Source organism: Prunus dulcis, chromosome 8 (assembly GCF_902201215.1).
Source record: "Prunus dulcis chromosome 8, ALMONDv2, whole genome shotgun sequence".
Classification (NCBI taxonomy): Eukaryota; Viridiplantae; Streptophyta; class Magnoliopsida; order Rosales; family Rosaceae; genus Prunus; species Prunus dulcis.
The window spans coordinates 11,094,786-11,157,260 of NC_047657.1; the positions used below are offsets into that span (position 1 = coordinate 11,094,786).

Genomic DNA, 62,475 nt, shown 5'->3' on the forward strand with positions numbered 1-62,475 from the left:
TATTCATATCGCGATGGGAGGAAAACGTTGTCAGTCTATTCATATTGCAGTGAGAGGAAAACATTGTTAGTCTATTCATAATCAAAGCACGACTGGATCCTATATGGGCTAAGCTCATGGGCTTGTGCAGGTATTAATGATTTTCATAAATAGACGCGCCTAGTATGACCCATTTATGAAATAGGTCAGAGTGGCCCGACATTACCTATTTGACACCTCTATGTGAGGTTAACAAATTAAAAATTGTTTATTTTCATTACTTTTAGTGTTAACTGGTGATTTACCCCCTGAATTTGTACCTAACTTTCGATTTACCCCATATCCTTTTTTTAAGAAAATTAAGGATATGAACTTCTTTTTTTTGCCAATTTCCCTCATGCCGTCTAAATCTACAACATTTCATCTAATTCGCCATTAAATATAAGAGCACAATGGTCATTTTATACATTAAAAATAAATAATTTTTTTAAAAAAAAAACCCAGAAAATTCACATAATACTCTCTCTCACTCTCTCTGTCTGTCTCTGCAAGTGTAGGCTAGGTTCTATGGGGGGAGGGGGGGCCGGGAGGAATGGTTTGAGGGTGGAGGGTTATGGTCACATTGGAAATGGTTGGAGAAGAAAACCCAGGTTTTTTTTTTTTTGGGGGGGGGGGGGGGGGGGAGGGGGGCGGTGGTGGTGTGGAGGAGTGGTGGGTTGGGCTTGGGGGTTAAAAAAAAAGAATGGAGGAGGTGAGGGCATGGATCTATGGGGTGGAGGGAATAGAGAGTGGTGGTCATGGGGGAATGGAAAGAGAAGAAAAACTCGGAGCAGAGGGGGGTGGGCTGGTTTGGGGTATGAAAATACAAAAGAAGGAGGTGGGGGGAAGGGTCTGTGGGGTTGGGTGATTGGTCTGGCAGTAAAGAATAGTGGTCATGGGGGAATGGGAGGAGGAAGGGAAAACATGGAAAGGGTTGGCATTAGGTTTACTCTTTTTCTTCAATTTTTTCCCCCAAAAAAAAAAAATGATTTAACTGAAAATTGGATGAAAGGTTGAGAATTTAGATAGTAGGGGGTAAATTGGCCAAAAAAAAAAAGGTTCATATAATTAATTTTCTTTAAAAAAGGATAAAAGGTAAATCGAAAGATAGGTACAAGTTTAAAGGGCAAATCACCAGTTAAATCTTCCTTTTATATGCTTTACATCTCCAAATTCTTTAAATAAAAGAAATATAAATAATCAGTACCATTTGTGGTAAACAACCCTTTATTGAGAAAAAACCAGTTTAAAAATCAATTTTATTTTACTTGTACTGCATATTATATTAATTTCACTTAAAACAAAAATACATTAAAAAGCCTAAAACTAAAACACGTTCTCAATAGAAAATCATGAACGTCATCTTCCTCACATTGTCGCCACAACACCTCAAACTCTAGCGTCGTAGACGAAAATCCGGAGCCACCCGTTCCCTTGCAATTTANNCGATAGAATTTTGAGGCTCCCACTACCAAGGTTGTATTTCTCGTTCTTCCTCTTAGTAATGAAATCATTTATTTCACGTTGGAATTCCACATCGCTTAGTTCCTCCATAAAGCTGGAGCGTCTCCGTGTAGGCTGTTCGCGACAATTCATCGTTTTGTTGTTTGCAACAGAAGGCATGCATTGTTGCATTAATATTATCAGACCATGCGATGAGCTTCTCCTAATCCTCCGATGTTGTCTCTATTTCAAGATACTCGCCTATTCTCCACAATACTCGATGTTGATGGCGGACTCATCTTAGATATTGGGAGATTTCCTATCCACGAAGAATAAATGGTGACAAGAAAGTGATCTTGGATGTGAGAGCCTCAAAAGTGGGTGGCTTCAGATTTCTTCTGCAACGTGGGAGTCGAAGGTGTTGTGGCGGCGATTGGAGAAAGAAGACATTTGTGATTTTTTGTGCGTGTTTTACTTTTAGTTTTTCTTTAACTTTTATTTGTTGTTAAGTTAAGTTAATATCTTATGCAATAACAATGAAGAAAAATTTATTTATTTTCTTCTCAACCTTAGATTTGATCTAAGGGATTGATATAAGGGTAGTTGACGACAAATCCCCTGGACCATCCCCTTACAAAATTAATAGTAGGACCTCCATATTGGACCATATATATTGATAGCAAATTTAAAACTACTCATCAATATTTATTCTTTAAATATTAGCATTTTTTTTAATCACAAATGGTCCTTGAAGTTTGCCAAATCACTTATGGTCATTCATGTTTTTTTTTTCTTCTGACATTATTGGTCCCTTATGTTAAACATCACACATCAATTTGGTCCCGCTGTTAGGTTCCTTCAAAATTTTCCATTAGATTACTTGTGGATGCCACGTGGATTAAACAATGTTTTAAATATTTTGGATTTTATCACAAATGGTGTCAGAGATTTGCGAAATTATCACCTTTGGTCCTTTATGTTTTTATTTATGAAAGACTTATTATCACAAAACATCCCTAAGGTTTACGAAACTATCAGATTGCATCCTTAATATATTTTTTTTGTCATTCGTGGTCCTCAAGGTTAGTATGCATGATCACAAATGGTCCCTGCCATTAGGTTCCTTCAAAAACTCTGTTAGTTTGCTGACGTGGCATATATGTATATGACAAAACATCCTTGAGATTCACACACCTATCACAAATGGTCCTTACTAAATTTTTTAATTTTTTGAATTAAAAATTTTATGAATTATAATTATTTTAAAATATATATTATATTTTAAATACATGTGACACCATATTATTGTAGGTGTGGGTTCCATATATATGCCACATCAACAAACTAATGAAGTTTTTAAAAAATAATTTAAAATTCATAAAATTTAAAAATGAAAAAAAAACATAAAGGTTTAGGGTTCATAAATGGTCCTCAAGATTAAAATCTTTCTATAAATTTGTTTCCATTTATAAATAATTTTAAAAAGAAAACCAAAATTTTATGAATTTTAAATTTTTTTAAAAAAAATAAGTAAGGACCATTTGTGATAAGTGTGTAAACCTCAGGGATGTTTTGTGATATATATGTATGCCGCAACAGCAAACTAACAGAGTTTTTGACAGGACCCAATCCCAATTCCACTTTGGAATTCGAACCAAGTCCTGTCCGTGTCCGACACCTGGCGAATGTCGAGCACAAATGACCTTTTTACCCTTCCTGTTACAATTACTTTTAAAATTTTCCTTAGACTTCTGCCGAAAATTCGGCAGAGTCTCCCCTGTATTTTGTCCAAATCCAAAATCTTCCATCTGTTAAACAAACAAATAATTCCACACCAACTGCCAGAATAAGCAACCAAACATTCACCAGTTCAAGTTTCCCACTAAAACTAGATAGCAGAGCATTTTCTACTAAGTTACAAAACCTTAAGTACTTCACAACCAAAACCTACGTTTCTTGGTGGCGCGGAAGCTAGGAATGGCCCGGTGGTGGATGCCTGCGCGCTTCTACAGCGTGGGGGCGAAAAACAATTTGAAAGTGTGAGTGGACAAAATAATGTTCTCAAAACAATTTAGAAATATAATAACCCCCATTGTAAAACTAATTCGATATGTAAATCTAAAATTCGACTATATTCAAAGACAAGGCATTTAAATAAAACATAGATATGTATACGTATCTTTACAGATATAAAACACGCACGTATATCAAGAAAACTGGTATATAAAACGACTGAAAGTAATGACTGCATAAAAATACTCAAATTCCTTTAAAACTACCACCGAGATGTACCCCTGCAAATCCGTCAATTCCCTTGGCAGGTCTCGGGCGACACGCAGTCTATCCGAGTCGCAAACTGGCGGGATACAGGGGACTATGGGCAGCCTGATCCAACCGGCAGGTCTCGATGACACCAAGTCAACTCGAGCCGCTCTGGCAGAATGCAGGGGACCGTAGTCAGCCTGCTCCGCAATCCTGGCAGGTCTCGGGGACACAGAGTCAGCCGAGCCGCAAATCCTGGCAGGTCTCGGGACACCAAGTCTGCCGAGCTGCAAATCCTGGCACTCAAGGTCCGAGCGTCCCCGAAACTCGTGAGGCAATGTCAAGTGCACTGACAGAACTGTAAACAGACTGAATGTCCGTAGACATCGGTTCGTCAGAGGGTAATCACCAAATAAATATGGGTACGTGGTGGTTGTAAAAAAAAGAAATAATTTTAGAAATATCTTATTAATAACTGCAATCTCAATTCTGCTGCTATCTCATTTGATTCGAACCTCAAACTCTGTTTCTATAACCTTTAGTTTGTGTAACTAAGCAGCATAAAATTAGAGAGCTATTACTGTACTAATCATGCTCGGAAAGCATTCGATAAAACTTAATCAAATACAAATAATGAAATTTGCTCATATATACTCATTTATAAGACTGAATTATATAAAATCAATATAAAATCATTTATGAAAGAAAGTCCACTCACTGCTGGTCCGAGCTAGCTGGACCTCTAAAAGGTCCTTCTTGTGGTTCTGTCGGGCCTCTGATGCCTAATTACCCATAAAGATTAAATTAATAAAACTGCTCAATAACATAATTAAATTAGCCAAAATCGCGTTATCGCTTAAAATCCAAACCCTAGCCACAGGGTTCGCGATTTCGGAGTATCCGGAACTCCGATTCGCAATCCGTTGAATCCTACACGATCCTGAAATCAGGTAGTACGACATCTCCAAAATTCAGTGCGATCCAACCACTCGACGACACTGAACCCAAGGATCGCGCAATATAGAAAATCCGTTCGGGGCTCAAACGGACTCCAAATCGAGATTCGCGAAATCCTACGCGCTCGTGACAACGTAAGGATCACAACAAGACATAGTGCCACTGCACCACCCTCGCCCACGCACCCCAGCACGCGCCGGCAGCGTTGGGTGTCTAAAGCGATTTTGGCTGGCCGGAAAAACTTCAAACCACGGCTCCAAACTCCTACCCTAGGTAAAACACCATATTTAGGGCCACTTTTGTTCTTGGACCTACCCCAAAAAGTGACTGAAAGTGGCTAAAAACAGAGGCCGAAAATTGGCTGAAACTTCAAGCTCAAAAATCCAATGGCTACACTACAAATCGATCTAATCCGACCCAACAGACAGATAGAACAGCTGGAGAGGTTCAAGATCCATACCTGAGTCGACAGAAATGGTGGCCGGAGGAGGGAGATCGGAGGCCTTGAAGTTTCGGTGAGTTTCGGTGAGTTCCCGTCGTTCTTTCGCAGTTTTCGGCCAGCACAGGTCGTCGACGGGCAGGGGATCGGTCGGGAAAGGTAGGGGACTCGACGACGGTTCCAAAGCCACCGGTCCCGTAGCCGGTGGTGCCCTGAGGCGGCGCCAGCAAGCTCTGGAAGGCGGCGGCCCGTTTTCGCGCGCGAGAGAGAGCTGGCTGGGTTTTTATAGATCCAACTTTGAAATATTTACGGTTATGCCACTGAGACTCTTTTGACCATAACTTTCTCGTTACAACTCCGATTTGAGTCTACTCCGTGTCTACGAACTCGTTTTGCCGTGCTCTACGCAACGGCATAAGCGGAATTGCCCAATTCCTTCTCGATCAAAAAGTCAAAATTTTCCCTATTAAATAATGCGAGAGCAAAATCGTCTTTTTGCTAGAATAAAGAAATCCTAATTTTTAGATATTTTGGTTTGGGTTATTACAGTTTTTGACAAAACCTAACGTTAGAGACTATTTGTGATTGCACATACTAACCTTGAGGACCATAAGTGACACAAAAAAACATTAAGTATACAATCTGATAGTTTCGTAAACCTTAGGGATGTTTTGTGATAATAAGCCTTTATGAAATTATTGGTCATTTATATATTTTAAAAATAGTTTAACATTGCAAAATATTTTAGAAAAAAATTAATTAAAAAAAGATAAAAATTTCAAAACATAATATGTTTTTTATTCAAATCCACTTGGCATGTTATTATTGGATATGTAGGCTCCATATACATGTTACGTCAAATTCATTATGTTCTATTGAAATTTCTATTAAATTGATGAAAATTTCAACAGAACCTAACAGATTTGACATGACATGTATGTGGAGCCTACATGTCCAATAATAACATGCCAAGTGGATTTGAATAAATAAAAAATTATGTTTTGAAAATTTTCTCTTTTTTTTTAATAAAACTTTTGTTTAAAATATTTTAAATGTTAAACTATTTTTTGAAGGGTTTAGGGTTTTTCAACAAAACCTAACGTATTTGACGCGTGATGTATGTGGAGCCTACATATTCATTAATAACATGCAAAGTAGATTTGAATGTAAAAAATGTATGTTTTGAAATTTTTCGCTCTTTTTTAAAAAATATTTTAAATGTTAAACTATTTTCTTTTGAAAAAACATTTCTTCATTTAGATCCACTTGACATTTCTCATTGGCTATATGTGCACCACATATGTGTCATATCAGCAATTTAACCACAAAAAAAAAAAAAAATGAAATCTCACAATTTGATCAAATTGATGTGTGAGGTGTAACATAAGGACCAATAATGTCAAAAAATATATATATATATATATATATATATATATATATATATAAAGGACCAAAGGTGATTATTTCGCAAACCTCAAGGACCATTTTTTGTAAAACCCAAAATATTTAAAACATTGTTTAAATCCGCATATCATCCATGTCAACAATCAAACGGAAAATTTTGACAGAACGTGACGGTGATACCAAATTGATGTGTTAGGTGTTACACAATGGACCAATAATGTCATAAAAAAACATTAAGGACCAAACGTAATAATTTGGCAAACTTTAAGGGCCATTTGTGATTAAATCTCTAAATATAATAAAGGATTACCAAACAAATAATTTAACAAGGAACATAAAATCAAAAACTCATTTTTCATCAAATTAGTAATTATAATTAACCCAAAAAAAAAAAAAAACACATATGGCCAATGGATTTAGTTTTTATTAAGAGCTCCTATTAATGTATTAAAATATTATATGGGATCACCTTAAAAGAAGCAGTGGATATAATTTTTTTTTTTACTATAGATTAAGTTGGAACAAATATATGGTTAATCGTTTTATTAGTCCCTGAACTTAGATCTGATTTGCATTTTAGTCCCTCAATTTTCAAAATCGTTCCCGTGGTCCTTTAACTTCACTTTCGTTAGGATAAATGGTTATTCCATCAATTTTGTTAATTTTTTATGTTAAATATAGGGGCAAAATGGTATTTTATATTTAAAAAAATGAATAAAAAAATATATCTTAAAATAACAATAAAAGAAAATTAAATAAAAAAGCAACCAAAAAAAAAAAATCATGTTTGGGGGGAGTAGAAATCAGGATAGAGGAGGAGTGAGAGAATTTAATTTTAATTTTTTAGTTTTTTAATTTTTTTATTCATATTAATAAATTTAATAATAATAAAAAACCATTTTGCCCATGCATTTAACTATTAAGTTAACAAAATTGACTGTAGGATAATTTGTTCTAACAAAACTGAAGTTGAAGGACCACGGGAACGATTTTGGAAATTGAGGAGTTCAAATGCAAATCGAGTCGAAGTTTAGGGATTAATAAAACGATTAACCCACAAATATATAACACATAATAATAAATAATATATATGATAAACTATAAAGCAAAAGGCTAAAAATGGTGAAATATTCAAAATACCAGAAAATGTCCTTGATTAATGCAAGCATTTAGAATTGAAATTATTAATTAAATGTGGATAATATGGTAAATTCACACTTTTTCATATTAAAAAAATTAAAATTAAAAGAAAAATTAGATAATGGATCCTGTTTTTATAGAACAGAACTACCAATTATCTTTTTTAATTCTAAAATAAAATTTTAATTTTTTTTAAAAAACCTCTCACAGGCGCGGAAGCACGTGCAGAGAGTCTAGTATATAATAAATGAAGAAAAAAAATATTAGGAGCCCTCCTAAAATTGGGGCCTTGTGCAAGGTGCCCTTGCACAACCCAAAGTTGCCTCTAAGCTTCACCTCCATGCCGAGAAAGAAACACAATGTAAAATTCTATGAGTTGTAAGGAAGTTTTGCGGAAAAAAAGAAAACCAACAAATATTTTTCATTTTGAAGGTTAAGGCCTTGATTCCAATCCTTGCGTTTTGCCATTTATAGACAACTATTGTCAATTTAAATTTACTCAGCATTGCAATACAAATATAAAGGGTAAATTATTCAAGTGGTCCTCAAATTTATACTCGATTTATATTTTGGTCCCTCAACTAAATTATTCGTTCAAATGTTCTATCAACTCTATATTATTCGCTCCAGTTGTCCTGTCGTCTAATTTTGTTAGATTTAACCTAATTTTAGAGTAAATAATGACCAATTTGCCCTCATATTTAACAGAAATATTGACAGAATGTAACGGTATGACTAATGGGACGAATAATATAGAGTCGATGGACAATTTGAACGAATAAATTATGTATTGGAAAGAAAAAAAATTCACAACACAACAAGACACGACAAATATAAATTTTCACGATAAGTTGGCCAGAGTATGACGGTCACTTCTCTATTGACCCAACTACAGGCCCAATCTTTGACCGAAAAAATTACTTCAGGCCCAATAAAATTTTTTCTATTGACCCAACCCAAAAGCCATTTGGTTCACTTTGTTTTTTCTTTTTCTTTTTTCTTAATTAATGAAAGGCATTTGCTTCACTTTCAAGTCGCGAGCAACACAATAGGCATTGCCAGATGAGAAGCCATTAAATAACCAAAATCCAAAGCTCTGTTTTTCTCAGATCCATCTCTCTTCCATTTCGATCTCTCATTCCGCTAATTGTACCTCACTGAATTGCAAGCCCAAAGAACGACGTGCTGTTTTAGGACGTAAAAATCCGAGTCTGGGCAAATGGAGGCTCCGCAAGGCGGATCCGACCGAGACAAATCGAGCTCCTCCTCTTCCCCCATCTCCGTCGTCTCCAATTTCTGGAAAGGTATCTTTCAATTTGGTGATAGCTTAGTTTATGCTTTCAGTTGAAGCCTTGAGTTGTTGTTTTGCTTGAAGAACATGAGAATGGTAGCATCCACAACTTTTTTCTTCATGTAGCTCTGCAATTTGCTTTTGTATCATCACGTCTAAATGTTATTGATTGGATTCTATGTTACTAGAAATATTAGTAAAAACTAGCTTTGATTTATGCTTCATTTGGATCATTCACAATTTGTTCATATTTACAGCAATGATGCAATTAACTAATATTATTGGGCTTTATCGCGTTTTGTGTACAATTATTAAGTATTGGAGTAAAAGTTAACTAAATCACATAATAGTAGTGAGAGTGGAAGGAGTTTATCCATAAGAAATTGCAGAAGGGCTTGAAATGTGCATATAATGGGAATAAAAAGTATTCATAGATGATGCCTCATGGACTGACCACTGTGACGACCTAGGTTTTGGGTTGCGTAACGAACGAAACAGGAACAATGAACATCATTCTAAAAAGTATTTATTATTGGCTGATTTTGTTTTTTATTGACAGAATTTGATTTGGAGAAGGAAAAAAGTGTACTGGATGAGCAAGGGCTCAGGATAGCTGAAAATCAAGAAAACAGCCAGAAGAATAGGCGGAAGCTTGCAGAGAGCACTAGAGGTATGCCGTTTTATATTCTCATGATCAGACTAAATGTACTTTGTTTACATTGATGGGATTTCTCTAATTAGTAGTTGGTCAAGTGAGGGAAGAGGACCGCCTCTCCCTGGGCCAGCCTGAATTACTTCTTGGAAGTGGAGATCTTGGGTACCTTGTAGACGCCTTTTTTCTGTGATTTAATTGTTCCATCTCACTTTGCATGATAAAACATATTTGTTAATTTACAAATTGTTTTGCTGACAGATTTCAAGAAAGCTTCCCCAGAGGAAAAGCTAAATCTTTTTAACTCTTTACTTAGAGGTTACCAAGAAGAAGTTGATAATCTGACCAAGAGAGCAAAGTTTGGGGAGAATGCTTTTCTTAACATCTATCAAAAACTTTATGAGGCTCCAGATCCTTATCTGGCTCTTGCTTCAAGTGCTGTAAGTACCACAATACTTCATTCAGCTTTCCATGGCAGCTAGTTTTTAATATTTTCTTGAAATATCAACCTTGATTTGGTGCATCCTTTGATCCTTATACATTAACGTGAATGAACTTCAATGATGTTAAGCATTATATGCATGAATTAAATAACTCAGGCTATTATCTTTGAACCAAAAAAATTGCTCTTTACACTTGTGTCTTTGGTAAATTTTGAAATCCAATTTTTCCCTCCAAACAATTGAAGGGAAAAAAAAAAATAAATCCCCCTACCTCAGGATATTTCAGCGCTTGGTCAGCTCTATGGCAATTGTAGGGCATCATGGTGGTGGGTTGTTTTTCTATTTAAACTTGATTGAAAGTTAAAAATTGATGATGGGTATGAGTGTAATTTCATCAACAAAAGATTTGGTGATTAAAAGAGCAAGATTTTGGCTTTAAATAGAATCCCATAACTCTCAAATGCAAGTGTATGATTACAGTTGTGAATCCAATTGAAAAATCATTGATTCATTAGTGTTGTTTGAGGAAAATTTTCTGTGGTTGCTTGTTCATATAAATGAACTGGAAAAGTTCTATGATCAAAATCCTGCATCATTTTTTGACTCCATGTTGTATCTCTTGTGCGTACTCTGCTCTTTAGCTGTGAGGTGTGTCTCTATGTTTCATTAGTAAACTTGTATTCATCTCCTGCAGGAGCAAGATCTGAAATTGTCTGAATTAGAATCTGAGAATAGGAAAATGAAAGTTGAGCTTGAAGAATTCAGGACAGAAGCAACTCATTTAAAGAATCAACAGGCAACGATAAGAAGACTTGAAGAGCGCAACCGTCAGTTAGAGCAACAGGTGGGCTATGTTTAATATTAATTTTCTAAATTAAAAAAACACCACTTTATCTTTTGAGGTGGTTTGAAATTTTCAATTTCTCAATATGGCAACTGATTTTTTATTGGTAATGCAAAGTATTTACTAATAGCATCATTCCATCTCAAGTTAGACAAATGAATTGGGTTGATAAATGGTTTCTTCCCAGGCTACTCTTTGGTGAGGTATCTCTTAGTTAAAGGTAGATGTAAATTGTAATCATGTAATCAGTTTTTTAAAATGCAAATGATCATTACCTTCCTTTATCATGCCATGTGCTCTTGTAGTTCGTTCTTTCCAAATCATTTTTTTATTTTATGGATTTCATTATGTTACTTTGTTATAATAATTAAAATGTAATTGTTGGAGCATTTGGCCATATTGGAAATTTAGAGCAGAACAAATATGCACTCTTTAACCAGTGGTGATATCCCTTTGTAATGAGTGAACTTTCTCGTATGCTGTCAGATGGAGGATAAAGTTAAAGAAATTGTGGAGATCAAGCAACGCAGTTTTGCAGAAGAGAACCAGAAAATGCTTGAGGTCCTAAAAGAAAGGTAACAATTCCTGTCATATAGCCAGATTTATTTGACTGATGTCAGGGAAATTTTACATGACATCTCTGAATGGTTTTGTTTTGTGTCTTTTGATGTCTTATTGAAACTTCACTTTATACAGAGAGCAATTGTTGCAAGATCAATTACGACAAGCTAAAGACAGTGTTTTCAATATGCAGAAATTACATGAGCTTGCTCAAAGTCAATTGTTCGAGCTTCGTGCTCAATCTGGTGAGTGCCAAATTTCCTGATTTCTTCTCTAGAACATCTTTAATACATTCGCGAGATCCTCTGATATCATATTTTATAGGTCATCTATCTCTCAAGCAAACATGATAAATTTTCTTGAAGTACCTCATGTTTTGTCGACTGATTTCAGATGAAGAGAGGGCAACCAAGCAATCCGAGGTCAATCTTCTGATGGATGAAGTTGAACGGGCCCAGACACGGCTTCTTAGTCTTGAGAGGGAGAAGGTGTGTGCGAAACCCAAAAATTTTATGTTACAAGATGAGTTGTTCATAATCCACTTTCAACATTCATTGTACATTCTTTATTTGTAGCTGTTGCATTGTAGTTTCATACTCTTTTGTGCAAATAGATCATACGTTGTGAATTTTCATTGTTTGTTAAGGTACAGGCTGCCACAATCATTGTTTATTCAATTTCTTGATTTTGCTTTTTGCAGTAAATGGTTCTTCATTGTTGAAGCCCCATTTTTCATTGAACATTTTGCAGGGACTTCTGCGCTCCAAATTAGACACAGCAAATGAAGACACTGAAAATAAGAACAGGTGAGGTACTTCAGAGTCTTACTTGTACTTCTATGTCCCCAGAGACAATGGTTTCAATTTATTTTCGTTGTTTTTGAGATGATAGTTATTTTATTCCATGAACAATGAAAATACAAAGGCCCTGCCTTAGAAATTTGGAATTTTTAATCTTAAAAATACATAATGTTTGTTATTTTATTGTGAAGATTCCATGAATTCTATTCTATGTGAAATATATTGCTGCTCTAAGAAACTAAGCATAGTATTCTTAGAATTAAGAACTTATTAAAAGAAAAAAAAAAAACAAATAGAAAAGAACTTCTTCCAATATTCTAGTGATGGAAGTAACTGATTGAATGAGTCTCTGCTATCTTCTCTTGTTCATTCTTCGTATGCATCAATCCTTTACCACAAGTGCGTTAGTTGCAAATTGCGATCTGCTAGTCCAGTGGATAGTATATACTTGAAAATTTTAGAAGAGCTTATCAGCCATCCCTATAGGAAAGGTTTAGATGAATATTTGTGATCTTCACTTGGGTGCTCCTCCCTTCATCATTGAGCTTGTCAGATGTTAAAGTTTAATGAGAGGGTGTCGTCTTGAATAGCTTTATTAGAACAGCCCTTGGTACCAGTTAGGGTGGACTTATATTCTAGTAACATGTTTCGTGACTTTTTGGCATCCTATTGGCATAGTGTCGGATTTTGGGTTTTTTACCCTGCTCTCTAAGTGGGATTATAGATATTTGATGTATCTATAGTATTCTGTTCCTCCATTGCGATTAAGCTTTTGTATAGATTGGTTCTATTCTCTTTGGGTTATCTTTTTATATCTCAAGTTTATTGCTGTGCTACAGTGATACTTCAGATTCAAATAGGATCCTTGAGAATTCTTTAATTGCCAAAGAGAAGATCATCGCCGAACTTAACATGGAACTGCACAATATTGAAACAACATTATCAAATGAAAGAGAGGAACACCTGAACGAGATCAAGAAGTTGAATGCATTGCTCATTGAAAAGGTATACTAATTTTATTGCTTCAGCTCACTGAAAGATCCTAGTCTTGCTTTGTAGTTCTATGATGCTCCAGAAACTGAAGCCATGCAATTGCCACCTTCTCATCTGATGACCTGTGTTATATAATTGAGCTCCCACCTCCTCTTCTGTACCACAGTTTTCTTTAATGTCTTCTCTTTTCCTCTAATCATTTTATTTTATGCCTTTTAATTAAGGAAGCTGCTCTGGAGGAGATGAAGAAAGAGCTTCAGGGTAGGCCAACAACAAAACTGGTTGATGATTTGCGTAAAAAGGTGAAAATTTTGCAGGTAATGCCTTCTTTCTCTACATTCTTTATCTCTGAAGTTGCCTGTTATAAATTTAGCTTCAGTTTCATGAGTGTTATTGAAAGTTGTTTTTTAGTTCTTTTAATGTTTAGTTTTTTTCTTGTACTTGTTTTCTTTTCTGTTCGGAGAAATTCGAAGGACATATTTGCGAGGAAACTAATTACTATTTCTTATTGTCAAATTGCATTCACTTTGCACGATGACTGGAATAAATTCACTACGATGTACCTTCAGTGTTACTGTTTCAAGTATGTTGTCTATCAGTCTACAATGGGAACCCATGTATGGGACTCCTGTGAAAATAGGCCGGAATGATTGGGGTCATGTTGGTAAATTGAAATGGTAATTGGCATTACTGAGTACGCTAATACTATAGTCCAACTATGATGTATAAGATATGTATTTTATTTGAATAAATCAAGTTCACTATCAATGATTATTTTAAATGCTCACATCAGTGGTTCTATTTTTTCTTTTTTCTTTTTCTTTTCTGCTTGATTCTTGTCCCTCTTAATTTTATTCTCTTCTATTTATCTCCCGGTTTGTATTGTTTATTTGTTCTCACTTATCTTCTTTTCTTCCATAGAATTCCTTGTTATTTTGAAGCATTGTTCTTATTTTCCTGGTACCTCACCCCAACAGTGTTCTGTTAATCTCTCTTTAACTTCACATTATTATATTTGTAGGCAGTGGGTTATAATTCCATTGAGGCTGAAGATTGGGAAGTAGCCACAAGCGGGGAAGAGATGAGCAAAATGGAGTCTCTTCTTCTTGATAAAAACCGGAAAATGGAGCATGAACTCACACAGTTGAAAGTATGAAGACATGCATGCACGTGCAGATGCATTTGATTGGATTACTGTCCAGCTCTTGTCAGAGATTGATACCTTTTCTATTACTAATCTGTCATTTTGTCTGATGTATTTTTTATTGTGCTACTTTTAGGTCAAACTTTCGGAGAAAGCATTGTTGCTGGAAAAAGCTGATGGCAAGACAGCAGAACTTACAGCAAACGTTAATGAACAACAAAAGTTAATCCAAAAGTTGGAGGATGACATACTGAAGGTGGGGATCAATGGCTCATTGGGGGCCTGAATGAGTGTTACTTTTGGCTTCCATGATATGAACTATATAAAGTATATGGATATATCCAACTTTTTTTTTTTTTTTTTTTTCCAGTTACAATTTTGACAAATGGAGTTACTTTAGAGTTTATAAATATATAATGAGTTAAGTATTGACATAAACGCATTCAAACTCTCATGCACATATGTGCAACCATCATATGATGCATAACTATGTACGCTAGTTGCCCCCACAATTCTGTAAATTTTTACTTTTCCCTTTCTAATGCAGGGCTATAGTTCCAAGGATAAGAAAGGAAGCCTATTTGATGACTGGGATCTTTCAGAGGCTAGGAGCACTGAGGTGTCTGAGGTACCCCTCATCTCTCTCCCTGCCTCCCCTCTACATATCTCCGTTTCTCTAATTTTTGATAAATATTATTCTCCACATAAAAGTCCATCAGTCATAAGGTCAATAATTTCGAAAATATACTTCTTTGCTGCAATAATGCGTTCTCTTTCCTTCATGGCTGCTTTGTTAGTATTAGTCCTTAATCAAAGATTTTTATTCTTGGGAGATATCATGATGTTAAGGTGTAAGAAAGTTTGAAATCACCTAGTTAATCGTATTGTTATTGGGTAGTTCTCATTGAAGCATATCATGCATTCTTAGCAAAATATATAAGTCTTGTGTTTTTGGTTTTTGCAAATTCTAGAGTATGTCCAACGCATGCTGATGCCTGTGGATCACTTCAGCAACCTGCCCAGTAGGTTTTGGCCGGTTTTAGACTGCATGCCAGTGCTTTGGTATATTCAGTTAATAACATTGGTGATGATTGCCAAATTTGTTCACAATTATTATATCATTGGCTCCTGGCCTATTTGGTTTCGAGCCTTTTGACAATTTAATCGGCAAAATATGTAACATATTTTTTATTAATATACTCGTGAACTTTCTGTGCTAATTGCTAATTTGTAGTTAAGCGATAGATCTTGACATGTACTATAAATTCCATATTACTCGCTTTGGTTAAGTAATCATTTGGTTTCACATTAATTTATCTTGTTCTAGATCTAATAGCCTTTCTGAATCAGAATGCAGATCAGAAGCACGTTTCCTCGGACCAAGATCAAAGCTCAATGCTTAAGGTTATCTGTAACCAGCGAGATCGATTCAGGACACGCTTGAGAGAGACAGAAGAAGTACGTTGTTTATTTTCAAACATCCACAATTGCTTTGGTTTTTTAATCTGCCATATCATATGGCTAGATTACGTGTCCAATCATTTGACTTTGCTGACTGATTTTGTTGTATTAGGAAATAAGGCAGTTGAAGGAAAGGATAGGGGCGTTAACAGCAGAACTGGAAAAGACAAAAGCTGATAATGTTAAACTCTATGGAAAGATTCGTTATGTTCAGGATTACAGTCTTGAAAAAGTAGTTTCTAGAGGATCAAAAAAGGTACTCTACATATGTTGCTATGTTCATCCTATTATGTGCTTTTAGTACCTTTTTCACATTTTTGGTCAGAGTTTTTTTTGTTCCTTAATATATTCTGTTCCTTTTTGTGGTAATTTCAGCCTGCAGAGGATCTTGAAAGTGGTTTCTCCTCAGATGTTGAATCCAAATACAAGAAGATATATGAGGATGACATAAATCCTTTTGCAGCCTTCTCGAAAAAGGTTGCTAATTTTTACTTTCTCGTGAAATTATATGTTTGTTATCAAAGATGCTTTCATCCTGGAATTTATTCTGTTTTACTTTCCTTTATTTGTTAGATATCATATATTAAACTTAATTTACTCATAACAGGAAAGGGATCAGAGGTACAAGGAGTTGGGTTTCAGGGATAGAATTACACTTAGCAGCGGACGTTTTCTTCTTGGCAACAAGTAAGATCACATTTTATTCTCAATTACTCGGAATGTGCCTCATAAAAAAAAAATTTATATTGTATAGGGGGTGTGTTCAAACCATTTTTGGGTGCTAATAAAATAACTGTTCAAAGTGTTTTTCGTCTCTAAATACAAACATATTTCTAGTTTAATTTACTGAGGAGAATTATCGTGCAGGTATGCTCGGACTTTTGCATTTTTCTACACTATTGGGTTGCATATACTGGTGTTCACCTGTCTCTACCGAATGTCAGCCCTGAGCTATCTTAGGTATTGAACTATCCGTTGATTTTGTAGCAGTTTTTATGGTTAGCTTTCTCGCCCCTTGAATTTTTTATTTATTATTATTATTTTTTTTGCAGCAATGGTCAGGAGGATGTAATTATTGGCGATAAACAACTGAACCTCCCACATGCGCTCTAGAATTACATGACAAAATATGTATATAAACCGACCAAAAATTCACCAAACTTTATGTTATTCTTTGTTTCCTCCAGATTTGATTATAAGGATACTGGTATTTTTGTTTATTATTATTTTTTTGGTACCGTGGCAGATTACTGGAAAATTTTCACCCCCAACAGTAATTTATTGAAAACATTTATCATGTGACCAAAAGTAGTAACTTCTCTGCAACCTACGGTAGTTGCAATTGGTAAAAACGTGCCGCGAGTTTAGGTCACAAACTATAGACTAACAATATTTAAAGCTAATAAAAAGAAGGGGGATTCACTATTATACCCAATATGGGGGCCCAAATTATAAAAATACCCTATATAAAATGGACTTTAAAAACACACCCAAAGCTCATTTACAACATAACAAAAAAGCTTTTAACTTCTTATAAATTACAAAACTGCCATCAATTTCTTAAAACAAGCCCAACTCCAAAATCTCATAAAAATACCCAAAGCACTCAATAGGGCATCAAAGTAATTTAATAATCAATATTAAATTCAATAAGGCTAGCTATCATTTTTTGGGTTTTTTTGGGTTTGTTTATAGGAATTCAATTGTGTAGGGTTTATTTATAATATTAGTGCTAGAAATGGGTATATCACTAAATATCTCTAAAAAGAATGAACCCTGAAACGCCTTTTTGAAATCCTACTTGGTGTAGGAAATCCTAGCCCATGTCGATTAGGGTTTCAGTTAATAAGCCTGTTTGAAATCCTACTTGGTTTAGTAAATCCAAGACCGTGTCGAAAACGGTTTCAGTAAGTTGCCTATATAAAGCCTGTAAACGGTTTCAGTAAGTTGCCTATATAAAGCCTGTTTGAAATCCTATTTGGTTTAGGAAATCCTACTTGGTTTAGGAAATCCTCTATGTCAGTCAGTTGCCTATATAAATATTATAAAGTCCTCTACAAGAAAATGTGTGAAGCATACAGTTTTGGGTTTGGCTGGCCATCCTTAAACGTGTGGTTTTTTTTCGTGCATATTCCAATAAAAACTTCACTGGCTAGTTCTGCCAGAACAGATTTCCAGAAACCTAAACACTAATCCCATCGTTGATTAACTTCAATCGGATTGGAGATGGCGAAACAGTTCAGGAAGAAGGTGTTGAGTCGAGAAGATGATGAAGATGAGACTGCACAAAACAGAAAAGAGAAAGAGAGAGGGGTTAAACGACAACCAACTTCCCCACATGAAGCAAATGATGATGATGATAGTTCAGAGTCTGAACAAGAGAGATTGTGTGATCAAAGAGAGCGAGAGCAACTGGACCGTAATATAAGGGAGCGGGATGCAGCCGCAACGCGAAAGCTATCAGAGCAAAAGGAGGCTTTCGCTACTCGGAGAAGCAATATTGTTGGCGACGTTGAAACTTTAAGAAAAGTTTCAAGACAAGAATATTTAAAGAAAAGGGAGGCAAATAAATTAAAGGAACTTGGAGAATCTATAGAAGATGGGGAGTACTTGTATAAAGGCGTTAAGCTTACTGAAGTGGAATACAATCGATTAAGTTACGAGAAGAAAATATATGAGCTTGCGACGAAGCATGAGGCTGCTACTCATCATGATCATGATCATGATCAGTACTACAGGATTCCGGAACCCTATGACGATCATGAGGGCGGTGTTAATCAGGAGAAGCGATTCTCGGTGGCTTTACAACGTTGCTGGGATGATGACCTGAATGGCAGGGATAAAAAATCGAACCAGTTTGCAGAACAGAAAGCCTGGGAGGATCAGCAAATTGGGAAGGCAACACTGAAGTTTGGTTCGAAAAACAAAAGGCGAAAATGTGATGAGGAGTATGGTTTTGTATTTGAAGACCAGATTGAATTTGTCAAGAAGTCAGTACTACTGGAGGGTGATCAGATGATTGCTAACGGTAATGTTGACGTCGGGAAAGTGAAACCATCCCATCAGTTGGATAAGCTGCGGGAGGAGAGGAAAACATTACCTATCTACTCATTTCGTGAGAGATTGCTCCAAGATGTTGAAAAAAATCAGGTTCTTATTATTGTTGGCGAAACTGGATCTGGAAAAACTACACAGATACCTCAATATCTACACGAGGCCGGGTACACAAAGGGAGGAAAGAAGATCGGGTGCACACAACCACGGCGAATTGCTGCTATGAGCGTTGCTGCCAGGGTTTCTCAAGAGATGGGTGTCAAGCTTGGGCATGCGGTTGGTTATTCCATCCGTTTCGAGGATTGCACCTCTGCGAAGACTGTTTTGAAATACATGACAGATGGAATGCTGCTGCGAGAATTCCTTGTTGAGCCAGATTTGGCAAGCTACAGTGTGGTGATGGTGGACGAGGCTCATGAGAGAACACTGTCAACGGATGTTTTGTTAGGATTGCTCAAGGACATTGCACGATACAGACCTGACCTTAAACTGATCATTTCAAGTGCTACTCTCGATGCTGAGAAGTTCAGTGACTTCTTTGATTCCGCCAAGATTCTAAGAATCCCTGGGAGACGGTATCCGGTTGATATACACTACATGGAAGCACCGCAGGCTGATTACCTAGATGCAGCAATTGTGGCTGCACTTCAAGTATACGTGACACAACCGCCTGGGGACATATTGGTTTTTCTCACTGGTCAGGAAGAAATCGAAACAGCGGAGGAGATATTTAAACACAGGACAAGGGGGTTAGGGACGAAAATTAGTGAGCTTATAATCTGTCCCATATATGAAAACCTGCCCACGGAGCTGCAGGCTAAAATCTTTGAGCCAACACCGGAAGGGGCTAGAAAAGTTGTCCTCGCTACAAATATTGCAGAGACCTCTCTGACTATTGATGGGATCAAATATGTCATTGACCCCGGCTTCAGCAAGATGAAATCTTATAATCCGAGGAGTGGGATGGAGTCACTGCAAGTCACCCCGATCTCAAAGGCATCCTCCATGCAAAGGGCAGGTCGGGCTGGTCGAACAGGGCACGGCAAGTGCTTCCGGTTATACACTAGTTACAACTATGACAGTGATTTAGATGATACCTCAGTTCCGGAAGTGCAGCGGACTAACCTCGCCAATGTTGTTCTCACGCTCAAGAGCCTCGGCATTCATGACTTGGTGAATTTCGAGTTCATGGACCCTCCACCTTGTGAAGCATTACTAAAAGCCCTGGAATTGTTGTTTGCACTCGGTGCATTAAACAAAGTGGGGGAGCTAACTAAAGTTGGTAGACGGATGGCGGAGTTCCCTGTTGATCCAATGCTATCTAAAATGATTGTGGCCTCGGACAAGTACAAGTGCTCAGATGAGGTAATCTCCATTGCTGCCATGCTTTCCACCGGTAGTTCAATCTTCTATCGTCCAAAAGACAAACAAGTACATGCTGACACTGCAAGGTTGAGGTTTCACAGTGGGAATGTGGGAGATCACATTGCATTGCTTAAGGTTTACAATGCATGGAAAGAGGCAAATTACTCGACGCAATGGTGTTACGAAAACTATATACAAGTTAGGAGCATGAAAAGAGCAAGAGACATCCGTGATCAACTCGAGCGCCTCTTGGAGAGGGTTGAGATCAAGCTCAGTAGCTCAAATGATTTAGAGGCCATAAAGAAGGCCGTTACATCAGGATTCTTCCCTCATTGTGCTAGGCTGCAGAAGAATGGGTCATATAGAACAATCAAACACCCTCACACTGCCCATATACACCCCAGCTCAGGGATTATGGCATTGGAACATCACTTGCTTCCTAGATGTGTTTTGTACCATGAACTGGTACTGACTACCAAGGAATATATGAGACAGGTCACAGAGATAAAGCCGGAATGGTTGGTTGAAATAGCTCCACATTATTACCAGTTGAACGGGGTCGTTGAGGAGGATTACTCAACTTCAAAGAAGATGCCTCGTGGAAAAGGGCGTACAAGCACTTCAAAGCAAATTCCTAATCTTGTTGATTACAGCATATGTGTATGATTAGGCATATGAGTTTTTCTGAAATTATTTTTATATATGTACATCTCCATTTAATTTTGCACGAGTGAGAATACATAGATCTATTGTGTCTTTGTGCAGCCAAACTCCATCTTTTTCTGTCAGGGAGAATGACATCCATTAGATAAGTCCGAAGAAGGATTGAATTTTAACATTTTATCTGTGACATTTTCTATGTGCATAGTAGGATAGAGTTGCAAGACTTAATACCAAAAAATGTAAAGTTAAATTTCGGAAACTTTATAAAATAAAATATAAAATATAATGAATAGTTTAACTGCTAATAGTAAGGATGAATTGAGAACTTCTTTTGTTAATCAAATAACAACTTTAATCGATAACTTTCAATGAACAACTAAGACATTAACAAGACATTTAAATCATCAAGCGACTATTCAGCTAAATAAGATACTTAATCACCTATTGCATGAGCAATAGGACAAGTTGGACTTGAACTCAATGTCTGCCAACATAGTTTCAATCCAATTTTTTTTGGGTCGAACTATTGCAAATGATTTTTATTCAATGTTGAGACTTGAAAGAGATTGAACTTCAATTCCATATTGGATTGGTTAATAAAGAAAAGTAAAACCTAAACTCATATAAGATAAGTAAAACGACAGGTCGGAATTCAAATTAAAAAAGAAGAAGACAGAGGAAAATTACAGGTCGGACAATTTTAGCTCTACAAGAACTTGGAGAACAAGCTATTTTCTGATGCTCTTGCAACCGAAAGGTTATGTGATTTTGCTCTTCCACTTCTAAACTTCACTTCAAGTAAAACCCCTTTCTGATCACTACCTAAACCCCTCTCTCTCTCCGATGGACATCGATTACAAAGAGTACCAATTGCGCTGCCAACTCCGAGGCCACGAAGACGACGTAAGATCTCTCACCCACAAAACCCTTTTTCATTTTTTGCGCAAAATTTGATTGAATCTACAATCCTGCGCATGAATGATGAATTCTGTATTGTTTTAGACCCACAGAGATTTGAAATTTACTAATTAGTGTTTAGCAATGAATTTGTTTACTGAAACAAATGATGAACAATGAATTTAGGTTCGTGGAATTTGTGTTTGCGGAAATGTGGGTATAGCCACCTCGTCACGTGATCGAACTGTGAGGCTGTGGTCCTTGGACCCTTCCGATGAAAGGCGGTACTCGGAGTCGAAGATTCTGCTGGGGCACACCAGTTTTGTGGGCCCATTGGTGTGGATTTCACCCAATGAGGAATACCCAGATGGCGGAATTGTGTCCGGCGGCATGGACACGATGGTATTGGTGTGGGACTTGAAGACTGGGGAGAAGGTGCAAACTCTCAGGGGCCATCAGTTGCAGGTCACCGGCCTCGCTTTGGATAATGGAGACATTGTCTCATCTTCTGTGGACTGGTGAGTTTTCACCTTTTATGTTATTCCAAGTTTGCTGTAGGATGGGCTGGATTAACTTTTACATGTTGTAAACTTCGTTGAGGTTTGTGGAAACATGTTGTGTTCAAGAATTGATCTTTGTGCTATCTTGATTTTGCGAATAAGAAAATTTGGTTTGGAGTCTCCATCTGAAATTAGTAAATATGTCTATCAAATCTATGTTGCCTGTTTTGCTAAAATAGATTAGTTTTACATTTGTATTTAGTTATAATTATACATTTATATAATTTTTGTCCTGGACCATCTCCTAGGCATACTGTGCTGGTTTTGACTCTTTATATATTTATATTAAGCTATGGTGACACTAGGTATTAATTTTCTTTTTGTGTCCTTTCTACAGTACTTTAAGACGGTGGAGGAAGGGCCAGTCATTAGAATCATGGGAGGCTCATAAGGCACCGATCCAAGCAGTTGTAAAGCTTCCTTCGGGCGAGCTTGTCACGGGTATGGTTATTCACTTTTTGCGATCTTTCTTTTCTTTCCTCCCCCCCCCCCAAAAAAAAAAAAGTATTGAGGTGTTGGTTTCACTAAATTTATGGACCTCCTTTTTAACAACCCCTTTTCTGGCTTGTAATCGTAATTATTTGATTCATTTTGTATGCATGTGTTTTTGTTCAAAGTTAGTAGAACTGTAGAAGCACACTAGTCAACCGTCAACTCTTAGGCCTAGCTGAGCCAGTGAGCAATTGATATCCGGCCATTGAAGAACGCTGTTGGACTCGTGATCTAAGACTGCAGCATGGGTAGGATGGGTGATATTGTGGTTGAGGGAGTTTGCTAAGCCAAACACAGTTGTTATGCTTGCTTCTCATGAGCGATTGCTTGAGTTGGATAGGTTTAAACCTTTGCATGGCATGTGATGCATGGAGGCTGTGTAGCTTTGGGGATTGTAAAGTGGCACATTGCACATTTTAGGCACTCTCTATGTAGCTGATATGTATGCTATGTGATACAATGTTGTTAGGATCAAAATGCTCCATGCTTATGCCCTAGTGGCACTGTAGTTCATTCGAGACTTCAAGTTGGTCATAATGTCAATGGGAACTATTTTAGTTTTGTGAATTCTAGAATGGACACTATAATGCAAAAAATATAAGACTCAGCTATGCCATGGTAAGCTTCCCAAAAACTGTTTTGTTTTGTATGCCCTGCTTACGTGTCTACTTCAGTATCTGTTACGTGAGACTGCTTTTCTGAAAACAAAAAATGGCGTGAGGTTTACTCTCGTGCCCTCACATGTAGCAAGGTGGCTTATCCATTCCTGTTTCATCTTATCGTTTTGAGCTGGCCAAATTAATCACATTCTATATCAGATTCAAATGCTTGATCCAGCTTTTTCTTTACAATGATGCTGAATCGGTTTTCTCTATCTAGGTTCAAGTGATACTACTTTAAAACTTTGGAGAGGAAGTACATGCACTCACACTTTTGTTGGGCATACAGGTGATTTTATTTTTGTATGTTACTTTTATTAGGCCATCTTGTAGGTCCTGAATAAATGCGAAAGTGTCTGGGCATTTTTGACGTTGTGGCTTACCTAATAAGAAGATAAAGAGACTGCTTTACTATTCTAAATCCCAAATTCTGATTGCTATATTAATAGTACACTAAACTAGAGCTAGAAAGATAACATTTGGATTACAAGTTGCTACAAAGACTATTTGACTTGAAGATAACTTGCACTCCTGATTTGCATAGGATATCTCCCTCTCTTTTTATAAAATGATTTAAAAAAAATATATTTAAAATATAAAATATAAAATTTATATTTTTAAAATTTTGAATGTTTTAATAAATCAAATGCATAGCTCTATTTAGAAAAAATGACTTGCACATAATGTTTTGCAGTTACTTATGATCTATACATACTAATGCATTGTGCAGATACTGTTAGAGGCCTGGCAGTGATGTCTGGATTGGGAATTCTTTCTGCTTCTCATGATGGGTGAGCTTGTTTTTGCATTTGTATCTTTTTATATTGAATTGCTGGTTCTGCTTTGAGGATATAGTTTAAATGAACATAATCCTGAAGGCATATCTTAGTGTTGGCAGGGCATGAGTAATGTTTAGTTTAGTATGTTGTCAAAATAAAATTAAAACATCCAAAAGAAAAGGAAACATATATAAAAAAAGAAGAAGTTGCAAATAGAATATTTGATAGCTTTGTTTATTGAGGATGACATACAGAAATCATATTGACAAATCTTGATTGTTAGACACTATAACTAGGAGCTTGTCTACTGAACTGAAGCATTCACAAAAAGGTTGCTTATTGTACAATGTATCCTAACTATTGCTTAGAGTCTCAACATGGTCATACGTTGTATGAAGATATGTTCATATATGGAAAGATACATATATGAATAAACACAGGGTATGTACCTTTTATTTTTTGGAAAATTTTGATAATAATTAAAATGTTTGGAAAAAGTTGAATAATTTGGCTTATATTTCTTTACATGTGTCACTTATTAAGAAAAGTTCAACCACATTGTTTGATTTCCTTGAGTCTTTGCTGCTCTCTCTTGTGGTTAAAATATTAGTTGAGATTTATGTTTTAAAGTTTACATGTGTTGTTGGCAAATGTCTTGTTTGTAAACTTACTAAATAATAAATGCTCTATCGTTTCTACTTGGGTAAGCTCTCCATAACTTTACTTTTTGTTGGCATCTTCAGTTCCATTAGGTTATGGGCTCTAAGCGGTGAAGTTTTAATGGAGATGGTTGGGCATACTTCAATTGTATATTCAGTTGATTCACATGTGTCTGGATTAATAGTCAGTAGCAGCGAAGATTGTTTTGCTAAGATATGGAAAGGTGACTGCTTAATGCTTCTTGTTTCTTGGAAAAAATACATGAGAGATGTGAATGTGATTTATTTTTTAAACCTGGTAATGATTTAAGCAATTCCTGCTTTGTGGGGAGTAAAAAGAAAGATTCACACACTTACTCCAGGGATTCTTGCACATCGAGATTCATTCTTTTATGTTTGCCACTGAAAATTTCTTTGTAGAAAGCACCAGAAATGTTAATTAGCACTTTATATTAAGTGGGAAATAATGTCCTTCTCAGATGGAGTTTGCGTGCAGAGCATAGAGCATCCTGGCTGTGTTTGGGATGCAAAATTCTTCGAAAATGGGGATATTGCGACAGCATGTTCTGATGGAGTTGTACGTATCTGGACTGTAAATCAGGATAAAATTGCTGATGCCCTAGAAGTGGAGTTATATTTCTCCCAGATTGCTCAACACAAAATTAGCAGGTATTTCCATCTTCTTGTTTTGTGTATCTGATGTAACAGCTATGAATCTGCTATGCCTAATAACATGTGCTTGACCCAATTTTCTTCTCAATGCTCCATGATTATTCTGACTATATTCTCGTATAATATTAAAAGTTCCTTCTTTAAGGGTTACCTAATAGTCATATGTTGTCTTCTAGTGATCTCTTTCCTCTCTCTCTAGTATTCAATTAATGTTTTTCCCCTTTCCTTTATGTGAGTGCCCATTTCTTTGTTTGGATTCCAAAGTTCTTCACTTATCGGACCAAAAATATATACTTGAATTTGATTGGTTTTTTCTGATTTCATACATTATTTCTTGGCTGTTGACTGTTTCATATTCTTCACCTTTATTACTTGTATTTATGTTTCTTTTAGGAAGAGGGTTGGAGGGTTGAAATTGGAAGAATTACCTGGGCTAGAGGCCTTACAGATTCCAGGTGCAATTTCAGTTTTACTCTTCTCTATTGACTTTTTGGCTTCTGCTCGTCATTTTGGTTTATCACACATTTTTATCGTTTTAAATTTTACAGATTTGTATTTTCAATTTCTGAACAATTATTTCAATTTTAGGAAGACAAGTCTTTTTGGCTTAGTATTATGTTAGTAAAGTATAACATTTTCTACTCTAGTATGTGGTTTCCATGGCAGCTGCCAAGTGAGAGCCTCTGCTAAGTTGCCAACAATATGTAAATGTTGTATTCTTTTGACTAGTAAAACCACACATCAAGTAATGTTATCTGGTTGTATTGTCATCAGGAACCAGTGATGGCCAGACAAAAGTTGTCAGAGAAGGGGACAATGGTGTGGCGTATGCATGGAATATAAGAGAACAGAAGTGGGATAAGGTAATTTACATTTTCAGACTAATACTTGTGTTTTCCGTCTAAGGATGTATGACGTATAGTAGTTGTATTAGTATAAGCCGTTGTATCAGTCGCGTTTAGTTTGGCCACTGGTTCTTGGGTGTGTTTGTAGTTTGGCCACTTTTCCAATATGCTATTGAGGACTCAATGGCCTTGAATTTTGATGCTTTGAAACCAACGCAAATATCTTGAGCAGTTGAAGTAGGTAACGGCTGCATAATTGTTTGCAGCATACACACAAACACACTCATAAAGGGCACGAGTAGTTTTGAACCTCGTTTTGCATAGATCTTATCGTAGTCTGTAACGAGAAATAGACCACTGTTTTTGAGATTTATGGGGTGAGAGAAAAGTTAAATTTTTCATGAAACAGTTTTTGTCGTGAGAAAAATCAAATGACTTATATGCTAAAAACTTTGGGCTTACAGTATCTTAAGTCATAAGGATGTGCTTCCTAAATAAAGAAATGAAACAAGAGCTAACTAGATGTTTCCATGCTGGTGATGTTAGTCTATACTGCTTTCAAAAGTTGGGAACCTTCATGTTTGACTTCTTTCAATTCAGATTGGCGAAGTTGTTGATGGGCCAGATGGTGGCATGAAGCGTCCTGTTCTTGATGGAAATGAATATGACCATGGTCAGAATCTTACTCTGTGTCAACTTGTAGTCCGATTTTTCTTTTTCTACATATATTTTGAAAATCTGTACATATATATTCTTGTTCTTCAGTATTTGATGTTGACATTGGAGATGGCGAACCTATTCGTAAGCTGCCTTACAATCGATCAGGTATTGTACCTGTCCTCTTGTAGCCCTGCCTTCTATATGATTCTTTCTTGTTATTCAGTTATTTTCCACTCATTTAGTGGTATTTTATTTAATTTTATTTAAATCACTCTGTTTGTGGACATCTTTCATCCTTTGTTTTCCTAACCATGCCATCTTCTAATCTGTTGAGAAGATGAGATATAGGAAAATCTAAAAACAAATTTTTTTTAACGGCTGTTGTAAATTTTTTTTATTTGAATATATAATTTTTGCTCACAAGGAATCTAATTTCTTAGTAATCAATGATGATTAGTTTGTGCTCTTGGAATCTTGTAAGTTTATGATTTTATTGATTGTAAATTAAGAACTTTATGAATAAAGAACACTTATCTTTCTCAACAGTTCTAGCCCTTAGTTGTAGTTGGTGTGAATCAACAGCATTATTTCAAGAATATGAGTCATGCATTGAGTTGTTTATCTTCAGATAATCCATATGATGCTGCTGACAAGTGGCTTCTGAAGGAGAATCTTCCTCTTTCCTACCGGGAACAGGTTGTAGCTTTCATTCTCCAAAATACTGGACAGAAAGACTTCACACTTGATCCATCATTTCGTGATCCCTATACTGGGTGTAAGTATTCTGTTTTGAGTTGTGACCATCTAATCTTGATATGGTGGTGATTCATGTGTTATATTGTGTCCTTGTTTCGCCCTTTATTTCAGCTAGTGCTTATGTACCCGGACAATCTTCAAACAAGTCTGGTATGTATCCTTTTAAATTTCTTTTTCTTTAATTGAATTCGGGATGCTTTTAAAAAAATAATAATAATAAATAAATAAATTATATATTGAACTATATAAACTATGTCAATACCTGATTTCTAATTATTTTATTTCATTTTTCTTCTGGTTACAGTTTCTGCAAAACCTACCTTCAAACATGTTCCTAAGGTAGTCTTTTGCAGCTCATGTTCTTAAGGTTTGGGATGCATCAATTTCCATGCACAGGTTAAGTTAATAAAAAAGTATCGTCTGGTCATATTTATGTTCTGTGTTTGATATGTGCTCTGTACACTTCTCATACTAATGAAGGCTTTTCGTTTCAGTACTTCTAAAATAGGGTTCTAGATAAAGACCCAGTTTGATATGAGACCCATGTGGTTCAGACTAACTTAATGATAAATGATTTACTATAACAAGTGTTCTGTGTATAACTTACATGCTTTAATTCGATTATATTGTATCATCTGGAAATCCAACTAAATAAATGGGTTTTAGAAGCTAAGCATATTGGAGAAGGCAAAGCAGTGTAAAATGACTTCGATCTAGCTTCTAGAAATGAGCAGTGTTGATCCATTTGTGCAGTATCTCCATTTGAAATTTTATGGATATCCTTGGGAGTTGCAGTTCTGGGGCCAGAGTGGGATATACATTGCAAATTTCTCGGACTACATAGTTAGTTTTAGGCTAGAAGTTTTTTTCCCCTTCAATGGAAAGAAAAGGAGAAAAGAGGAAAGAGATCAGATGTTGTGCACTATCATCAAATTTTCTTATACCATTAATGATTCTGTAGCTGATGCCAAGTAGTTGTGGTTGAAGATTACTGGAGTTTAGTCAGCATTGTGAAGGCTTTATTCTTAAAGGCTATTACTGGTAGTCATAGTTCTACCTTGAACTCATTATTTCAAGATCAATTCTTCTCGTGGATTGGTTCGCAAATTGGGCTTTTTTACTTGTTCTGGTGGTTTTGGTTTCGTTCTTCATGTCCCTCAAGAAATTTGAGCATTTGTTATATTAGTGTCATACTTATAGCATCTTTTTCTTTGAATGATTTTGTTTCCAGAAAGGAATGCTTGTTTTTGACGTGGCTCAGTTTGATGGAATCCTTAAGAAGATTACAGAATTCAATAATAATCTACTCTCTGACCAGGTTGGTTCTTTTGCAAGTTTTCAAGTTTCAGTTTGTTTTTGAAATTATATTTATTTCTTACAAATTGAAATTTTGCTCTAGATGCCATCGTTATAACTTGTTACCACTCAATCGGAATGGAATAGCTTTAGTCTTTTGTACAAATTTCCTTTGTAGCAGACTCTGCCTTCTTCATAACTTTTTGGAAGTTCTCTTTAATAAGCTTTCACTAACCTTTCAATTATTCTTTTTCATTTTTGAAACTTCCTATTTGCTGTCCTCATCTTCAACATATATTTTAAGCTACCTCGACCCTCTTTCTAAATATCATGAACAATTGACAACTTTGATAATTTGTAATTGGACGGTGATACATATAAAAAGTTATCTTGTAGTTTTTGCTCTCAAGCAAGCACTGAATCATAAGCTTTGTATGAAGCGTTGTTAAGTTGGCAGGCTTGCTGCATTCTTAAAATTTGTATTTTTCTTTGGGTCTTACCACCCATTTATATGTAACTGGTTTGTTTGAGTCCACTGTGTCCAAATCACTTGTTTGTGATAATCTAATTTCTAGACCAACAGTAAGCATCATTATATGTAACTGATTCTTTCCTCAAGTGGTAGAAGGGAATGAAATAGTTTTTGGATCTGGATGATACTATCGGTCATGGATTTCGTTGAAACTTTTGAGGTTCCTAATATTATTTTCACTGTTTTCTGATATTAATTTTCTGTAGTCATCTTTTGTTTTTTGTATTCCTTTCATTATGCACGATAGGGTGTTGAGTATTCAATTTAATTTTCAATTTCTTCTTTAATTAATTAATTTTGTTTTTGAATTTCTAATCTGTTTAGCCGAACTTGAGGAGCAGCTTGGTGCTAGTATTTTTTGTTTTTCTGTTTTAGAACTGTGTTTCTTTATATTATGCAAAATGTGATTTCCTGAATAATGGCCTTTGGTAATATCTTGAAGGAAAAGAAGAACTTGTCTTTAAATGAAGTGGAGGTTTCCAGGCTGGTTGCTATTGTTAAAATATTGAAGGACACGTCACATTATCATTCTAGTAAATTTGCCGAAGTTGACATTGCTATGTTGCTGAGGTTGCTAAAATCATGGCCAGTTGCAATGTTATTTCCAGGTTAGTGTGCGGACGTCTGATGAATTTTGTATAGCTCTGTTCATCATATCTTTTTTGGTCTAGGAATGCATAGCATATACTCCATCCTTTAAGATTACAATTGAACAATCTTTAAAAAAAATAATAAAAAAAATTACAATTTAACAATCATAGAAACCATTGTCCAAGAATGAACTGAAGTTAAAAACAGGACGGTTCTGGTTATCTAATGTAATGACTATCCAATCTCAATTTGATAGAAACTGGTTGAGCTGGCTTGTGTCTGGTTGTGTCTTGGGCGTAATACGGTAATGGCAAGTTACCATATTTTCTCTGCACTACTGGTATGAAGCTTAAGTGAATTCTTAGCTTTATGATTGAAAGCTACAGGTTAAAAAGAAACACTAAAAAACAATAGAGAAAAAGAGAAAGTTACATGAATGGTCTCAGTGTAAGTGTGTATGGTAGTGAAATTTTCATTTAAAAAAAGTTAATGTGGTAGTCCTGCAAGTGATGTCATACAAGTGATGTGACTACTCATAACATCTCCGTTTTCAGTGGAGATCTGGTAATAAGAGTCATTATACACTTAGCAGTTTCTTAAGAGAATATCAATAAGCCGTGGCTTTTTATGTAGATTGTGGAATGCTTATGATTGTTGGTGTGTAGTTTTACTGTTGTGAATTGCATTGTATCCATTCTGTTCACACCTCGTGTGACACTTTTCAGAAACTTTATTTGCCTACTCAGTGGATATTTTGTTTTCATCTTCAGTTATTGATACCTTGAGGATGATTGTGCTGCACCCTGATGGGGCAACTGTACTTCTCCAGCATGCTGAAGCTCAGAATGGTAATGATATTAGACATCATATTCCATCCTATGGTTTTGTCTTGATAATGAGATGGTTCTTATTTGAAATAGATAATTGTTTCACTTTCATTTATTTTCTATGAATTGTAAAAATACATATCAATAGACACTTGTACAAAAGAAAATGGGACTACATGATGAGGCCCGATGACCCAGGAACATTCTTAAGTTGATTTCTCCAGATGTATACATATGATACAAGTCAAACTTTTGCAACCTTCTTACTTTCTGTTGATGCTGTTGTTATTTCAAGTTTTCTATTTCTTACGTTTTGTATGATAACCAGATTTACTATTGGAAATGATCAAAAGAGTCTCAACAAATCCTTCACTTCCTGCTAATCTCTTAACTAGCGTTCGTGTTGTGACCAATCTTTTCAAGAATTCGTGCTACTACAATTGGTTACAAAAGCATCGGAGTGAGGTTAGCCTTCCTTTGCAATTGGTTCCCGACATAACATTGCTTTTGGGGTTTCTTAGTGATTTGAGAGGCTAATGGTCTCTTTCCCAGTCACATTTCTGGTTTGCACCTTACATGTCCTTTGCTTACAAACATTCAATTCATTGTTGATGGTAGGGTTAATTATCTGTGGATATCTATCAGCTTTTTAGTTGATTCAATTGAAAATTCAGTACTGAGCATGATATCGTTGTCTGTAAAGTGCTCACAGATCTTTTCAATTTCACCTTTAGTAATTTCCATGTTTTGGGATTGGTTTGTATATAAGGGTCTCTGCTACACTTTGGCACCTTATAATGATTATGTCTTTTTTGCCCGTCCAGTACTTTTGATAAATAGTTTGATATATTTCTTTTTGCAATTCAAGGCTTGGTGAGGCATTACTCTGCTGCATGCTGCAATATGAATTTCAGATTTTTATTTATTTTTTAATGATTGCATGCTAACCTAATTCAAAACCACCGTACATTTATTAATTTTGTACTGCTTCCAACATGTAAATTAAATGTGTGTTGTATTTTTTTATTTATTTTTTTGATGAATAATTTTTTGTTTAGAACATCTTGCAATTGTTTCAGGAATCATTAATTGAGGTTGATTTGAACAGTTTCCTGAATAAATCATTAAACTAGATTATCTAGTGGTAACTTTGTAGGAAACTTTATAGAAGTACTAAAAAAATGTGTGTTTGCTTCTTTGTACTTAAATAATGACTGTCAGGGGGGGGGGGGGGTGTACACAGTTTGTCATGGTTAGTGCATCTTGAATTCTCACGATTTAGTAACTTGATTTGTTGAATGGCTTTGCAGATTCTAGACGTGTATTCAAGTTGTTCTTCATCTCCGAATAAGAATTTGCAGTTATCATACGCAACCTTGATTCTCAAGTAAGTTTTCTGTTGACTGCGCATGTTCTGTTACATGATACAACTTGTTCTTCCATCCCCTTCTTTCTTTCTCCAATTTTGTGATAATTTGAAGTTATAGGAAAAATGAAGACTGCAATGGCAACTAATGTTGGAAAGGGATATGTTTGTTGACATAATGTGCTCAACTTGGTATATAATTGTACTACTGTGTTGTAACTGATTGAGTTTTGATATTAACCTTTTGGCCTTTTCCTTTGAGCTTGACAGTTATGCTGTTTTGTTGATCGAAAAGAAGGATCAGGAAGGTCAATCGCAGGTTCTTTCAGCAGCACTTCAGGTATAATACATCAACTTACCAGTTTACTGTTCTGATTGCCCCTTCATTGGCAGTTCGTGTTTTTAAAATTTAAAGTCCTCAAAAGGTGAACATAGTAAAGAGGGTCCTTGCTCTTTTTGAGGTGGACTAGAGTATCTTTTTAATACTAGATATTCAGATGTCAGAATCATGAAAGTAATGTTTTGACTTTTGCAGATTGCAGAAGAGGAAAATCTAGAAGTTGATGCAAAATTTCGAGTTTTAGTTGCCATCGGATCACTGGTATGTTTTGAATACTTATATGTTATGGAGTTTAGGGAACATATCTGTGCTAGAATAATTGACATGTCAGTGTCATATAGCAGTCTTGGTTACTACCTTGAATTAATGATGATCTTGCTTTTTTGTCTAAAACAGATGCTTGAGGGCCTTGTGAAAAAGATAGCTATTGACTTTGATGTTGAAAACATTGCTAAAATATCAAAGGCTTCGAAAGAAACCAAGATTGCCGAAGTTGGAGTGGACATTGAACTTTTAACAAGACAAAGCTGACTTTCTGAATATCTGGTAAATGGCAATCCCTGTCTATGAAACTCTCACCCAGCCCTGCGCTGCCTCTTTCTCTCTCTTCTTTGCGTGGAAGCTTTGCACTGATCTCCTGCCTCCCTCCCTCTTCTCTCTGTCTTGTGTGTGCGAGAGAGCTCTCTCTTATGCATTTATTGTGGGAACCCAAATGTATGCATTTTTGCCACATGTGGCTCTATATTGGCAAAATGGAATTTTGTTAAGGATTGATCTTGTAGCCTTGGTTCAGCAGCCTTGGTTCTGCTGAATTAATTTGAAGGCCTTGTTGTGCTGGATTGATCTTGTAGGATATTAATTCTTCTTCTTCTTCTCCCTTCTATGTCTCTCTAATAATTTTGATTACTCTGCACAGGAGAATGGGGAAACGTTCATTAACAGGTCAAAGTGATTCAAGTAGGAGTAAGCAACCGATATGGTTTGACTGCATCGCATCATCCATCCACATGATTCTGAATATATACATCACTATGACATATGACATATAAACATTCAATGATTTTGGCCAAAAAAGGGATCCAACGTTTTAGGAACACCCTGGTTGGTTGTGACTATGAGAAGGCATCAACATCTTTCATTTGAAACTGAGTTTAGTGGAAAATATGAATGAGAAAATGTGTCAATTGTACCATTAAATGTTGTTGATGATGGAAAGCAGTTGAAAGGAATTGAACGTTTTTAAAGGCCTATGTGCTGCCCAAGTTCTATTAAGTTTGTAGTTTCGATATTCTTCTTGCTACAAATCCCCTTCGAATAGTTCTATTTCATTCTCTGAGCATGTGATTTCAGTTTCTATTTTGTGATCCATGCTTATACAACAATGTGAAAAGATCTGATTTCAGTTCTTGATGAACGGAATTGAAGAATAAGAAAACCCTGAACTCACACACACGGATACTCAAATGTTTTCAAATCTTACCTTATTGCAACTATTAGTTATTTGTCTGTTGGCGTTTCTCCTCATTTCTGAAGTCCGAATTCTTCCTCTCTTATAAAAATTTTAAAAGGAAAAAAAAAAAAAAAAAAAAAAACTCAACATTTTTGTTAATTGTTTTATACAAACAATAATCTAAACTACACTCAACTAAATTAATCTAACATGGGTGCACCTTTTTAGATACACTAATGCCAGGGGAATCGCATTTATACACGGTGCGGTCTCCTAACATTTTGATTGTTTGATTATTATTTCCACTTGGCATAGAACTTTTGGTCGCTCCACAGCAACATCCTGTTCAACGGAATCTCAACATTCCTCTCTTTCAAATGCAAATGCCTCGGCACTATTCTCTTCTCCAAACTAAACCCAAAATACTGAGGAAACTTCTTCAACTCATCCACACTCCTCCCCATCTCCTTCACCAAGTACTCATACTTGGGCCGCAAGTTATCCTCCACGCTGTACCCGAAAATCGCAGGCAGCCTCACACACACATTCGCTGCCTCCTCGTACGAAAGCGTCAAACTCCTCAGGAACCTCATCTTCCTCTTGAGCTTCTCCACCCTCGTGTTCAACAAATGTGCGTTCAAATTCGTCGGAGCCCCGAGCTTATCAAGCCCCAACTGTTTGAGATAATGCAGCGTGGGGCGGAGGCAGAACTCGACGTCGGAGAAGAGGAGGTCCGGGCAGCGGAGGATGAGGCCGCAGGAAGACGAGGGGTCGGCGGGGAGCTCGGCGGCGAGGAAGTCGAAGACGGGGGCGATGTCGGTGGGGTCGAGGGTTGGGGAGAAGAGCTTGGGGGAGAGGAAGGCGAGCCTCGGGAAGTCGGGGTCGGAAAAGCCCTTGGACTTGAGGAAATTTACGGTGGAGAGGATTTGGTCTGTGGCGTCGGGGAGGGGGAGCTTTTTGGGGTTGGTTTCGGGGGAGATGATACGCAGCGTTTTGAGATAGCGGAGGTTTTCGCGGTAGGATGTACGGAACTTGATGAAGTGTGAGGGAGGATGGGGATTTGAGGTGGTGACAGAGGAGGAGGAGGAGGAGGAGGGAGTTGGGATGAGACAGAGCGTGCGAAGCATTGTAAGCAACTGTCTTAGAGAGAGAGAGAGAGAGAGAGTGGCAGTTGTGTTATGTGGATAAGGGGATGGATGGATATGTGATATATGATAAATCTTGAAACCAATTGTTATCGGCCCATAATTGAATTTCCAATATATTTTGTCAAGTTATTGAACTATTTAATTATGTCAAAAAATATTTTCAATATTAAGAATCAACCAAATCGTCATTTTAAAAACTGAAAAGTCAAATTAGAAAATAAATTTTAAAGCACCCGAAAACGTGAGAAAAGGTACATCACTTTGTATTGTATCAAAATGGAAATTAGAATTTTGACCTAAAAAAATATATATATGGAAATTAGATTACTGAGTTTGGCTTTCTAAGGAGTCAAAATTTGTTTGCCTTTGTGACATAAAATTAATAGAAATAAAATACTATTGATTGGACTAAAAAATTAATAAAATACTATTTAATGCACCTAGACCTAGTGCTCGTATCAAAACAATAGGAAAATGCTCCTAGAGCAAAATGGCAAAGAAGAGTGGTGCTATTTTTATCCTGTCTTATATTTCCATTTATTTTATTTTAAAAATTTTAAAAATAAATTTACTTTTTATAAAATAACTTTTAAGGATTTAGATTAAAAAAACCTCAACTCATGTAATTCACTTATTTTACCATTTGACAAAAAGAAATGAAAAAAAAATGAAGAAGAAAAAAGCATGCGACTCCTCATTTGCTCTTATGACTCCTTAGTGCTTAGAATTCAATTCTCCAAAAAAATTATTCTTTCTTCTGATCATTCAATCAAATTGATTATAAAGAAAACAACAAGAGAATGAATGTTGAAAATAACAAATCTAGCAAAAAAGGAAAGGAAATCGAAGTGTTTTTTTTATTATATTTTTTTTATAATCATAAAGAATTTGCTTGAATTAATAATTAAAGGATATTTTAGGAATAATGAGGGGTGGAAAGATAAGATTGTGTTTTTTCAAATTTACATAATGGGTGGGAATATAAGGTAGGTGGAAATAGTAGCACTTGTAAATAATAGTTCTAGAGCTTTTTTAGCAATGCTTTAGAAGATTTGATGAAATTTTTGAAAAATTGTAAAATATAATTTGTTCAATAAAACTAATTGGTTTTTTTATCTTTTCTAGATTCCTTTTGTTTGACGAAACAATTAGAAGACAATAATTTCTCATCAAACAATGGGAACACAAAATTTTCCTTGAAAAATCCTAAAGAACTCTCGCAAAAAAAAATCCTCAGGAACTTAGCTCCAGTCTCCACAACCCAGCCCCCCTTTGGGAGGGATGGCCTCCTTTCCCACCCCACCCTACCCCTCTCCTCCCCTCCCCTTCCCTACCCTACCCTCTCTGCCCCTTCCTTTTCTCCCTCCTCCCCACCCTGTCCTTCTCTTCTCTTGGGGTTGTTTATCGGTTTTTGGGCTGAATTTTTTGCTTGGCTGTGCTGGTGATTTCATTGGCGGCTCTTGTGATTTTGTTATCCTTGAAATCTTCAATGATGACGAAGTAGCAGTGCGCTAGTGGTTTCATTGGTGAATTTGGAGATAAAGGAGATGGCTAAGCAGCTTTTACACACTACTTGTGTGTTTACAGTTTCTTAACAATTGCATAAACTTTTTTATGAGTTGGGTGTTTGTATGTAGTCTAATCTCTACTTATACCTACTTGTGAGCGTTTAAAAGTTGTAGTTGTATTGATAAGGTTCATGTTTGGCTTGTCAGGATTGCGGCTTTTATGCTGAAATTTCTTTGGCCTCAAATGATTTTTAGTGGAGATATACTTTGTGCCCTTGATGTTGCGGGTGTGTTTCCATGTATCTAGAAACTTGCATGATTACTATGCTTCCATCTTTGTATTAACCTAATATATGAATACAATAATAGCTTTTCTTGAAGAAAAAAAAATAAAAAATCAAAAGTGCATTATTTAATAGTAAATTTGGCAAAAAGTCAATTTTTTTTTCTTCTAATAATTTAGCACTAAGATCACTGTAGTTTCAATTTCATCAAACTTTTCTAATGTTTGACAACTAAATATAATTTTGTGCACTAAAATTGTAGAGTTTTTATCAAAAATAGCCAAAATTTACCTCATACTTTCAAAAATGTCAATTTTTATAAAATCTTTCAAATATAGCTAAAAACTCACTTAAATAGACACAAATGCCTTTAAAAATTAAAACCCACATAAACTTAAAAAGTTCCAATATATTTTGAGTCCCAGTTCTTGATATAGACTTGGTATCTGACTAAAGATCTAGACTTTGAGGAAAATTGATGCGTGAACTTGTAGATGCCTAACAAAACCTGTTAAAAAAGACATCTACGGGTATATGTTTACCAAACCCTTGCCCATAGCCTAAAGGAAGAGATATCATAGTGCTTAATATACACAAAAGAATTTCAAATGACAACAGTAAGGAAGCCAAACAACCTGTTTAAAAAAACATCTATGTGTATATGTAAAAAAGCACCATCACACCATCAAAACACATCTAAATTGATGAATATTTCAATTTCTTGTTCCTTCCAAGCCAAGGAAATGAAGAAATAATTTAAAGAAAGAAGCAACCGCACGAAGAAGCACAAAATATGCATAAAGAAAAAGAAGATCACTTACCAATAGTTCGACTAAGGTGCGTGTCACACCCCGGACCGGCTCCGCCGTAGCAGGATATTGTCCGCTTTGGGCCTGGCTACATTCTCACCAGCCCGCACGGTTTTGTTTCTGGGAGCTCACGAAGCAACTTCCCAGGGTGGTCACCCATCCTGGGATTGCTCCAGCCTCCAACTCGCTTAACTTCGGAGTTCCTACGAACCCGAAGCCAGTGAGCTCCCAAAAGGCCTCCCACTATATGGATGCGAGGTGTGCCATATAAGGCACATCACCCCCTCTCCGTTTGGTCGATGTGGGATCTCACAATCCACCCCCCTTAAGGGATCCGACGTCCTCGTCGGCACACTCGCACCACACGGCAGAGTGGCTCTGATACCAAACTGTCACACCCCGGACCGGCTCCGCCGTAGCAGGATATTGTCCGCTTTGGGCTGGCTACATTCTCACCAGCCCGCACGGTTTTGTTTCTGGGAGCTCACGAAGCAACTTCCCAGGGTGGTCACCCATCCCGGGATTGCTCCAGCCTCCAACTCGCTTAACTTCGGAGTTCCTACGAACCCGAAGCCAGTGAGCTCCCAAAAGGCCTCCCACTATATGGATGCGAGGTGTGCCATATAAGGCACATCACCCCCTCTCCGTTTGGTCGATGTGGGATCTCACAATCCACCCCCCTTAAGGGATCCGACGTCCTCGTCGGCACACTCGCACCACACGGCAGAGTGGCTCTGATACCAAACTGTCACACCCCGGACCGGCTCCGCCGTAGCAGGATATTGTCCGCTTTGGGCCTGGCTACATTCTCACCAGCCCGCACGGTTTTGTTTCTGGGAGCTCACGAAGCAACTTCCCAGGGTGGTCACCCATCCTGGGATTGCTCCAGCCTCCAACTCGCTTAACTTCGGAGTTCCTACGAACCCGATGCTAGTGAGCTCCCAAAAGGCCTCCCACTATATGGATGCGAGGTGTGCCATATAAGGCACATCACCCCCTCTCCGTTTGGTCGATGTGGGATCTCACAGTGCGTGTGATTCCAAACTTTGTGAAGAGGGGTTTTGCTTTTTAGGTTTATGTGGGTTTTAATTTTTAAGAGCATTTGTGTCTATTTAGGTGAGTTTTTGGCTATAGTTGAAAGATTTTATAAAAACTGACATTTTTGAAAGTATGAGGTAAATTTTGGCTATTTTTGATAAAAACTCAAAATTATGCCTCTAAATTTAAGTTGATTAAATGATTCATTTATTTATTTTTTTCTTTAAAAAATTGTAAGATATTGGAGGAACTAAAAGATAACAATTTATCATCCTAGTTAAATAAAAAAGCCGAAGTGCGAAACCAAGCATTTAAAAATGGGAAGAACTGAGGCGGGAGAATCATTGCTGTCAAACAGTCGCGTCATATAAGAAAGAAAGAAGCAGAGTATAGCAAGTGCCTACCTGTGTAGCTCTTATTCTCTGCAACTATGGATCTGGGTCATCTTCTCCACCTCCTAATTCCCTCATGCAACTCTGTAAGTATGCTTCTCTAAACCCATCACCACCTTTTCTTTCATCCCCAATTTTGTTATCGTTAATCAATTAATTGATCCTTAATATTCAGGTTGTTATACTCGCATTGTTCTTTGCTTACTTGGCCATTGCCGAATCTATACTACCCGGCAAAGTTGTTCCCGGAGCCACCTTACCAGATGGCTCTCGTCTTCATTATCGCTGCAATGGTTTGCTTCTTTTTAATTGCATTCATAATTGCACACACTATTTGTTTGTTTAATTGCTTGAGTAGCTGTGGTTTAGAGAGTGTGGTGTATTTTTGGCTAAAATCATTTTTTTTTTAATTGTCCTTGTAAGGTCTGCTATCACTTCTGTTGGGTCATAACTTCATTGTGTTTTTTGGATTATTAATTTCCTTGTAGTGACTATATTTGGGTTGATGGTTCTTGAGAGTGCTAATAGCCAGCTTCCAATTTTCATTTATATCTTATATAATATCACATGCAATTGATCATGCTGTGGAAATAGGAGATGATATAATTGTATCTACATTTTGGTTAAAATTTGAGTAAGTGTCAACTGTCATACAGAAAAATCACTTTAGTAACCCAAAATTGGATTGATGGTTTTCCTTGGAAAGACAAAATTTGAATGCTTTCACTTTTCACATCCAGCGTTTAGCACCAATTTGAAAACTCTGTCAAACCTGAAATGCATACTGGAAAGATGAAGGCTGTTCCATATGCATCTGAGTGCGTCCTATCTCTGAACTTCCAATCCACCAGCTATATATCATTCTCCTTTTTTTTTGCCATGAGAGGGGTTATTTCACTTTCCTGAATGTGGGTCCAGCTCCATGCAACAGAACCAGATTGATACATCATAATATGTAGTTTAGCTGTTTCCCAGGGATACATATCTCTATCTCTCTCTCCGTCCTAAAGTTGTATAAATAATTAATGGAGATTATAGTGTTAAAATGTTGCCATCAGTTTATTGTGTTTGTGTGCTCCAAAAATTGAATAATATTAACATCAAAAGAATGTTTTCAGGCAATATCAGACAGAGGATTTGAGCTGTTATCAACAACTTTTCTGTTTAGTGTTCTGGTAAGTCAGTAAGCAATTGACATTTAGTAGTCCATGTTTCAGTTGTAGCATTTGAAATAGACATTGGTGTTGTGGTTGGTGAAGTACATGAACAAACCTTGTGCTGGCATCCTTGTTTAAGATGAAACTCTATTTTCTTTTCTGTTTTCAACTCAGACTGACAATTTTGTGACTTAAAAGTTTAGTTTCTCAGTGTATTGGTTTGGTCTCATGTGGAAGAGCCTCCATATGGGCACCTCCACAACCTCACAATAATTTAAACAATTCACTCCGAAATTACCAAAGAAAAGCCAAAACTTCAGTATGAAACTAATATAATGGGGAAAATGATTCAATCATTCTGTCTTGCAAATATATAGGGATACAAAAGTACCAGCTTCCAAATAGTTTTTCATAATAATGGATTTAACCCTATGATACCATATATTCCATCTTCTGTCAACGAGTATTGGATCATCATTATTAAGTTGTCTTCTTTTATATAATTGTTTCCTTTAATCTTATACAATGTTAGGTCACACTGGTACTTTACGCTGCTGGCTGCAAGTCGAGCAACCGAGGTTCTTCCGTAAAGCCTCATGCGACAGGGAACCTTCTCCATGACTGGTAGTTTAAACAAATTGCCTAACTTATTCCGAGCCATCTCCATTTGGTGAAATGGTTTATATTTGTATATGATATAGTGAATAGTTAAAAAAAATTTATATAAATTCAGATGAGCATATATATAGTGCCCTGCCCACACTTTTCTTTACCAGCCTTATAACATTTGCATTTTCTCAATTAGACAAATGGTAGAAAGAAAAAAAAGAAGGTAGGAACAGATGTTATAGAGGGATTTTAGGACTGATACTTTTAAACCTTGAGTTACCAACCTATCCTAAATCTGTGCCATCTGCATGTTAAGACAATTGAAAACCTCTCGGGTTTCAAACAGGTTTAGATTCAAAAACATCTCTTTGGAATACTCTTCCAACTGGTGAAAATAATTACCAAATATTGAAGATTGAAAAGTCATTGTTTATGTTGTGGTTTAGAAAACGAAAATAAATAAGTTAATGTCTTGATGATTTTTGTCTTCACCAATTCATAACATGCAATGATTGACTACTTGTATCCTTTATTGTGTTAAAAATGAAGTTTTCGGTTTCTGTATTTGCTTCAATCCTTTGTTGAATGCATCTTATGGTTATATTAATACGGACACTCTTAATTTGTTTAATAGGTGGTTTGGAATACAGCTTAATCCTCAGTTTATGGGCATCGACCTCAAGTATGTAATCCAGTCTTCAATATTTGTGGCATGCTTTCCATATAGCCACTCTAACATACACCAATAGAATTAGTAGTAATTACTTTTAATTTCAGACCTTATTTTATCTTTCTTGTATTATCTTTATATGAAGCTTATAAAGATGATATTCTCTTCTGTAGATTTTTCTTTGTTGGAGCTGGAATGATGGGCTGGCTTTTTATCAACCTTCCGGTTCTTGTGAGAAGAATCCAAGATGGCACCTTGAGTCAATCAATGATCCTCTTCCAGTTGTTCTGTGTGGTAATCTGACCTCATTTTATATGTGTATAATATTTGTTTCTCTATGTCTATCAAAATTGTCTATATATAATATATACTCTTTAGTTTACTTCTTGTAAGTGATTGCTGAAAGTTCTGTCCTTTTCCTTTTTTCCAGTTATACATCCTGGACTACTTTTTTCATGAGGAGTACATGACCTCCACGTAAGTGCATTACCATGACGTCTAGCTGAATCATTCAACTTAGTTTTATCCCGTGTCACTCTGCTTTTACACTATCAAGAATCTTTTCTTACCTGTATATCCTAGGGTTCTCATTCCCTCCCCGGACAGATTCTGATTTTATCTTTAGTCATTTTTTTGTTGCTATAGCCATTTTTTTTTTTCCTGTGTCTTCTAGTCGTATATCCATTTTCATTTGTATTTTTGGATATTGAGGAAAGAATTCAATAAGTTTGGTCTGCTACATTTCTTCATGCATTCTCTTTTCTGTCTTTGTGATGATTGAATAACATGCCAATTTGGGTTGTTACATTTATCTTTGCATATTCGATTTATTTTTACATGGTTTGCCTTTTACAGGTGGGACATAATTGCAGAGAGACTGGGTATCATGCTTGTATTTGGAGATCTAGTGTGGATTCCTTTCACTTTTAGCATCCAGGCATGTCACCTAAACTACAGTTTCAATAACTCAACAGGTTTTTTATTTCCTACTTTCCCCCACCCATACGATCACACTGTAATACTTGATTTGGTGTGTTTCCATACACTTTGTTTGAGAACTTAGACTGGCTGTAGAACTGTAAAATATAAAACATATTTGTTATAGATTCTGTGAAACAGAAGAGTGATTTAAAGGAACATTGAAACCCTTAGCCATTGTATTCTTCATTGTTCTAAATTTCTACCTTGTTATTTCCTTTGTTAAAGGGATGGTGGCTTCTGAGTAACAACGTGGAGTTAGGAACAGCCGCTGTTGTAGCAAATTGTTTGACTTTTCTGATCGGGTAACCTTTCCATCAACTTGTAGTTGGCATTCGGAGCATTATAACCTAATTTCTCTTTGTGTGCTAACATTGAACTTTTAAAATCCATACTGGTCAGGTACATGGTATTCAGAGGAGCCAACAAGCAAAAGCATGTCTTTAAGAAGAATCCTAAAGCACCTATATGGGGTAGGCCTGCAAGGGTCATTGGGGGAAAGTTGCTTGCTTCTGGTTATTGGTAAGATTTACATCAACCACCTTCTATATCATCTTGTTCTTTTCTTCTGCTCATCATTATTGTCAATTAAGCAGAGCAGGTCAAGTGAAATGACTTGATCTTTCAATTAAGCACTATTGGTAATTGAATCAATCACCCAACAATGTTTCAGACTATGAGGTGAACCAAGTAACCCATTTAATTGGTCTCAGATACGATCTGGTAGGAGGAACACCTAACTAGACTGGCGGTTGATGAAATCTAAACTTCACAAAAGGTCAAGTAATTGAAAAATGAATTAGATGATATATTGACTATTCACTCTCTCTCTCTCTCTCTCTCTCTCTGTGTGTGGGGAAGCTACACGCATTATATTTCATATTATTTCATAAAACTAACTATAATCCCGGCCTTTCTGTTGCTTACATTGACAATGCTACTTACAAGCAAAGTAGGTTTTCCATCATGCTTCATCACAAACATTTTCTCATACTCTGATTATTTTGGTGAAGGGGAATCGCAAGGCACTGTAATTACCTACCTTGGGGACTTGTTGCTTGCACTGTCTTTTAGTTTACCCTGTGGAATAAGGTACTTTCCCTATTCCTTTACAAATGTTGAAATACTTTTCGTAGAAAAATAGATTTTCCATTTTTAAAAGTCGCTCGTTTTGCAGTTCCCCAGTTCCATACTTCTATCCAATTTATCTTCTCATTCTGCTCATATGGAGAGAAAGAAGAGATGAAGCTCGTTGTGCAGAGAAGTACAAAGAAATCTGGGCAGAATACCGCAGGCTTGTCCCATGGAGAATATTGCCTTATGTTTATTAAGCTACCAGACACTGGACTTTTGTAAACGCATAATCAAGTTTGGTTGCAGTGGACCTCACGCTTTCTTGTTTGTACTATAAAATGCACTTTATTCCCGACTGTTAGAGTAAAATGCCTGCACATATAATTTGTAAATATTATGGTTCTTGTTATATAGCTCATGGTTCTTGTGATAGGTAAGGTGAGATACTATACTCACAATAAGCTCATATTCCATGTGGCGGAACTTTGAACTAAACACATGGACGACTACTATTCAAGGTTGGTTCATTGATTTTGGAGATCTTGGGCAGAAATAAAAGGTGAGGCATTTTATGTTCAACATTTAGCTCCTTTTGTAGAACATTGGACGTATAAGTGCTAAGTTGGTTAGTTTAAATAAAAGAAGCCCATTATAAGATAATGAAAAAAAAAGCTTAAAAAGTTTCAAGATAAAGCCCAAAAAGCATCAATCATACACCTAAAATGTTTTATAAAAGGCCCCATTTTTCTAGGAGGCCTGTGCTGTTGTACAGCTCCTAACACCTTATGGGCTAGGCCTACGACTATTGAGTGATGTAGAGTATGTGTAGTCCAACAATGTGGTTTTAATATGTAGAAGTCTCAGCTTCTCACCAAAACCAATTAGTAATGAGTGAAATAGTACTATTGAATGATGTGGAGCACATGCATTCCAACAATAGAGCTTTAAGACTGAAATTCTATGTTCTCCAACAATTTTCCCTTTTCGGCTTACATGATTTAGTATATCCTCTTAGCATCTTTGGCATGTTTCCTTGTTTAACTTTTTGAGCGTTTTGGTTCTTATTGTTTGTATTTGCAACAATTTTCTTATGATTTCGAAGATAGATAGACCTTATTTGCATTTTCATGGATTTTCTTATGATTTCAGAGATGATTTTTATTATTTATACTTGCACAAACTGTCTTATGATTTCGAAAATAGAGAGAACCGAACGAGCATTTTAGTGCTTATTATTTGTACTTGCATAAACTTTCTTTATGATGATTTTGGAGAATAAACGGATCCAAACAAAGTGAACTTTCTTATGATTTCAGAGATAGACGGACCCAAATGGAGTTGATTTCAGAGATAAACTGACCCAAATGGAGTGAGCACAACCCATCGCACCCCAAAATCAGCAAGAGTTCAATAAATTTTTCTAGCTGTCACACGCACCATGCGATAGCACCAAAATAATGAGGTCGAGGCACAGATACACACAGAGTGCACTCATTTTAAGAAAGACAGACGTGAAAGCATCTTTTACACAAAGTCCTCCAATTTTGCATATTTGATTTGATTATTGAGCATCAAATTCAATACTATTTTTTATAATTTGTTTTGGTTTTTACGCTGATAATTTATGTAATAATATAGTTCTTCACCGACAGAGGTACATGTGGACTTGTCTAGCCTGCTTGGTGGTACAATACAAAACTGACTGATGTTTGAGTCAGACAGATGAGAGAGAGAGGCAGGCAGCTAAACGCAATGTGATGAAGCATATGGGAAGGTAAGTAGGTATGGGTACTAGTCAAACTTTGCCTCAGCCTTTCCCTTTTTTCCATAAGCGGTAGATCTAGAGCAAGAGATGCAAGAAATTCCCACAATCACATCTTTCTAATCTTTGCTTTCCAATTCATTTTGTTAGGGAAAGTCACTCACATGTGATTGGAAAACTTTCAGTCATTCATGAATTGTGAATTTCAGATATATTAATAGTTAAAAATCGCTCATTCATGTGCAATCTCTCCAAACATTTGTTATTAATAATATCCACCAAACCAACCTATGTGCAAACCCCACCAGCCTAATAAAAATGTGCACAAAGTTGAGAAAAGAGGGAGCAAAGATAGATGAAATAAACAAAAAAAGTGAAAAATAATGTGACAAATTGAAGAGTGAGACAGGTGCACCAAATTAGGCTGCTGCAAGACGGCGTGCACAAGTGGTGCACCAACTTCCCACTCACATATTGCCACATTTTCACACACAAAAAAACTGTACCTCTAAATCTTTAGAAAGATGGAAAGGAGACACATTCACACAAAACTGTCATTTTAGAAATCATTTGTTCTCTTGGGAACCTTAAAATATATCACAATACTAAAAATAGATAATAAATAATCATCTTTTTTTTTTTTTTTTTGGTTGAGAAATTCTATGATTGCATTCATAATTCAGCCAAAAAAGTCACTAGCCACAAATGACCAATACAAACTAGCCACAAAAGGGCCATTACAATAATGAAGCAATCTAATATCAAAATTAAGAAAATCAGGTATGTCTCCACCAACGATCAGGCAAGATCGAAGAAACTCTGGCATAGGCATTCCAACTAAGATTGCAAACTTAGAATAATAAAAAAGAGATAAAGCTTGAAAAAATCAAGCCATAACAATACAAATAAAACTCTCACCAAGGAGAGATGAAAAGCTCTGACAAAGGAGAGATGAAAAACTCTCACAAAAGGAGAGGTGAAAACTACACAGAGAACCCAAAGAGTCTCTGCAACTTATTCCAAACATAAAGAAATTGCAAAAAAGATGGTGGTAGAGATCTGACGCCGAAATGCAGGTGAAGATCCGACGCTGAGCCGTAGCCGCCACTAATGGTTGGATGAAAATCATAACAAAACTAAGACAAATAGAGAAAACCATTTGTCTTTGAAAATGGGGGAGGAGGTGAAAGGAGGAAGAGAAGATAGGAGAGGGGGGAAGAACAATGGCTTCTTCCCCCCTCAAGGTGGAAAAGGGTCTAATAGTGTTTTTTGGGAAAAAAGGGGCTAGGGTTTTTTTGTGGCCATTTGTAAATGCATGTTTAGAAATGATAAGTTAAATAAATTGTTAATAAATAATCATCTTAGAAATCAAATCAATTTATAATAAAAGTTTACCTATCCGGGGTTGCTCTCTCTTTAGCGAGAATAGACACAAGATAGGTTAGGGTTTCATTGTGCACAGTTGCTCTCTCACCAAACCTTGTCCTTCCTCAATCGTCCTCCTCTCTGCTTGTTAGCATCGTCATTCCTTCCCTTTTGTTGTTCGGTCTTTTGGCAACAACACGTTTGACTTCGTACTACTGCGTCGTCATTGCTCCTCGTCCTCCACCATCGACGTGATAGAGCGACCACCTGCTTGCACCCTCATCTTCGCAACCACCTCTTCGCACCTATATCGTTTCGCAGCATTGTCAATGTCGCCGGTTCCATCCCTTTCCTTCTCTGCATATTGGGCGGTGGATTCTAAGGTTTGTGGTCTATTCCTTCTCAGGTTTGCGCCAATGCCATGTCTTCTCCAGCTATTATCCCCGATGACACTATTGATGAGATCGAACACTCGTTTGGCAATCGACTGGTCCTTACTCCACGCAAATGCGCTAGTGTGGTCATTGGGTCCTCTGATGTCTCTGATTGCTTTGTTGGTTTCATCTACAGTTGTGCTATTATGCCTATGAAGATCAGTCAGATGAGGTCTCCTGGGGGCCTCCCTTAGGTTCTTCTGCAAAGCGTTTGTTGGCTTGGCATCCTGCGAATGCATTGAGGCTTGATTTCTGTTTCAGGTTAAGTGGCCCAGGCTAGTTTGTCTTCTTGCTGCGTGGTCTTCCTTTGTGTCCTTCTTTCCTAGTACCAGTGCAACTTTAACTGCCTTATGGATTATGATTATCATATAAGGGTTTCCTTTGACAGTGTGAAGAAGATTGGGTGTGTTTTGTAGGGCTTTTCCTTCCTCTAGCTTGTTCATGTTATCGAGTCTTTTCTTTATTGGGTTTGTCTTGTAAGCGGTCTAGATTTGGACTCTCTTGTTAGTCCTTGGCATGTGTGGTACTCTTTCCTCATCTGGGTTTTCTTAGGAAGGTTTTAATGAGGCCACTGTTTCATGTCGTTATGTACGTTCTTGTTATTATGAATGAACATCTTTTTTTAAACAAAATTTTTTTTAAAAAAATAAGCAATCATTTTAGAAATCATTTTTTTTTTTCAAAAACCTTAACCACATCACATCAAGTTAAAAAGACATTCACATAATTTCTTAACTCCAATAAAAAAAATGATATAAGTTTATTTCTTAGTGTATTCTTATAACTAAACAATCCATTTCTTATATAATTTCATTCAAAAAATATGGGGTAAAATATTTTCAATCTCCAAAAGGAGGTTTTTATAATACAATTGTGTAAACTCTAGTAGGGTTATATAAGGAAACAAATAAACTCCTAATTACACAAGATTTGTTAAAAAGAGAGAAATAAAATCATAATATAATAGAAAATAAATCTCCTATTAGAATTAGAATTAGGATCTCGCCAACACTCTCCCTCAAGTTGGTGCAAAGATGTCACGTATGCCCAACTTGTCAAGCGAGTTGAGAAAGACAATAGAATACACAACTTTCTTAAGAACATCTACTAGCTGATACTTGAATGATATGAACGGAAAAGAAAAAATCTTAGCATCCAACTTCTCTTTAATAAAATGCCGATCAACCTCCATATTCTTTGTACAATCATGTTGCACATGGTTATGAGCAATTGCAATTGCAACTTTATTATCACAATACAAATCCATGGGTTTCAGGGGCTCAAACCCAAGATCTTCCAACAATCTCCTTAACCATATTAAGTCACACACACCTTGAGCCATCCCACGATATTCAGATACCTTAGAATATGTATCACATCACTCATATGATCTTTACTAGGAAAATGCATAAACTGACTCACTACACTCACTGCATATGTAATATCAGGACGTGTATGAGTTAAATAAATCAATTTCCCCACAAGTCATTGATAACGCTCTTTATCAGTAGGGACTTAACAAGGATATAAACCCAATTTATGATTTTGTTCACTAGGGGTATCATTTTGTTTACAATCCAACATTCTAGTCTCTGCAAGTAAATCCAAAACATACTTCCTTTGGGACAAAAAGATACCATGCTTAGATCTAACAACTTCAATCCCAAGAAAGTAATTTAAGTCACCTAATGACTTCATCTCAAACTTGGAAGCCAGATACTTCTGAAGATTTTGCATTTCTGCTTGATTATCCCCAATCACAATCATGTCATCAACATAAATAATTAAAGTTGTCAATTTACCTTTATGACGCTTTATAAATAAAGTATAGTCTGAGTTACTCTGTACATAGCCAAATTTCTTCATAGACGCAGCAAACCTTCCAAGCCATGCTCTTAGAGACTGCTTTAATCCATATAAGGTTTTCTATAGTTTACATATAACACCCTCCTTAGAGGTCACATGAATACCATAAGGAAGATCCATCTATATTTTTTCCTTGAGGTCACCATGTATAACATCAAACTACAACAAAGGCCAGTCAAAATTAGTAGCCAGGGACAAGAGTACACGCACAATATTGAGCTTTGCTACTGGAGCAAGGGTCTCTAAGTAATCCATTCTATAGGTCTGAGTATAACCCTTTGTTACCAATCTAGCCTTGTAGCGGTCAATGAAACCATATGCTTTATGCTTCAAAGTAAGCACTCATCTGCACTCAACAGCTTTCTTCCCTTTCGGTAAAGAGACTAAATCCCAATTTTCATTCTTGTTCAAAGCTTCCATTTCAGCATTCATGGCATTCACCCATTTGGGGTCAGAAATAGCATCATGCAGCTTAGTTGGCATACATACACAAGATAATTGACACAAATATGATGCATATGACATAGATAAACGATGAGTTGACACATAATGGCTTGGACTTGACATGTGTATCAGGAGAATATTTTACTTTAGGTTTCCCACTAGTGGTTCGTGGGGGTAATTGATAAGTTAACACAGATAGATCATCAGAAATTACCTCACTTAATTCACTATCACGAGTAGATTGGGGCACTGACACGGTAGAGAGGGGTATTGCATCGAACTCAATTGCATACGGGTCACAAGGGTCACTGTCATAATTTTCAGGCATAGTTGACCGGTTGTATCCTAACTGTCAACCGGTTGTTTCTTCACAGAGAGCGATTCCGTCATTGCCAGACTCAGTCGACTAGTTGAGTTCCAAATGTTGACAGATCATTTCTTCACAAAGAGCATAATCTTCAGCTCCATGATGTAGCCATCGGTCGCTTTCTTCAGCGTGCCTAGTCGTTTTCTTCCCGAGAGTAACATCTTCAAATACATCATTCTACAGTTCAAGTCTAAGATTCTCCAATCCAAAACTCTCCAATTTACTCCCATTCTCTCATTGAATTGGAGAGGAGGAGGAGACATAATATGACACTTCTTCATGGAAAGTCATGTCCAAAGTAACATGCACATTTTGGGTAGGTGGATGACAACATTTGTAACCTTTCTGAGTAGAATAGTAAACTAGTAAAAATACGGCACAGAGCACAAGGATCAAGTTTACTCTGATGATGATAGTAGACATGAACATAGGTAACACACCCAAAAACTTTAGGGGGTAACTTGGAGATGGAGACAGGGGAAACATGGTCACCAAACACATCATGCAAAGTCTTGGGATCAAGAACTCGGTTAGGAGTAAGATTAATCAATTAGGCAACAGACATAACAACATGCCTCAAAGATGATAGGGAACATACATATCCAATATGAGTGAGTGGACAACTTTAAGCAATTGTCGGTTCTTCCTTTTAGACACACCATTTTATTGAGGGGAAAAAAAAGGTTGTCGTTTGGTGAATAATACCTTGAGCACGGAAGAAATATGCCAAAGTATTATTCACATATTCTCCTCAGTTATCAGTTCGAAATACTTTGACCCGACCCTGAAATAGAGTAGACACCATAGTACAAAACTCTGGAAGGATGGAAGCATCATCATGTTTATTTTTCAGCAAGAAACCCAAGTGAGTTGGGTACAATCATCAATAAATGTGACAAACCAACAAAATTCATTTGAAGTAACACGAGCCAGGCCCCATACATCAGAATGCACTAAATCGAAAAGCTTTGCAGCTTTACTGTTACTCAAAGGAAACACAGTGCGATGGCTCTTGGCCAAAATACATGTTTCACACTTAAAACTGCACTCATAACAAGGGCGTAATAAAGATGGAAACATACGCTTAAGGTAGCCAGACAATGGGTGTCTTATGCGACGATGCCATAACCAAATTTGTTGTTTGTCTTTGACACTATAACTTTGAACAATATTAACGACACGATCACGAACTGGTGTAGCAAACAATGTCAAATAATATAACTCTCCTATCCGTTTACCACTCCCAATCGTCTCGTGAGTCTTGAGATCCTGAAAAAAGCAATGTGTAAGATAAAAAGTAGCAAAAACATTAAGTGTATCAAGTAATCGACCAACAGATAACAAGTTACAACGGATAATGAAAACTAGTAACACACGAGATAAGGACATAGTAGGAGTGAGCGAGATTGTGCCCTCGCCAATAATTTGAGTGGGCAAGCCATTAGCAATAGTTATGTATGGGTCACGGGTGTTACTAGACAATTTATCAACAATTTTGCATCATAAGTCAAATGATTAGAAGCACCAGTGTCAATTATCTAAGTATGGGAGCCAATATCTAGAATAGAGTCAGAAGCACACAAACTTGCAAAAACAGCAGCAACAACACCAACAATGGAGTTATCATCCATGACTGTAGCAGAAACTCAATAGATCACGTTAGGGTACACAGTGGAATACTGCAGAGGCACAAATACGGCAGATGCATAAAGACAGGAACGATACAAACACAATAGAGGCACGGACACTACAACACAATACACAAACCCAGAAGGGCACACACGACACATGTAGAAAAAAAAAGGGGGGGGGGGGGTTAAAACACGGGTGGGCACAACACACAGGTCACCAGAAAGTCGATTCTGATGCCAAGTCAAACAATATAGGGTAGAATATTTTCTGATATATTTTCATTCTCCAAAAGAAGGTGTTTATAATACAAGTGTGTAAACCCTAGTATGATTATACAAGGAAACAAATAAACTCCTAACTACACAAGATTGTATAAGAGAGAAAATAAAATAAAATCCTAATAGAATAGGAAATAAATCTCCTAATAAAATTAAGATCTCGCCAACAATTTCATCACAAAATGATTGTGAGATTATTTTTTGTTAAGAATCTAGTCATTAGATATTAGATTGTAGGGCCACGTGAGAGTGACTAAAGTTTATATATTTGATTTATAAGGGACGTGTTATTAACATTCCAAAAAGTAATTTTGCAAGTTTCTCTTGTAAAAGTAAAATGAAATTGCATATAAGACTCATGATGACGTGATTATTAGGAATTTTAAATCAGCGATTTTTAACTATTAATATATATGAGACTCATAATGCATGAATGAATGAAAGTTGGATTGTACGTAAAGAGAAATTGCACGTAGAGAATTCATATTGACGCTTTATAATCATTAGTTGTTTCTGTTCATATTAAGATAAAACAAATTTATGGTACTAGCTAAGAAAAATAGAAGTCATGCGCATACTTGAAATAGTATGACTGGTAGAACCAAAAAAAAAAGAAAAAAAGATTTGGATTATTGAACACTTTTCTTTTTACCACGAGAATTGTACACATTAAAAGAATTCCACAATACATATTATGCAAAGACTAGTATAGAATAGTCAATGCAAATTATGCAATTGCATATTATTAATCACGAGTTGAAAAGAAAACCCTAGAGCGAAAGAGAACTCTAGCAAAAGCATCCTTAGCCGCCACCCACTTTTTGGGGTGGGTGGCTTCCCTCCCTTCCCTCTTTCTCCCTCAGCCCTTCCCCTCTCCCTATTCCCCCCATTCTCTTGCTTCCCCTTTGGTTATTTTTTTTGTTGTTGTTGCCATTTTGTCTAGTTTGTTGGAAGTACTTGGTTATTTTGTTTGATTGGTTAGATCTACTTCAGATCCCTGTGTGGTCGTATTTGGAGCAATTCTTTGTGGTTGCTGTACTTTAATATTTGTAATAATTCTTTATGAATATGTGTATTTGTATAAGCTCTTGTGACCAACGGTCTTTGTGCCTATATTATGATTGCAACTCATTGCCTTTACCTTAGAAAAAAAAAAAAAAAAAAAAAGAAAGAAAGAAAAAAAAGGGTATAGAATAGTATTAGGGGTCATAACCAAGTTATATTAAGTCGCATTTATTTTGTATTCATGTTAAATCATTAGTGTTGACGCGAATGTTCTAATCATTCGCGTTGACCGCGAAACGCGAACGTTAGGAACGTTCTAATAATCATTATGGACCATCATGTCAGAACAACCGCAGTCTAAATCTCACACCACCACCAACCAAAAGAAGCATCTAATACCAAGTTGCAGATATTATTTTCTTTTGGCCATGGGTGTTGTGGATAATTACTTCTTGGGGGACCTTAAGATATTGTAGCTCGATTTCTGCATCCTCCTCCAACAGGTAGAGTTTAACTTCACTTCCAATCCTTTGAAATTCCCATTAAATTAATTTACCAAAGAGCTTGACTTTATTTTCAACCGGTTCGAATTCACAAGAACATAGAAAATTTACCAATCCCAAGATGAAGGCTTGCAACCAAGAATCCTCAGGACTAACAACCTGAAAAGGCACTTTGCGAGAATGTTGTTTTCACTCGTGTCTTTTATTGAACCACTTCTCGAGAGTTCAGGGTTTCTTGTAGGTTCCATCTGTAAATATGTCTTCTTTTTTTTTTTTTTTTTTTTTTTCGTGTGGATAATTTCTAAATTTTTTGTCTGGTTTAAATGTAGAACCTTAATCACTTCCCTTTTTATGTTGCGAATATATTTGTGTATCAACTAGTTATTCTTCAATCGTAGTTTATCTTTCTCTCCACCGATATTGGTTTTGACTTTTACTTTTCTTCCTTCTTACCGACAAGAAGGAATTCTTCTTTATCTTCTATTGTGGCTCAACCATAAAATGACATGTGTCCTCTCTTTTTTAATTGTCATAACAGCTTTTTTTTCTTCACTTTAACTAAACCCCAAGATTTTTATCAAAACATATTGTTTTTTTTTTCACTTTGATTTTTCTCAACCTTTAAAAATAAAATAAAAAAAATCCTTCCTCAATCAAACTTTTTAGTTGAAGAAACGTTAAAACACGGTATACAATTACATCTACAAGTCCCATAACAGAAAATTAGTGATGTAACTATTTTATGTTCCTTATTATAATTCATGAAGTATTATAATTCCTTATTTAGTATTGTACAATCTAAAAATAATTTTTTTACAAAAATTGTTGAGAAAAATCAAAGTGAAAACAAAACAATGGGAATTCTGTTTTTGTTATATTTTTTTGGTAAAGCTCGGGGGCTCAGTGAAAGTGAAAAGAAAAAAAAAATTGTTTTGACAATTAAAAAAAGGGATATTTATTGAAATGTCACCTGAACTTATACCTTAGTTTCAATTAGGGCCCCGACCCAAATTTATTGGGCTTGGGCCGGGCCTTAAAGAGGAGAGAGAAAATATCGGGGCGGGCCGGGTTTTTTTAGAAAATTCAAAGCCCAAGCCCGACCCATGAGCCGGGCTTGAGAAAGCCCATCGGGCCGGGTTGGCCTAAACCCAATGGGCCGGGCCTAAACGGGCCCTACTTCATTTAAACAAAATCATAAGCTTAATCATAAAGGCATTTTAGTCCAAATTTGAGATTAAACTCACTTAATTTCAATATTTTCACTTCAAACCAAATTCATAAAACAACCAATAAAGTCACACAACTTATAAGATTTTCCACAAAAATAATAAAACCAAGTATTATTTTTGAGGTTATTACATAATTAGATCGTAATATGTTTTAAGAAATCATTTATAATAAAAAACTAAGTATAAAAAATTAAAAAAAATTAAAGGATGATATGGATAAATATGCAAATATTTGGTGATGTGTTCAAGAAAAGCATGATTATATTTGGTGGTACGATTATGTTTCGTGATATGATTGTATTTGGTGATGTAATATTTTGTTCATCTTATATATATATATATAATTGTTCATTTACTTTTCTTTACTCATTCCTAGTTTATAATTGGATGATTAGCACATTAATTTGTTTCAATTATTAATTCAACAATTATATATATATATATATACATATATATATATATATATATATACGCGGGCCTAACAAGCCTGGCTTTTGTGGGCTGGCAGCCGGGCTTTCTTGGGCTTAATCGGGCCAGGCCGAGTTTCAGATACCCAAGCCCAAGCCTAGCTCGCCCCAAGGCTAGCCGGGCCATCTCAAAGCCCATAAGAGGCCGGGCTAGGCGGGCCCCCATCGGCCTATGAGGCCGCGGGCCAAATGATGAGGCCTAGTTCACTAGTAAAAAAAACCCCTTGCGCGACCAAATTTTGCGCGACGAAAAACTATTCGTCGCGCAAAGTCACTTTGCGCGACGAAACTTGAAACTTCGTCGCTCAAAGTCTTGCGCGACCAAATTTTGAGCGACGAAAAATAATTCGTCGCCCAAAGTAACTTAGCGCGACAAACTTTTGCGCGACGACAATACATCGTCGCGCAAAGTCTTGCGCGACCAAGTTTTGCGCGACAAAAAATAATTCGTCGCCCAAAGTCACTTAGCGCGACAAACTTTTGCGCGACGACAATACATCGTCGCGCAAAGTCTTGAGCCACCAAATTTTGCGCGACGAAAAATAATTCGTCGCCAAAAAGTCACTTCGCGCGACAAACGTTTGCGCGACGACAATACATCGTCGCTCAAAGTCTTGCTCGACCAATTTTGCGCGACGAAAAATAATTCGTCGCTCAAAGTGACTTTGCGCGACAAAAAGTAAACTTCGTCGCGCAAAGTCCTTATAAAAATAAATAAAATAAAAAAAAAAAAATTTAAAATTTTTTTCCATGACGTAATCCAAACATTTTGTCACCTAAACCAATTTATTTTTGTTTTTTATTTTGTATGCGTAACACTTAAGAAATTAAACGGTATATATATTTATTAAGTAACTTTAAATTTATTATTTTAAATCGGATCGGATTTTTATTAGAAAAATATATTCTTGTTGTTCGGATTGGGTTTTTGTTAGAAAATATATATTTTAAATTGACGATCGAATTATTTCATTGTATTCATATCGGGTCAAGGAGTGTAGCAGTAAAAATCATCAAAATCGGAGTTAAAATAACCGTTAAATCTTGATTTTTCATTATAACCGTCGAAAAGTTTTATCCCCTTACTTGATCTCTGAATGTTTATTTTTTCCGATTTCTGGCTATATGATCTCGAAGTATAAACAAACAAGTTTGATGGTTGGATCGTTGAAACTAGTTTTTTTGAATGCATATGCCATCAAAACAATATATTCACTAACAATTAAGAGTTTCTTTATACTTTCGTTAAATATAACATAAGATTTTGTGGTATCCATTAGTGTAAATATTTTAAATTGAAGATCAAATTCAGTCATTGTATTCATATAGGGTCAAGGAGCGTAGCTGTAAAAAAATCATCAAAATCGGAGTTAAAATAACCATTAAATCTTGATTTTTCATTTATAACCATCGAAAAGTTTTGACCCGTTACTTGATCAATGAATGTTTATTTTTTTCCCATTTTTGGCGTATATGATCTCGAAGTATAAACAAACAAGTTTGACGGTTGGATCGTTGAAACTAGTTTCGTAGAATGTGTATGCCATCAAAACAATATATTCACTAACAATTAAGAGTTTATTTATATTTTCGCTAAATATAACATAAGATTTTGTGGTATCCACTAGTGTAAATATTTTAAATTGAAGATCAAATTCAGTCATTGTATTCATATATGGTCAAGGAGTGTAGCTGTAAAAAAATCATCAAAATCGGAGTTAAAATAACCATTAAATCATGATTTTTCATTTATAACCGTCGAAGAGTTTTGTCCCGTTACTTGATCAATGAATGTTTATTTTTTCCCATTTTTGGCGTATATGATCTCGAAGTATAAAAAAACAAGTTTGACGGTTGGATCGTTGAAACTAGTTTCGCAGAATGCATATGCCATCAAAACAATATATTCACTAACAATTAAGAGTTTATTTATACTTTCGTTAAATATAACATAAGAATTTGTGGTATCCACTAGTGCAAATGTTTTAAATTGAAGATCAAATTCAGTCATTGTATTCATATAGGGTCAAGGAGTGTAGTTGTAAAAAAATCATCAAAATCGGAGTTAAAATAACCGTTAAATCGTGATTTTTCATTTATAACTATCGAAAAGTTTTGTCCCGTTACTAGATCTCTGAATGTTTGTTTTTTGTGATTTTGGGGGTATACGATCTTGAAGTATATACAAACAAGTCTTATGGTTAGATCGTTGAAGTGTGTGTGTGTGTGTATATATATATATTTATTTATTAAGTAGCTTTAAATTTATTTATTTTGTACATATAACACTTAAGAAATTGAATAGTATATACATTTATTAAGTAGCTTTCACCTTAATTATATTTTAAATCATAAAATAAAATGTTTTTATTTTTTATTATTCATAACAATTATTTTTATAAATATTGTGCTACGAACCAATTTTTCGCCTCTCAAAAGTTTGCGCGACCAACAGTTCGTCGTGCAAAACTCAAAAAATTTGGGCGAGTACCAAAAATGGGACGCGGGTTTTTAAAATTTTTTTAAAAAAAAACTTTAGACTTTGCGCGACCAATATTTTTTGTCGCGCAAAAATTTGGGCGGGTACCAAAAATGGGACACGGGAATTTTTTTATATAATTGTTTTAGACTTTGCGCTACCAATATGTATTTTTCTTCGGGCAAAAATTTTAAGATTTTGGCGAGTACCAAAAATGGGATGCGGGAATATTTTTTAATAAAAAATAATTTTTTTAGACTTTGCGAGACTAATATGTTTCGTCGCGCAAAACGTTGCGCGACCAATATACAATCTTCGTCGCGCAAAAATTTGGGCGGTTACCAAAAATGGGACGCGGGAATTTTTTTATATAATTGTTTTAGACTTTGCGCGACCAATATGTATTTTTCGTCGCACAAAAATTTAAAAATTTTGGCGGGTACCAAAAATGGGATGCGGGAATTTTTTTTTTTAAAAATAATTTTTTTTAGACTTTGCGCGACCAATATTCCTGTATTCATCGCGCAAAACTTTGCGGGACCAACATTTTTTGTCGCTCAAAACTTTGCGCGACCAATATATATTTTTCGTCGCGCAAAAATTTGGGCGGGTACCAAAAATGGGACGCGGGAATTTTTTTATATAATTGTTTTAGACTTTGCGCGACCAATATGTGTTTTTCGTCGCACAAAAATTTAAAAATTTTGGCGGGTACCAAAAATGGGATGCGGGAATTTTTTTTTTGAAAAAATTATTTTTAGACTTTGCGCGACCAATATTTTTGTATTCGTCGCACAAAACTTTGCGAGACCAATATATTTCGTCGCGCAAAGTGATACGGTTTTTAAAAACCGAAATAACTCCTCCACCATTTTCTCAATTTCTTTCTCTACTCTTACCTCTCCTCTCTCTTTCCCTCTCCCCAAATCCCACCCTTTCTCTCACACTCACTCCTCTCACTTAATCTCTCATCTCTCTTCACTATCTCTCACTCCCACTCACTCTCTCATCTATCTTTTCACTATCTCTCACTCTCTCATCTCTCTATCACTATCTTATCTAATTATCTCACTTCTCCCTCTCATTCTCACTCACTCTCAATCTTGCCAAAAGGTATATTCTCTCCAAATTTTAAATTTTTTTCATTAATATGTGTTTTTGGAGTTAGTTTTGAGTTTGTGTGGGGTTTGGGGTTGAGTAAAGGGGAGAGATTGAAGTTTGGGTTGGATTTGTGGTATAACAATTTTAGGGGAGATTATACATTCTTTTTTTTGTTGTTGTTGTTATTTGACCATATTTGTTTTTTTTTGTAGGTAATCATTGAGACTTTGATGGCTAAAGTTGAGGATTAGGAAGCTATCAAAACATATTATCCACCACTACCACCACAATATGCTTGTATTAGGATTTTACTTTGTTAATTCATGTGTACATTTTGAATATTATATATATATATATAAATATTTATTGGATAATTTGATCACTATTTTTCATATGTAATTTTATTTTGAATATGTCAATTTAAATTAAAGTAATTAAGAAAAATCTTACAATTAAATTAAATTTAAAAAGTAAAAATTTGAAAAAATTACTAGAATTAAATTAATATCAATTTAAATTAAAGTGATTTAAAAAAAAATCATACAATTAAATTATATTTAAAAAGTAAAAATTTTGAATAAATTAATATTAAAGAAATAATAATAAAAAGTAAAAATTAGTTTATTTTAATTAAAAAAATTTAAAACACAAAAAAATATTTCGTCGCGCAAATATTTGCTCGACGTTATTGTTCGTCGCGCAAAACTCTAAAAATGTGGGCGGGTACCAAAAATGGAACGCGGGAATTTTTTATTTTTTAAATTTTTTTGAGACTTTGCACGACCAATGTTTTTTGTCGCGCATCGCGCAAAGTTTTGTTGGATTAATATTTTTTCGTCGCGCAAAGTTACTTTGCGCGACCAATATTTTTTCGTCGCGCAAAGTCACTTTGCGCGACCAATATTTTTTCGTCGCGCAAAGTCACTTTGCGCGACCAATGAAAAAACTTGGTCGCGCAAAGTCTTTCTTCACGATCTTTGCGCGACGGATTCTGCGCGACGAAGTTTTTGTCGCGTTAAAATTTGTGCGACTACAATGTATTTTGCGCGACGAAATTATCTTCGTCGCGCAAAGTGTAAAATGTAGTAGTGGTTTCAATTTGTCACTTGAAAAAAAAATTCAGTGAATCATCTGAATTTTTCAAAATCCATGATTTGTCACATGACTTTAATATCATCCAATTTTTCAACTATTTTCAAGGGTATTTTAGTCTTTTTATTTTCAAAAGTATTTTAAAAATTGAAAAATTATTATACAAAAATTATGAAAAAACCCTTGAAAATTATAAAAATTATATATCTTTTCACATTTAACCCCCCAGCCATTTTGCATTTAAGCTTTATTTTTTTAATAATAATTTTTTCCATTTTAAAAATATCCTTGAAAATGAAAAGACTAAAATACTCTTGAAAATAAATGGAAAATTGGATGATGTTAAATTCAAGTGACAAATCATGGATTTTGAAAAATTCAGGTGACATTTCACTTAAATTTTTTTTTAAAGGTGACAAATTGAAACTAAGGTATAAGTTCAGGTGACATTTCAACAAATATCCCTTTAAAAAAAAAAAGGACACATGTCACTTTGTGGTTGAGCCACAATAGAACGTAAGGAGGGAAGTATTATCCTTTCACTTTGTGGTTGAGCCACAATAGAAGGTAAGGAGGGAAGTATTATCCTTTCTTTTATAGATAAAAATAAAAAAGGGCGCAACAAAAAATAATGGTGGGTGGAGTTGATGAGTCTCTTTCCAACGGGCTGGTGAGGAACCGAGATTCCCTGTCTAATGCAATGATGTGGATGGGATGGCGCGGGTCCTCTGCCCCATTTTAATCTCTAGTTTCGTGAATCATGTTTTCTTTGTAATGTAAGTATTTGAACTCTCTTGAGGTTTTTCTTATTCTTTCAATTCTTGTTTAGGTTTCGGCTCAAATAGGGTAGAGGACCTCGCAGTCACGCGATGTTGCATTTTGTAGGGATCTAAGAATTAATTTGGAAACCTTTTTAATTTTAACAATAAATTTATATTTAACATATCTAATCGGTTTAACATATAAGTAGGAGCTCCTACATTCTGTCAATATGACATGTGTGCATAAGTTTTTCTTTTTGTGTTTTTGATGAATTATTTTTACATGTGTCAAATTGTGATTCATAGGAAGGAGGAGTATCTCCTTACAGGTAAGAAGGCAAGCAGTATCTAATTGTGGGTACATTAAAGGCAAAACATTTATAGGTATATTTACCTACCCGTATTGTATATATACATGATATATAGGTAAATTTGTAAGTACATTATATTGTATTGATACTAATTTACCTATTATATTTTACTATAACAAAATTTGAGGGATCTTTAATTTGTCAGAAATTTAAGGATTTTTTTCTTGGTCAAAATTTTAGGTATAAGAGGGAAAGCCCAAAAAAAAAAAAACAAAAAAAAAAAAAACCTGGAGTCATTGATATGCTATAAATGAGGAAGTATTAATTAGAAATAAGGGACTTAATGACATGCTTGAAAATCGTCATGTTGACTTATCTGAACTCTGGTGGGAAATGGAAGAGTCCTATGACCTTTTATATCTTACGGGGCATTTTAGTTTGAATTTGGGTTTTATACATAGATTTCAAAATTAATAAGTTGATGTCTAAGAAATAGAAATTGTAGGGGCCTATATTAGACCAGCCCTAAAATTTAATGAGTGCATAGATGAGGCAGATAATTTCATTACAAAGGTTAGCAAGAGAGAGAGAGAGCAAATGACATATATTTCACACTTTTTGTCTTGATGACCATTTTCTGCAACCCAAGAAACATAGGATTTAAATCTATGACTTAGTTTCTCATATCCAAAAATTGATTGTAGTTGTATACATGGGCTTAGCCAAGTTGGCTAGAGCACCTGAGTCGAATTCTTCTTCCTGTAATTTATATTAGATTAAAGTATAATATCACTTGTATTTAAAGAAGAAGAAAAAAACTTGTTTAAAACATGAAATATGTATTTTTCTCACGACAAAAAATAGGACTGACTGTAAACAACTTTTTAATAAGATATTTGGATTAATTCCACGGCAAATACACTATTAGCTTACCTCACTCATACCTATTTTGTTACTCACAAATATAATTGGGTTCCAGAATCATCTATTTGTATTCTTTATATAAAATTTAAATTTAAATTTATTTTGTAAAATTGTTATGGCAAGATATGAGACACAGTGCAAATTGATTTCTTGTCAGTCAGAAATCTCTGATAATAAATTTGTTTTATTTATTTATTTTACGAAATGATAATAAAACTTTCATGATTTGATATCGAAGCGTTTACAGTATTCTTTTTTACGCTGACCTCCAATTGAATCTTGAGCAAGTGGAAAGAATCAGAAAATGATTGTGTTTCCTGATTGTATTAACTGATATGATTATATAGAATCAATAAAATAATATATGCTAGAAATAAAATTTTCTTGACCAAAATGAAACAAGCAGACTTGGAAATTCTGATACGTCTATATAGTAGCTTTAATTTAACAAATTGCAGTATTAGATGGAGAGC

The 62,475-nt window shown here is 35.7% G+C and overlaps 4 protein-coding genes and 1 pseudogene across 7 annotated transcripts; 4 read left to right on the plus strand and 1 right to left on the minus strand.

Annotated features, from left to right (window-relative positions):
• Positions 1-8,680: 8,680 nt before the first annotated feature.
• LOC117637490 (protein CASP) lies at positions 8,681-17,089 on the plus strand. 2 transcript variants are annotated; one of them, XM_034372387.1, is made up of 19 exons: positions 8,685-8,967; positions 9,514-9,624; positions 9,868-10,046; positions 10,744-10,893; positions 11,380-11,468; positions 11,590-11,699; positions 11,848-11,942; positions 12,205-12,260; positions 13,094-13,259; positions 13,472-13,564; positions 14,269-14,397; positions 14,528-14,647; positions 14,939-15,019; positions 15,742-15,849; positions 15,965-16,108; positions 16,228-16,329; positions 16,460-16,539; positions 16,720-16,812; positions 16,905-17,089. In XM_034372387.1, the coding sequence occupies exons 1-19, from the start codon at positions 8,883-8,885 to the stop codon at positions 16,963-16,965; spliced, it is 2,052 nt and encodes a 683-aa protein (XP_034228278.1). In that variant the 5' UTR covers positions 8,685-8,882; the 3' UTR covers positions 16,966-17,089. The 2 variants fall into 2 exon arrangements, 1 of the variants encoding a protein (XP_034228278.1); XR_004587186.1 differs by lacking the exons at positions 16,720-16,812; positions 16,905-17,089 and having other exon boundaries at positions 8,681-8,967; positions 15,965-16,107; positions 16,226-16,329; positions 16,460-16,538.
• Positions 17,090-17,804: 715 nt separating this feature from the next.
• On the plus strand, positions 17,805-20,990 carry LOC117637491 (pre-mRNA-splicing factor ATP-dependent RNA helicase DEAH1-like). Its single transcript, XM_034372388.1, has one exon. The coding sequence runs from the start codon at positions 18,079-18,081 to the stop codon at positions 20,935-20,937; it is 2,859 nt and encodes a 952-aa protein (XP_034228279.1). The 5' UTR covers positions 17,805-18,078; the 3' UTR covers positions 20,938-20,990.
• A 594-nt stretch (positions 20,991-21,584) lies between these two features.
• LOC117637492 (phospholipase A-2-activating protein) lies at positions 21,585-34,219 on the plus strand. 3 transcript variants are annotated; one of them, XM_034372390.1, is made up of 23 exons: positions 21,586-21,837; positions 22,018-22,349; positions 22,729-22,832; positions 23,763-23,831; positions 24,273-24,333; positions 25,065-25,204; positions 25,460-25,649; positions 26,046-26,107; positions 26,427-26,515; positions 27,098-27,170; positions 27,263-27,322; positions 27,786-27,932; positions 28,025-28,063; positions 28,218-28,252; positions 29,145-29,231; positions 30,184-30,349; positions 31,103-31,180; positions 31,488-31,624; positions 32,470-32,546; positions 32,796-32,865; positions 33,061-33,126; positions 33,262-33,411; positions 33,782-34,219. In XM_034372390.1, the coding sequence occupies exons 1-22, from the start codon at positions 21,778-21,780 to the stop codon at positions 33,394-33,396; spliced, it is 2,277 nt and encodes a 758-aa protein (XP_034228281.1). In that variant the 5' UTR covers positions 21,586-21,777; the 3' UTR covers positions 33,397-33,411; positions 33,782-34,219. The 3 variants fall into 3 exon arrangements, with proteins under 3 accessions (XP_034228282.1, XP_034228281.1, XP_034228283.1); XM_034372391.1 differs by lacking the exons at positions 23,763-23,831; positions 33,782-34,219 and having other exon boundaries at positions 21,585-21,837; positions 33,262-33,738; XM_034372392.1 differs by lacking the exons at positions 31,488-31,624; positions 33,061-33,126; positions 33,262-33,411; positions 33,782-34,219 and having other exon boundaries at positions 21,606-21,837.
• A 319-nt stretch (positions 34,220-34,538) lies between these two features.
• LOC117638704 (transcription termination factor MTEF1, chloroplastic) lies at positions 34,539-35,491 on the minus strand. Its single transcript, XM_034373798.1, has one exon. The coding sequence runs from the start codon at positions 35,440-35,442 to the stop codon at positions 34,612-34,614; it is 831 nt and encodes a 276-aa protein (XP_034229689.1). The 5' UTR covers positions 35,443-35,491; the 3' UTR covers positions 34,539-34,611.
• Positions 35,492-39,475: 3,984 nt separating this feature from the next.
• LOC117637854 lies at positions 39,476-44,412 on the plus strand (annotated as a pseudogene).
• The last annotated feature ends 18,063 nt before the right edge of the window (positions 44,413-62,475 follow it).

Coding starts and splice junctions, on each gene's coding strand:
- LOC117637490 (XM_034372387.1), top strand. CDS start 8,883: ATGGAGGCTCCGCAAGGCGGATCCGACCGAGACAAATCGAGCTCCTCC. Junction 11,943..12,204: donor TTAGTCTTGAGAGGGAGAAG/GTGTGTGCGAAA, acceptor AACATTTTGCAG/GGACTTCTGCGCTCCAAATT. Junction 12,261..13,093: donor GACACTGAAAATAAGAACAG/GTGAGGTACTTC, acceptor GCTGTGCTACAG/TGATACTTCAGATTCAAATA.
- LOC117637491 (XM_034372388.1), top strand. CDS start 18,079: ATGGCGAAACAGTTCAGGAAGAAGGTGTTGAGTCGAGAAGATGATGAA.
- LOC117637492 (XM_034372390.1), top strand. CDS start 21,778: ATGGACATCGATTACAAAGAGTACCAATTGCGCTGCCAACTCCGAGGC. Junction 22,350..22,728: donor GTCTCATCTTCTGTGGACTG/GTGAGTTTTCAC, acceptor TCCTTTCTACAG/TACTTTAAGACGGTGGAGGA. Junction 24,334..25,064: donor CTTTCTGCTTCTCATGATGG/GTGAGCTTGTTT, acceptor TGGCATCTTCAG/TTCCATTAGGTTATGGGCTC.
- LOC117638704 (XM_034373798.1), bottom strand. CDS start 35,442: ATGCTTCGCACGCTCTGTCTCATCCCAACTCCCTCCTCCTCCTCCTCC.